This window comes from Artibeus jamaicensis, unplaced genomic scaffold (genome assembly GCF_021234435.1).
Source record: "Artibeus jamaicensis isolate MK-2021 breed Jamaican fruit bat unplaced genomic scaffold, CSHL_Jam_final contig_1940, whole genome shotgun sequence".
In the NCBI taxonomy this organism is placed as follows: Eukaryota; Metazoa; Chordata; class Mammalia; order Chiroptera; family Phyllostomidae; genus Artibeus; species Artibeus jamaicensis.
In genome coordinates this window covers 198-72,286 of record NW_026521396.1, presented here as the reverse complement: position 1 = coordinate 72,286, position 72,089 = coordinate 198, and the positions used below count along the sequence as shown (strand labels likewise).

The 72,089-nt window shown below is 35.8% G+C and overlaps 6 protein-coding genes and 1 pseudogene across 6 annotated transcripts in view; 4 read left to right on the top strand and 3 right to left on the bottom strand.

The window, feature by feature from the left end:
- The window catches only part of LOC119055629 (olfactory receptor 52N4), a 972-nt gene extending 471 nt beyond the window's left edge, over positions 1 to 501 (top strand). The window contains exon 1 of the mRNA XM_037153875.2: positions 1 to 501. This exon is cut by the window's left edge and continues 471 nt beyond it. Within this exon, the coding sequence (XP_037009770.1) occupies positions 1 to 501 (501 nt within the window).
- Positions 502 to 7,900: 7,399 nt separating this feature from the next.
- Positions 7,901 to 8,866, bottom strand: LOC119055624 (olfactory receptor 52N5). Its single transcript, XM_037153868.2, has one exon. It carries the CDS (start codon positions 8,864 to 8,866, stop codon positions 7,901 to 7,903), a length of 966 nt encoding a protein of 321 aa, XP_037009763.1.
- An 8,655-nt stretch (positions 8,867 to 17,521) lies between these two features.
- Positions 17,522 to 18,392, bottom strand: LOC119055623 (olfactory receptor 52N1-like; annotated as a pseudogene).
- A 9,683-nt stretch (positions 18,393 to 28,075) lies between these two features.
- Positions 28,076 to 29,071, top strand: LOC119055622 (olfactory receptor 52N2-like). The gene is given in 1 exon segment (XM_053672076.1): positions 28,076 to 29,071. A coding segment is annotated over 1 exon segment (996 nt).
- A 13,297-nt stretch (positions 29,072 to 42,368) lies between these two features.
- On the top strand, positions 42,369 to 43,319 carry LOC119055628 (olfactory receptor 52N2). The gene has a single exon (XM_037153874.2). It carries the CDS (start codon positions 42,369 to 42,371, stop codon positions 43,317 to 43,319), a length of 951 nt encoding a protein of 316 aa, XP_037009769.2.
- An 11,625-nt stretch (positions 43,320 to 54,944) lies between these two features.
- LOC119055621 (olfactory receptor 52E4-like) lies at positions 54,945 to 55,869 on the top strand. Its single transcript, XM_037153867.2, is given in 2 exon segments — positions 54,945 to 55,699; positions 55,701 to 55,869. Coding segments are annotated over 2 exon segments (924 nt in total).
- Positions 55,870 to 64,298: 8,429 nt separating this feature from the next.
- LOC128628410 (olfactory receptor 52E8) lies at positions 64,299 to 65,243 on the bottom strand. Its single transcript, XM_053672118.1, has one exon. The coding sequence runs from the start codon at positions 65,235 to 65,237 to the stop codon at positions 64,299 to 64,301; it is 939 nt and encodes a 312-aa protein (XP_053528093.1). The 5' UTR covers positions 65,238 to 65,243.
- Positions 65,244 to 72,089: the final 6,846 nt, after the last annotated feature.

The window sequence follows — 72,089 nt, the reverse complement described above, 5'->3', positions numbered from 1 at the left end:
TTGCTCATCATTCCCTTCACTTTCCTCACCAAGCGCCTTCCCTACTGCAGAGGCAATATAATACACCATACCTACTGTGACCACATGTCTGTAGCAAAATTATCTTGTGGAAATATCAAGGTCAATGCCATCTATGGTCTGATGGTTGCACTCCTGATTGGAGGTTTTGACATCCTGTGCATCACAATCTCTTACTCCATGATCTTAAGGGCAGTGGTCAGCCTCTCCTCAGCAGAGGCTCGGCAGAAGGCCTTTAGCACCTGCACTGCCCACATCTGTGCCATTGTTTTCTCCTACAGCCCAGCCTTTTTTTCCTTCTTTTCCCACCGTTTTGGGGGCCATACAGTCCCTCCATCTTGCCACATCATCGTGGCCAATATTTATCTGCTTCTACCTCCCACTATGAATCCTGTTGTTTATGGGGTAAAAACCAAACAGATACGAGACTGTGTCATTAGGATCCTTTCAGGTTCTAAAGATATCAAATCCCATAGCATATGAAAGGACTATTTTCAGGAGAAAGAAGAGCTCCTTTGTAGACAGAAGCCAATAAAATATTTTGGGAAGTACTGTTTTGAACATGGTAATGGAGCATGTTGAATGATGTGTTTCTCAATAGTCTTTCTATGCTTCCATTCATCACCTAAAATTGCCTTTGCCAATTTCACTAGTGACTTCCATATTCACAAATTTAATTGGACTATTTCTGGAATCATCTAACATTACCTATCAAGAATATCAAATTCAATCCTATATTACCCATATCTTGAAACATTTTTGTTTTTTTTTAACTTCAGAAACATTTTAAATGTTTTTCTTCACTCCTAGTTTACTGGAAGACCTATAAATGACCAACAGGTATATGAAAAAATGTTCCACATCACTAATTATCAGAGGAATTAAAATTAAAATCATAACGAAATGTCACCTCACATTCTGTTAGGATGACAATTATAAAATCAAAAAAATTGTTGAAAAAATACAGAGATATTGGATCCCTTGTGCATATCAGTGGAAATGTAAAGTTGTGCATCCACCACAGAAAACAGTATGGATGTTCCTTAAAAAATTATTAATATAACTACCATATGATCCAATAATCCCACCTCTGAGTATTTACCCAAAAGAACTGAAAGCAGGATCTCAATGAGATGTATGTATTCTCATGTTCATTGCAGCCTCATTCACAATATCCAAGATGTGGAAGCAACTTAAATGTGTATAGATAAATGAATTGGTAAAGAAATGTGGTATATACATACAATGGAATAGTGTCCAAGCATAAAAATAAGGATATTTTGTCATATGCTACGTCATGTATGGACTGTGAGGATTATGCTAAGTAAATAACCCAGCTACAGAAGCACATACACTGTATGATTCCACTTATATGAAGACAACTAGAACAGGAACAGAACCACAGAATTGGAGATCACATGGAGGGTTAGCAACAGGGGAGTGGGAGAGGGAGAGAGGGGGAAAAGGTACAGAGAATAAGTAGCATAGGTGGTAGGTAGAAAATAGACAGGGGGAGGGCAAGAATAGTATGAGAAGTGTAGAAGCTAGAGAATTTATAAGTATGAAACATGGACATAAACTAAAGAGGGGAGATATGGGTGAAAAATGGTGTGCAGAGTAGAGGATAGTGAAGGAGGAAAATGGGACAACTATAATAGCATAGTCAATCAAATACATTAAGGATAAACAAAAAAAAACCAAATAAGATCTCATCAAAGTAAAAAACTTCTGCACAGCTAAAGAAAACAGTATTAAAATGGAAAGAGAATGAACCATAAGGGAAAACATATTTGCAAATGATACCTCAGACAAGGGTTTAATTTCCAAAATATATAAAGAACTCACACGACTCCACTCTATGAAAACAGACAACCCAATTAAAAAATGAGCAAAAGGACTTGAATAGACATTTCTTCAAGGAGGACATACAAAGGGTCCAGAGACATATGAAAAGATGCTCAACATTGTTAGCCATCAGAGAAATACAAAGTAAAATCACAATGAGATACCACTTCACACTGGTCAGAATAGCCATCATAAACAAAGCAATAAACAACAAGTGTTGGAGAGAGTGTGGAGAAAAGGGAACCCTAGTGGGTATGGAGAAAAGGGAACCCAACAGTGATTTCCAGTGTTAGTGGGTTTGAAGACTGGTCCAGCCACTGTGAAAAGCAGCATGGAATTTTGTCACAAAACTAAAAATGGAACTGCCTTTTGACCCAGCAATTCTACTGCTAGGATTGTATCCTAAGAACCCTGCTACACAAATCCAAAATAACATATACACCCCAATGTTAGCAGCACAATTTACAATAGCTAAGTGATGAAAGCAATCTAAGTGCCAATCAGTAAATTAATGGATCAAAAAAAAAAAAACAGTGGTACACTTACACAATAGAATACTATGCAGCAGAACAAAGGGAAAAGCTCCTACCCTCTGCAACAGCATGGATGGAACTGGAGATCACTATGTTAAATGAAATAAGCCAAGCTGTGAGGGACAAATACCATATGATCTCACCTTTAAGTCGAACTTAATCAACAAAACAAACAAGTGAGCAAACTATAACTAAAGACATTGAAATTAAGAACAAAAATACAGTAACCTGAGGGCAGATGGGAGGGGATAATGGGGGAAAAGTGTGAAGGGTTTTCAGGAACAATAAAGGACACATGGACAAAACCAAGTGGTGAAGGAATCAGGGGAGGGCAGTGGGGATGGCTGGGGTTAGCGGGGAGGTGGGGAGAAAAGGCAGACAACTGTACTTGGACAAAAATATTTTTTAATGGAAAAAAAGTAACCACAAGTGGAATTTCTGGGTCTTTCTTTGTCTCTTGTTATGGTCTTTGTGTTAGTGTCTATTTTGTCTAATATCAGTATTGCTACCCAGCTTTCTCTCGCTCTCTTTTTTTGTTGGTGTTCATTTTCATGCAATACCTTTTTCTCTCCCTTTATTTTGTCTCTCTCTGTGTTTTGATCTGAAGTGAGTCTCTTATAGGCAGCATATATTAGGTCTTATTTTCTTAATCCATTTATCCACCCTATGTCCTTTAACCAGAAAATTTAAACTATTTACACTTAATATAATTGTTGATAGATATGTGGTTATTGACATTTTTTATTCTTTGAGCATTTTTTATAATATTGGTTTGGTGATGATCAATTCTTTTATCTTTTTCTTGTTTGGGAACTTCTTTATCTGTCCTTTGATTCTAAATGACAAAAATTCTTGCTGGGTAGAGTAATCTTGGTTGTAGGTTCCTGCTTTTCATCACTTTGAGTATTTCTTGGCCTGTAAAGTTTCTGTTGAGAAATCAACTGACAGTTTTATGGGAACTTTTTTGTAGAGAACTAACTGTTTTCCCCCACTGCTTTTAAGATTCTTTGTCTTCAACTTTGGCATTTGAATTATGATGTGTCTCTGTGTGGGCTTCTTTGGTTCATTTTTTGGGGGATTCTCTGCACTTCCTGAGCTTGTATATCTATTTTCTTCACCAGGTCAAAAAAGATTTCTGTCATAATATTTTAAGATTTTATTTATTTATTTTTAGAGAAAAGGGAAGGAGAAAGAAACATCAGTGTGTGCTTGCCTCTCACATGCACCATACTGGGGGCCTGGCCCACAACCCAGGCATGTGCCCTGACTGGGAATCAAACTAATGAGCCTTTGGTTCAAAGACCCACACTTAATCCACTGAGCTACACAAGCCAGGGATTTTGTCAATATTTTTTTAATTTAATTGTTGTTAAAGTACAGTTTTTTGTCTTTTACTCCCATCCCAGCTCATCCACCCCAGTGCTCCCCACCTCCTTCCCATTTCCACCCCCCTTAGTCGTTGTCCATGTGTCCTTTATACTTGTTCCTGTAAATCCTTCCCCTTTTTCCCCTGAAATTTCCTCCCCTCTCCCCTCTGGTCACTGTCCCCCTGTTCTCTATTTCAGTGTCTTTTGTTTTTATTCTGCTTGCTTGTTTGTTTTGTTGTTTAGCTTCCTGTTAAAGGTGAGATCATATGGTATTTCTCTTTCAATGCCTGTCTTATTTCACTCAGCATAATGTTTTCCATTTCCATCCATGCTGTTGCAAAGGGTAGTAGCTCCTTCTTTCTTTCTGCTGCATAGAATTCCATTGTGTATATGTACCATAATTTTTTGATGCATTCATTTACTAATGGGCACCTAGGTTGCTTCCAGCTCTCGGCTATTGTAAATTGTGCTGCTATGAACATTGGGGTGCATAGGTTCTTTTGGACTGGTGTTTTAGGATTTTTAGGGTATAATCCTAGCAGTGGAATTGCTGGGTCAAAAGGCAGGTTCATTTTTAGTTTTCTGAGAAAATTCCATAGTATCTTTAAAACAGATTTTCAATTCCTTGTTCTCGCTCTTCTCTTTCTGTTATGCCTATGATATGAATGTAGGTACAGTTGATGTTGAACCAGAGGCCCTTTAAATTATCCTTATTTTTTTAATTCTTTTTTTAATGTTATGATTGGGTTCTTTCTGTTACCTTATTTTTAAATTGCTGATTCCATTCATTGCTTCATCTGATCTACCATCATTTCCCTCTAATTTATTATTTATTTAAGTTATTGTATTCCTTATTTCTGACTGGTTCTTTTTTATGGCTCCTATCTCCATTTTTATGTTACCTATTGCTTTGTTCTCACTGAGATCACTGAGCATTCTTTTTTTACACTTTTAAAAAGATTTTAATTATTTTATTTTTAGATAGAAGGGAAGGGAAGGAGAGAGAGAGAGAGAGAGAGACATATGAGTATGTGGTTGCCTCTCCTATTCCCCTAACTGAGGACCTGGCCTGCAACCCAGGCATGTGCTCTGACTGGAAATCTAACCAATCACCCTTTGGTTTTTAGGCTGGCACTGAATGATTCACACCAGCCAGGGCTCACTGAGTATTCTTAAAACTAGAGTTTTGAAATCTTCATCTGGTAGATTGCTTGTCTTCATTTTGTTTAGTTCTTTCATTTGAGACATGTTATTTTTGTCTCCTCAATTTGGCTACCTCCTTGTGATTGTTTCCATGTATTAGGTAGGGCTCTTATATATTTCCCAGTATTGATAAAGTGGCCTTATGTAGTAAGCACCCTGTGGGCCCAGTTGCACAGTATCACTGGTCACTTAAGCTAGGTGTTCTAGGTGTGTCCCTTGTGTGGGTTGTATGTGCCCTCATGTTGTAATTGAGTCTTGATTGTTGTTGACACATTATGGGAGGGATTAACCCTCATGTTAATTTATTATGAGGACTGGTTATGAATATAATGGAGGACTTTTGAGCAGAATTTGCTTGAGTGGAGCCAGGTACCCGTACAGTATACCCTTTGGGTGTATTGTTTATATAGGTGGTAGAGTGGTGCTTTAGTATGGTCTGAAGCTGACTACCAGATGTGTTGGTTCTGGTTTATCTTGGAAGGGGCTCTGGTGTAGGCCAAGGTCAGCTGCTGCCTGTTCTGTACTCAGGGTCGATTGGTATTTGTTAAAAAGTGAAATGCAGATGGTTACTTTTTGTGCTGGGCTTGGAGGTACCTGGGAGAGGCTAAGCCATGATCTGTGGCCATCTGCCACTAATACCCTGCTTAGGGCTGCTTAGGAAGGGTTGCAGGTCATGCCAAACCTAGATACTTTTTGTTTAGGGTTTGTGAACTTTTGAAAGATTTTTAGGAAAATTGAACAACATGAGTAAGTCAGGCAGTTTGTACAGAAAAGCCACAGGAAGTAGCTTGAGTGGGTTCACAAGTTGAATTATGTGGGGTCTCAGAGAGTCACCAGTGAACAGCACTAGCAAGTGGAGTGAACAGCGGAATGAACAGTGCTAGCAAGGTTGATGGATACTCAAACATGGCACCCACCTGCAAGAGCAGGCTGTGTTGGGTGAGTAGTCAGCAAAGGCACAATGGCTTCTGTCAGTACTTCTCCCTGGCAGAAATCTGAACCTACAATCTTCATCCTGAAAGCAGACAATTTAATTTCTTTCTGTATTTCTCTAGTGCCTTTTGAGCTGCTTTCCCAGCACTGGAGCTCATACTGAATGAATCCAATTAAGATCATGCATGGGCCCTTTAAGAGAAACACCTGGAACACCAGCAGCCTCCATCTCAGTCAGCCACAATCTCCAGTGGTTTTCACAGCCAAAAATAATGGGAACTTCTCTTCCTGGCAGTGCAACCCTGGGCTGGAAACCTAATGTTGGACTGGGACTCTTCGCTCTTCATGGGAGGACCTCTACAATTGAGATGTCCCTTTTGATATTTAATTGCCACACTTAGGTGTGGAACCACACCTTTTTCTGTCTCCACCCTTCCTACCAGTCTCATCATGGCTTCTTCTGTATATTCTTAGTTTTAGGACATTTGTCCAGCTAGTTTTTAGCTGGTTCTCAATGATGGTTGTTCTGTAGTTTAGTTGTAATTTTAATATGGCCATGGGAAGAGGCAAGTACAGCATTTACCTACTCTGCTATTTTGACCAGAAGCCTGCCTGTTCAATTTCTTGATCAGATGTTAGAATGTTTATTAATAAGTTTAAAATAGCTATAATAAGCCTACTATAGTATTATAGCTATTTGAAGTAACTATCATGGAGAAACTATATTAAGACATTTTCACATACCTGGTAGTTGTGAGCATTATTTATGTAAATGTCCATGGGTATTCTTAGAAAATTTTATTTAACAGAAAAAACTCATATCAGTAAATAACTGAGGAAGTATAAATCAATATTTAGAAACAATGTGGCTTTTGTGAGTCAAATATTGCATTTACCACTTTTGAGGACTAACCCATATAATAACATATTCTTTATTTCTTGAGTAAAATGTTTTTTACTACATTATCTCTACTAAATTTCATTCCTTAAAAATCCCTGACTGCCATATTCACCTATATATTATCAGCATAATTCATAAGCTGAATTTTAGCTGCAAACACTGCCCAGGCTGGAGTGACTTGCCTGAGAAGCCAGTTCATTTTATATCTAAAATGAAGATTACAAATATAGATGAGACATTTAAAGACTCTCTCAAAACATTTATAAAATATCTTATATGGACACGTTAGAGAAAAGTCGTAATGAGTCAATATCAGTGACCTAATTATGTTGGTGATGGAGAAAACATAAGACAAAGGCACCAGCATAGAAACCCATAATTAACTATAAATTTTCTCACTATAGTTGCAGAAAACATATGAAGAGGTATTCCCCCAAACAAAATTTATTCATTAAAATTGTGTATTTATTCTTACATGTTTAAACTTAGGTTATCTTCAAAGTACTCTCCAACTAATGCATGACACCTATTGAGATGCTTTCTCTACAGCTCCAAATAGTTTTTGAACTCATCAGTTCTGATGCCTTTCAGTACTTCTGCCATTTTTTGTTTCACCTCTTCCACATTGACAAAATGTTTCCCTTTGGAGACCTTTTTCACCCAGAGGAAAACAACAACAAAAAGTCACTCAGAGCTAGATCAAGTGAATAGGGAGGGTAGGATATGGGGATCATGCCATTTTTTTGACAAAACCTGCTGAACATTCGGTGCGGTGTGGGCAGGTGCACTCATAAATCACCAATCATGAAATGGGCAAATGCACTGAAAGAATTTTTGGGAAAAAAAATTTATTGAAACCAAACGCAGCCTCTCACAACACCAGTTAGTAAACTGATACAGATGAGTTCCTAGATCACCCACCTAGTGGGGAAAGCCTGTACTACAAGGTGCCCACCCTCCAGAAGATAATTTAGGTTTTGGGGATTCCCCCATGTGCATCTGAGGTAGACAATGGAAAATATATGATACCACATAAGTAAATGTATGATGCCACTCATGAATTTCTTTTTTGTTGTTTTACATTCATCTTTTTTCTAATTTCAGTTGTCCTGGATCCTTGCACATTTTTCACACTGGAAGAGCTTTATGACACTGTCTCGGATCTGTTTTGTTTTTACCCCATAAACAATGGGGTTCAGAGTTGGAGGAAGAAGAAGATAAAGGTTAGCCACAATGATGTGAAGAGAAGGGGGGATAGTGTGTCCTCCAAAACGGTGGGTAAAGAAAGTGAAGAATGCTGGAACATAGGTGATGATAATGGCAGCTAGATGGGCAGTGCAGGTGCTGAAGGCCTTTTGCTGAGCCTCTGCTGATGAAAGGCTGACCACTGCCCGGAGGATCATGGTGTAAGACACAGATATACAGCATATGTCAAACACTCCAATCAGGAGAGCAACCATCAGACCATAAATGACATTGACCTTGATGCTGGCACAGGATAACTTTACCACTGACATGTGATCACAATATGTGTGGGAGATAATATTGCTTTGGCAGAATGGCAAACGCTTGACCAAGAATGGAAAAGGAATCATTAGCAACACACCCCTCAAGAAGGTGACAAGCCCAGCTTTGGCAATGATAGGGTTAGTGAGTATGGTAGCATAACGCAGTGGGTGGCAAATGGCCACATAGCGATCCAGAGCCATGAGCATGAGCACACCAGACTCCACACCCGTGAACCCATGGACAAAGAACATCTGAACTAAGCAAGCATTGAAGTTAATTTCCTTGAGATTAAACCAGAAGATGCAGAGTGCATTGGGTAGAGTGGTGGTGCAGGTAAAGAGGTCAGTGAGGGAGAGCATGGCCAGAAAAAAATACATTGGACGATGTAAGGCCTCCTCATGATGAATGAGGTACACAAGGCCAAGGTTTCCCACAAGGGCGATGATATACATTGTGCAGAATGGGAGGGAGATCCATATATGTACCCTTTCCAGACCAGGAATTCCATTAAGAATAAAAGATTTGGGAGCCACATATGAATTGTTGAAAACCAGCATAACTAATTCAATAGGTGAACATTAGTTTTCCAGAAGTCTTTATTCTGAGAAAAAATTAAGAAATAGAAATTTAATTCAGATCATTTTTGAGAATGCAAACTTAAATTTGGAATAAAATTACATCTATGATGGTACTAAAAATTCTGAATAGTAACTTTGAAAATGCTATATTCATTTATGATAGTATTCATAAATGCTATATAATTGTTGAATAATACTATGCTACAGATAATATTTTAAAAGTTTTAAGACAGTCTAAATGTAATTTTTTAAAGTCATAATTATAAAGTTGCAATTGTTTTTTGTCATCAAATAGAAGAAGCAACTGGGTCACAAAGAGATTCAATAATGTTGAATGTTACAAAATTACATTCAGGAACATAAGTGATATTCATATTTGACTCTATCTTTCATGCAAAAATTTTACACTGCACCCTGGTTTGATAGAGTACATGACTTGTGACAGCAAGTTATAATTGCAGGAAGGATGGCCTGAATTTTATTTATTACACATTGTGTGACAATATGTAACGAGATTGTGGTCATTTATGTCAAATAAGATCTTATTCAAATTTCAGCTCTTTCCATACAAATTGTATGACTTCATTTTTGAAGCCTCAGTTGGTCATTTATAATGTGAGGCTAATGATAGCTACTGGAAAGAGTTCTGAAAAAATTACCAGAAGCTTCTTTTACTCCTAGATTAGTAACCTGGTGAATTAGATATGCTAACTCAAAATGCAAGTGCAGATGCTATATGAATATAAGATGCAAAAACAATGGTCAAGATGTTCAATCTAACTTGATTATCCCATGAAAGAGAAAAAATAAAGAGATCTCCCTTTCTCAAATATCCTGTAGTCCCCCAAAGTCATTGGGTCATCTATTTTCTTTCCATATCTTTTGTCTTTATATAATTCAGGAGCAGAATATTCTCTGGATTCTCCCTTTATTCCTTCTATAGAACATATGTCCACTCTCACAACCTTAAGTATAGCCAACAAGAAAATAATTTTCAAATAATTAACTTATTAAGAAAGCTTTGTCATAATTGCTGAGTCCTCCTTCTAAATGCATACTGGATATTTCAATTTTAAATTGAACATGGCCAAGACTAAACTCATTACTTCCACCTCTACCCCCTGCCAAAAATGGGTTTTATTTCTGAGTTCTGTTTTTTGGGGGGGGGTAATAATGTCATCATCTACCACATGTTTATAATCTTCATAAGTGTACCTCTATCACATCTTGGGTATAATTTCTTTAGAGCTCAAATTGTTTTGGTTCAGCATACCTATTATCTGTGTTCTATCATCAGACCAGAAAAAAATCTATTTTTAATTCAAAAATATTTCTAATATCAGCCTTTCCATTCTATCACCATTCTGTTCTGTTTTAAAGACCACCTAGCTACATCCATCTATTTCTGTGCTTTGCCTCTATTCAAGTCAGTTTTGTCTTATAGCATAATTTTTAAGACATTTTATTTTTTAAATCCTTACCAAGGATATATACTTATTGATTTGAGAGGGAGAGGAAGGGAGAGAGAGAGAGAGAGAGAGAGAGAGAGGAGGTATCAATGTGAGAGAAAAATATCTTGTTTGCTTTCTGTATGCACCCTGATGGGGGATTGACCTCACAACCTAGATTATGTGTCCTGACCAAAGATCAAACTCACAATCTTGTTAGTGTAAGGGATGACATCCCAACCAAGTCAGGGATTGAACACATTTTAATCCACTGCTTAATAGTCTTCAATGTCTTTCCATAAATTTTAGGTTAGGGCTCAAATTTCTTGGCACGGAATTTTAAAAATTAAAATTTAGGTCTTCTAAACTCTTTCCCATTTTATTTCTTTCCATTCATGAATCACCCAGAAGTGTCCTAGTTTGAATGATAAACTGTATCCTAACATTCCTTGTTTAAATTTTGCTGGACTATTTGACAATCAAAATACTACATATGATGGAGACTCATATGTAGTATTTGAGTCTCCAAAAGAAATTTATTTATTAGAAAATTGGGCCCTGGCTGACATAACTCAGTGGATTGAGCATGGGCTGTGAACAAAAGAGTCGCAGGTTCAATTGCCAGTCAGGGCACATGCCTGGGGTGCAGGCCAGGTCCCCAGTGGGGGCCACATGAGAGTCAACCACACACTGATGTTTCTCTTTCCCTCTTTCTCCCTCCCTTCCCCTCTCTAAAAATAAATAAATAAAAATCTTCAAAAACCTGTGTGTTTCTTCTCACATGTTTAAACTTCAGTCACCTTCAAAGTACTCTCAGTCTGATGCAATACACCTATCACTTTTTTTCACTGCTCATAACAGTTTTTGAACTCATCAATTTCGATGCCTTTCAGTGCTCTGCCATTTTTTGTTTCATCTCTTCCATATTGGCAACATGTTTCCCCTTGAGGATTTTTTTAAATCCAGGGGAACAAAAATAATCATTCAGAGCAAAATCAGGTGAATAGGGAGGGTGGGGCATTGGGATCAGGCTGTTTGGGATTAAAAACTGCTGAACACTCAGCCTGGTGTGGGCAGGTGTGTTCTCAAATCACCCATCGTGAAATGGACAAATGTGTGGAAAGAGTTGAAGCAGAATACAACCTCTCACAACAATGCCAGCTGGTACACTGACACAGATGGTTTCCTAGAACATTCACCTAGCACCTTTGTATTACAAAGGACCACCCTCAGAAAATTATCTCGGTTTTGGGCAATTCTCCCATCAATACCATGTTGACTTTGCTCAATTTGTTTCCCTTCTTTGAAAATCACTCTGTCATACCTCATCTTGATAAGTCTTTTTTGAACACTGAGGTAAAATGTCACTTTCTTTAAAAAGTAATATGTACTCCAGAGTTCAGGGTAAGTGATAATCACTTAGTTTCTTGATGCAGGCACAGGATGTTTAATTTGTTTGCCCAAAAGTATTAATAATTCAGAGTGAAATCCAGGTTTTTCTAGCTCAGACTTTGCCAAATCCTTTATAAAGTCTAAGGAGCAGTCAATTAGCAGCTTTATTTTCTCACTTATTTGTTTTTATGTTTGTTTGCTTCCCAGCCACCTCCAGAGGAATGACTATAAGACTTCATGTTTCTAACTTGAGACCTCTACAGCCGTTGCCTCTTATAATTTCTCCTTGCCCAGTATTTCAGCCATCTTTCAGGTAATAATAAGAGAGTTGTATGGGGTGATGTAAACTTTCCCTTTCAAAGACAAAGGTAATTTGGTTACAAGTACCATTCAGACTTACCCTGAAACTCCTCCACTAATTTTTTTCCTGTGGTTCTCGGTAAGTAAAAAGGAGACAGAATATAGGAAAGTATTGGAAGTGCAATAGTGACCAAAGCACAGGAAGAGAAGTCCACCTCAAGGTCTTCTTTCAGTCTTACATTGAGCCTTTTTTCAAAGAAAGGAACAAAGCAACACTATACTATGAAAAACACACCACATTGTACCAATCACAATATCACTTTCCTCCTTGATGACAGTAGTTTCCATTACCTGAATCACATGCCTTAGCTTCCAGGCTTTGGTAAAAAGTACAGTGATTGATGTGATCACTGCTGCTTCTGCTGTTTCCTCATCCCACACTGGGCAGCCACTTGACACAAAATATGTGCAGCACCCATTGTTGCCTCTGTCTATTTAAAACAGAAAACAAGCTCATTAGATTTTCACTTGATCTTAGTGCCCAGGAAAACTAGGATGAATCAGGTACTGCTTAGCATCTAGGGAGGCCACCAAGATTTATTTTTCACTTCCTTCTCACTTCCATGCCATGCATCTCTAGAGATCACTTAGGATACCATTTTAGAGGAATTTAGGGCCTGGGACATAGAATAAAATTCTATTAATTATCTGAGTAATCCTCTCCCTGATACCCTGGAGAAGTATGTCCAAAAAAAAAAAAAAGCTGAATCCAGAAAAGAGAGTTCTAGATTCTTTTAGATGGTTTTATCTTTGTTGTTGTTGTTGTTGTTGTTATAGTTGCTCTGAAATATTTTTCCTAAAATGTCCAGTTTAAATTTTTTGCATACATAGTGTTATCACAGAGCCTGAAATTTTCAAGTGTATAGATTCTAACTATAGTTAGACAATTCCATTAGCTAATTTTTATTAAGTTTATTGAGGTGACATTGGTTAATAAGATTATATAAGTTTCAAGCATACAATTCTGTAACACCTCATCTGCATATTGCATTGCGTGATCAGCACCCAAAGTCTAGTCTCCTCTCATGACTATATACTTGACCTCCTTTACCTTCTTCAACATCCCCTTTCCCTCCAAGAATCATCACGTTTTTGTCCATATCTATAAGGTTTTTTTGTTGTTGTTTATTCATTTATTGCTTTCTGTTTCATGTCCTTTGATGGTTGGTTATATAAAGAAGGTGCACAACATATATACAATGCAATACTACCCAATTATGAGAAAAGGATGAACTACTGTCGTTTGCAACAACATAGATTTCATGTTTGAGATATCATGCTAATCAAAATAAATCAGACAGAAAAGGACAAGAGCCATTTGTTAACTTTTCTAAAATTCCTTTAATTCTTCATCATGTCCCAGCCAATGAATTCTTTGGAACTTACTATAAGAACTTTCTATGCTTCTGCTTTAGTTCTTTTGTGTTTACCTTCGTACATAAGTAGCCAACTTGCATACTTACTCAAATATTTACCCATATTCCTATAGAAAAAATCAGCAATACTATTCTGTTGTCTATATTTACCTATTGAAATCTATTTACTTATTTATTACTTAAATTTATTTTTGAATTTAAATACAGTCCTATAATGAGTCAACCAGTTCAATATTCTCATAGTTATTTTATCTAACCAAGATTCAATATGTTCAGTAGCTTTCCAAAAATAATACAGAATTCTGTGATCTCTCCACTAAAAACTGGTGAAACACATCCCCTCCTCTCTTAAGCCAAGCCAGGTTTTCTGCTTCAAAGTCCCTCTGTTACCCTCAAATTTTCCCCATTTTTAAAAAATGATAATGACCTGTAGACTTGTGCTAGAACTATTCCTTAACTGACCTATGAACTGTTTTAGTATGTAGGCCAAATTGCCACCTATTTTACCCCATTAATGAGGATAGAACCTGAATTTAAAAAAGAAGTAAATTGGAGTTTGATAGGTTGATTTTAAGTTGTTTCACTGAACTGAAAAGATAAAAGAGGGTGGGGAAGGGTAGAGTAGTGACTTAGAGGGAAAAAGATGTACCTATTTATCTTTTTATGATCTGAGACATTATAAGGTTATTATTGTCTAATTCTGTCACTGTTATTATACAGTATATTTATAAAAATGAATGCATATAAGGAGAAGAATTAGCTGTACTCAAAAGGAGACTTTGAGAGCACCTAGCTTTTCCTTGGCCAACACAAAGCCACACATCCCTTGTTGACACTATTTTGGTTTTAAAAATAGGATGAACATATTCTCCCCAATTTTTCTGGACTAAGAAGTTAACCTACAACATCTCCAGTACAACAATGTCCTTGATCCCTGTGATGACACAGGCAGAATGGAACAAGACCAGGCTTTGTTGCACAATAAGCCTAGGAGCAAAACACCTGAAAGACATTACTTAACCGACAGTATAGCTCCAGACAAGAAGAAATGTGAAAGGTGCTCATGCCAGAGAGGGGGCCCAGGAATGTATGTAATGGTGGCACCCTATTTTCACCTTATAAACCTTAAATCATAAGTGCTTAGTCTTGTTGACTTCCCACAGGAAACAGGCTTAATTTCATATTGTCAAGATTCCCAAATCTCAATGTAAAACAGTTTAAGAGGCCCCAGGGACCACAGAGCTCTAAGGGAAAACATGCTACAAAGCTTAATATAGGTATTTGGGAAAAATAAAACTCCCAACCGCAGCTGGCCCTCAACTGAGGGCAGTCCAGAAAGTAATTCCCATGGTACAGATACACCACCATTAGTAATAAAAGTTGAAATTTTTCAACTAATTTTTCCCTTTCATGAAATTTATTTTATACCTGTTACACCAAACAGGATTATAAACACTACCATAAAAACACCTTAATTAGAAGAAGCAAAAAAAAAAGTGTTTATCTTATGAGATACAAGACACATCATCACTTATAGTCTTCAAATATTACTGCACTTTAACTTTCATAATTTGACAATGAATTCATGGCAGTTAAAAAGAAGGTGAAGTGCATATAAATGTGCATGCTTTTACAAGTGTTAATTTATTTTGAGTTCCCAAATATTACACTTATTAATTTCAAAAGAGAACAATGAAATAAAAAATATTTTATATAACATATACTTTTGATATGAAGAAACACCTGTTATTAGGATTTTGTATGTCTTTCCTGTGTATTTTGTGTATGTAATGATTTTTTAAATCAGAATCATAATTCACAGCTTATTTTAGCACTGAATACTTCTATTTATATATACACACAATAGAAAGTTAGTCATGAAAAAGAGAAAATCTTGTCATTTGTGACAACATAAATAGATCTTGAAGACATTATACTAAGTGGAATAAGTCAGATAAAGAAAGGCAAATATTGTATTATATTACTTATATGTAAATTTTAAAAAGACAAGGATAAAAACAGAGAGAAGAATGGTGGTTATTAGAAGCTGGGAGTGGGAAACTAGGTATGTGTCAATTAAGGGTACCTACTTGGAACTTGGAACTAATAGATAAGTAAGGCCTGGAGATCTAATGCAGTGTAATGATTTCAGACAACACTATTCTAAACTTCAATGTTGCTGAGAGACTAGAGCTTAATTATTCTCACCATATATATGAAATGTGACCCAATAGAGGTGTTAACTAATGCTACATTCATAATCACATTGCAATATGTAAATGTACTAAATCAACACAGGTTATGCACCTTGGACTTACACATTATTATATGTTAATTATATCTCATAAAAATAAATTTAATAAAAACAAATTCTCAATGACTTACTCATTAATTCAGATGTTTATTCAAATCACTTTCTTTATTTATGTCAGATAATGCCTATCAACATGAAAATAAAAATGTGGTTATGAGTAATCATTTCTTTTGATAAGTAAGAAAATTGTTCTATTATCTTTTAGCATCAATATTTGCTAGTAGGCATTTTTTTTCAATTCAGCAAATGTGCATTGTTTCTTTTGATATGTTAATGTTTGCTCTGCCTGAAAAAATTTAGGGTCTTTTCATTACTTTTGTGTTCTTTAGTTTCACAGCAATGTGTTAGATTGAATCATTTACAAACAATTTTCTTGATATTTCTTGAAATACAGATTTTTGATTTTATTGTAGAAAATACTATACTATAGTTGTTTGAGTAAATTCTTTCTTCGTCTCAATATTTTTCTTTTTTAATAATTTTTTTCTCTTTTAATGTAGACTTTTGCCTCCTGGAAATAATTTCTCTCTCTAGGCAATTTAGGTTTTACATTGTCTTGTCTTTTCCTTCCTTTCTGTGATATTTTTGTTCCTTTAGATATTTTTCTGTCATTCATTCTTTTCTGTTATAAAAGTTAATTTCTAATTGTCTGTCTACTTCTTTTCCATAGAAATCTTTTTTATTAGTTTATGGGTTAAATATATATCAGATAGTTCTAAAAATATTTATGCAGAAAATATTTTCCTAAAAGAATAGTAAGGATGATGACATTGGACCAATACAGAGGAAATACAATTTTGACTTTGTCGTAAATTAATATACATTCATGCTCAATATTCATATTATTATTTATGTACTTACAGTAATTCAAATACCGTTTATTAGTTTTCAACTATTCTGATCAAATTATAAACAAATCTGGGAAAGATTTCCAGAATCATAGCAACTAGTCATTGTTAGAAATGCATGAGAAATAGATGCGGGTGGATCTGATCCAAGTGCCTTTATTCGATGCTGCACTGATAGGTGAGCTGAGTCTGGACCATATATGCAGCCTGAGGAGGGGGCAGGGTAGGTTTTTTTAAAAGAAAAAGCACAAGGTTTGTGAGGAAATAGGAGAGGGGTTAGTCTCTTGCTCTTCTGGATGGGGGCCTCAGGGTTTCAGGATGTGAGCCAGGACAAAGGTTAGGTAAAGGGCCAGACTGTGCCCAGGTGCAGGAGGGTTGGTCTGACCACTGGCCATTGTATGTGTCAACTAAGATACAATGGTGCCAGATATCTATTGTGCATGGTGGGAGAGAGTTTTGATTGAGCCATGGGCTACCAAGCAAGTTGGGTTAACTGAGTCTTGGGCAGTCTAGCAGGTTGGAAAACTGGCCTGACCCTTTCAGTCCTGAGCTTAAGGACAGGATATTAAAGATATAATTTATTAACGTTAAGGTTAGAAGTATCAGATAAAGAGGTAAACTGGCCCTGGCTGGTGTGGTTCAGTGGATTGAGTGCCAGTCTATGAATCAAAGGGTCGCCAGTTAGATTCCCAGTCAGGGCACATGTCTGAGTTGCAGGCCAGGTTGCCTGAGGGGGATGCAGGAGGCAACCACAAATTAGTGGTTCTCTCCCTCTTTCCCTCTCCTCCCCTCCCTCTAAAAATAAACAAATGAAATATTTTAAAAGATAAAAAGGAAGGAAACTGTACACTCACTCTTCAGAAGACTTTAAATGTTATGAGAATTGTCTTTTACTTTCAGCAAGACCTAACGACACTTTCTTCAATCTGCTTGGTTTTTACTCCATACACAATAGGGCTCATTGTGGGAGGCATGAGCAGATCAAGAATAGCCATAATAATGTATATGTGTAGAGGAATATGGTGTCCTCCAAAACAGAGTGTTAAGAAGGTAAAGAAGGCTGGGACACAGGTGAAGATGATGGCAGTGCAAGTGCCGAAAGTCTTCTGTTGAGCATCTGGTGATGATAGACTTACAACTGCTCCAAGAATCATGGTGTAGAAGACTGTGATGCCAAGATATCAAAACACTCAATCAGAAGGGTGACTATTAAACCATAGATGGCATCTACTTTAACACTGCTACAGGATATCTTAACCACAGACAGGTAGTCACAATAAGTGTGGGGTATGACATTACCTTTGTGGTATGGCAGGCACTTGGCAAGAAAAGTGAAAGGGATAAAAAGTATTATACCTCTAACAAAAGTGAGGAGCCCAACCTTGGCAATAACTGAATTAGTAAGGAGAGTAACATAGCATAGGAGGTAGCAGATGGCCACATAGTGGTCCAGGGCTATAAGCATGAGCACCTCAGACTCTATCTCTGTGAAAATGTGCACAAAGAACATCCATGCCAGGCCAGCCTTAAAATCGATCTCCTTGAGGTTGAACGACAATATGCAGAGGGTGTTGGGAAGAGTGCTGGTGCACATGAGCACCTTTGTGAAGGAAAGAAGGGCTTGAAAGATGTACCTAGGTCAGTGTAAGAACCTCCAAAGTAGATGAGGTACATAAGGCCAAAGTTTCCCTTCATGGTAATGTTGTACATGTTGCAGAATGGGAAAAAGACCCACAGATGTGCTTCTTCCAGCCCAGGGATGTCCCATTACATCTCAAAATTTATTTTTATTTATTTTATTTTATTTAGTTATTTTTCAAGTACAGTATTTTGTCTATTTCTCCCATCCCAGCCCCCCCACCCCGTGCTCCCCACCTCCCTCCCATTTCCTCCCCACCTAATCCTCATCCCTGTGTCTTTCTTATTTGTTCCTCCAAATCCCTCCCCTTTTTCCCCCTTAAATTCCCTTCCCTCCCCCCTCTGGTCACTGCCCCCTTGTTCTCTATTTCAGTGTCTTTGTTTTTATTCTGCTTGCTTGTTTGTTTTCTTGTTTAGCTTCCTGTTAAAGGTGAGATCATATGGTATTCGTCTTTCAACACCTGGCCTATTTCACTCAGCATAATGCTTTCCAGTTCCATCCATGTTGTTGCAAAGGGTAGTAGCTCCTTCTTTCTCTCTGCTGCGTAGAATTCCATTGTGTATATGTACCACAATTTTTTGATCCATTAATTTACTGATGGGCACCTAGGTTGCTTCCAGCTCTTGGCTATTGTAAATTGTGCTGCTATGAACATTGTGGTGCGTAGGTTATTTGAGATTGATGTTTTAAGATTCTTAGGATATAATCCTAGCAGTGGAATTGCTGGGTCAAAAGGCAGGTCGATTTTTATTTTTCTGAGAAAATTCCATACTGTTTTCCATAATGGTTGTACCAGTCTGCAATCCCACCAACAGTGAACTAAGGACCCCTTTTCCCCACACCTTCTCCCACATTTGTTGTTTGTTCCTTTGTATATGATAGCCATCCTGACTGGTGTAAAGTGGTATCTCATTGTGGTTTTAATTTGCATCTCTCTGATAGCTAGCAATATTGAGCATCTCTTCATGTGTCTCTGGATATTCTGTATGTCCTCCTTGGAGAAGAGTTTGTTCAAGTCCTTTTCCCATTTTTTAATTGGGTTGGATGTCTTCCTCGAGTGGAGTCGTGTAAGTTCTTTTATATTTTGGAGATTACACCTTTGTCTGAGGTATCATTGGCAAATATGTTTTCCCATACAGTTGGTTGTCTTTTTAATTTAATACTGTTTTCTTTAGCCACACAGAAGCTTTTTATTTTGATGAGATCCCATTTGTTTATACATCTCAAAATTTGAGCATTGAGATATTTCTGACATATATGTGCATAACACTTGAATTTTTAATAAATTTCTAAAATTGCATGATATTCATCTACATTACATGAAAGAAAGATAAGCAGATGAACATGGGAATGTGTGTGACAGTGATGGAAACTTTCTCAAACACTGTTAACTTCTTTCCACTTGTGTCCTAAAAAGTACCACCCAGAAAGAAACAAAACTCTTCAATAAATATTAAAATCACTAATTTCCACTATAATTTACTGTGTTCATTTCCCACTCCTAGTTATAATTCTTTGAACACAAACACAAATATAAATATACGTGCAAATAAAATAATTATCTTATTTGTGGATCATCTTATAAGCAATAAGAATGAAAACTTCCACTCTTCTCCTCCTTTAATAGTTTTTACCTAGATTCCTATATGAGCACCTGTGTCTCTAATATTGTGCAATATCCCCTTAAAATATACAGCACATTTTTTCTTTAAAAGTTCAAGTCAATTCTATATCAAGGGAATTAGTTGATGGCTATGTAAGTACAAGGTCTGCCTGGAGAAATCCAACCATTGCTAATATAATGAGGGTGGTTTTCATGACATCAACATAACATGGCAGCCAAGGAGAGTGGACTGCAATGCATATGTGTGAACAATGATGCCTTCACTGTACTATTCTGTGGGGACAGTAGATGCTATTGAATGAGCATGGGTACTGTGTGGCCATAGCATTAAAAAATGACTGAGCAAGTAGAGCAATAGATTTGGATCAAATTTTGTGTTAAGCCTGAATATTCCCCCACAGAAACTATTCAGATGATTCAGAAAGCCCCAGCTGTGGGCAACTGGTGATTGGCAGTTTCATCATGACACTGTGCCCACTTATGCATCATGTCTTGTGCAGCACTTTTTTGCAAAGCATCAAATCACCCAGGTGACTTAGTCCCCCTACAACTCAGATTTGGCACCCTGGGACTTCTGGTTCTTCTCAAAACTAAAATCACCTGTGGAAAAAAAGGGAAAAGATTTAAATGATCTGAAGAGAAACTTGGGGAACCCTAGCGCACTTTTGGTGGGAATGCAGACTGGTAGAGCCACTGCAGAAAGCAGTATGGAATTTTCTCAGAAAACTAAAAATGGAACTGTCTTTCGATTCTGCAATTCTATTTCTGGGACTAAACTTTAAGAATCCCAAAACACCAATTCAAAAAAACCTATGCACCCCAATGTTCATAGCAGCACAATTTACAATAGTCAAGTACCGGAAGCAACCTAAGTGCCCATCAGTAAATGAGTGGGTCAAAAAACTATGACCCACATTTACATAATGGGTTATATGATCCATCTTTGGTCCATCATTTGCATGATGAAATTTTATGTGGCAGAAAGAAAGAAGGAGCTCCTACCCTTTGCAACAGTGTGGATGGAACTGAAGAGCATTATGATAAGTGAAATAAGCCAGGCACTGAAAGACAAATACCATATGATCTCACCTGCAAATGGTGCCTAATCAACTAAGTAAGCAAGCAAAGTATAAGCAGAGACAGAATCTAAAATTTGAGTTCAGATTGACTCATTTGCCAAGGACTCTTACTCACAACTGCATTGTACTGACTGTTACACATCAGTTTTCTGCTTCCTGTTATAACTAATACTGAATCTTTCCATCAACCCAACAAGCCATAACCTAGGAGGCTCATCCATGTATTAGGGAACTTTTGGCAAACAGAATCTTAGGAGAATCTCTGTAATATGACACATCTCAGGCAGCATTTTAAGCCAAGCTTGACTTAGAGAGCCTTTCTCAAATTAAGCACTATTATCATAAATTTCCTCTCACATTCATTTTTATCTCATTTACCTAGTACTAAACCTGTTTTCAGTTACATAATAGGGAAAATTACTTTCTAGTGACCTCTTATCTGTTAAAACCCTTACCCATTTCTTCCCTTCTAAGTGAACTCATAAACATAGAGGAATCATCTCCAAAAGACATCTTGGCACATATTTTTGTATCCTCACAGCTGATATTAAGAACTATATAGACAGATTTTATTTCACCATTCATACCTATATATTATTTATATCATAAGACTATGGTATATAACATATGCATAATACTTATAAGCATGTACATTTGCTTAATACAATTTTTTAATTAGAAAAACAGGCAAAAAGCTAAAAGGATTTGAAGCAAATATATGTCAAAATTTTTCTACCTTGAGGAACCTGGAACATGTTTCTGTGTTCTAGTCTACTATTTGTGTCATTTAACTATTATGTTCACCTAGTGCTAGTAATACTGAAACTCATCATATTTCAAGAGGAAAGCTTGTCTCTATGCTTTTTCATTCATTATAACTGTCTGGTTTTGATGAAGTTATACCTTATAGATTTTTAATAATTGAAGATTCACTTTGGGCAGAAGCTCTGGTGTATAGAGCTTTTTTATTCTATGTGCTTTGGTGAATGGTTTCATTTACTGCAAAAGAAAAACCTAGACTTGCTAACTTTTGACCTATTGCAGATAGATATTCTAGAAAAAAGATGCACCAGATTATAACAGATTCCTTCTTACTGTTCTTCCTTCCACTATAGCATGAACTCACTTCTACAAATGCAAGGCATTATCATGATGTTCTCTGCTTCCTTCCCTTAAATCCCTTTACTATTGAGAGAATTTCAATACAGTTTTCAATGTTTTCTTAGACTTGGTCAAGATCTACTAAAATAGATTGCAACTTTAAAGAAAGCTATATTTCTACTGAGGTAAAGGGGAACAGAACTGGGAAATAATGCATTTAACAGTACAATGTTTTAAATAAACATAAAAATTTACCTTAATTACATAAACTGAATTTTAATACTTTTCAAGTATAGATGATTCTGAAATTGTTTTTAAAATATTTTGAGAAAGCAGGGGAGACCTGCTATGAATGCTATGTAGATAAAATTGTGCCGAGAGTTATAAAACTGGAATTGAAGTATTCTGGGAAGTCAGGTATAATTCCAGGTTTATACTTCAATGGATATCAAACACAATTATATATTCACTCAGAAAAAATGTTGTTAAAGTTTGAAAATAATTATTGAGACTTTTATCCCCTGCTCAAATGTATTTTAAACATAGATCTAGTTTCAACAAACCTAAATTTACTCTCTCTCCCATCAGGGACTTTTGGAACATTTATCTGTAAAGCCCCAAACAAATATGTATTCCCTTTTTGCTTGGAAAATCCCCAGAGAAGCCACTAAGTGTTGTTAAATACAATTCCTAACCAATGCTGTGCAATTTTCTGAGCAATACCATCATAAATGGAAATTTTAAAATATTAGGCATCAGGCTGCATTTGGTGATGAGGAGAGTAATATATAAGAGGCGCAGAAAATTTGCAACTAAATAATAGGAATTTGATTCAGAGGGTGGTTGAATAAGGAAAGCTGGGTTATGTGATTCTTTAGACTTCTGAAACCAAAGGGCATAGCAAACTGCCTTGAAAAGGGAGAAGGAGAAGGAGGGGAATATTCAATGCAGTTCAGGCAATGGAGGAAAGAAACACTGCTATGCTTATGTGACCTGGACAAAGAGATAATGTTACAGGCAAGCACATTTCTGTACAATAATAGAAACATTTCTTTCCATAGATGAAGGAGTCTTCCATTGGAAGTGACAATGACAATAAATTCATAAAAGAGTTGGGAGGAATCTCAGTGACCTTATAGCCCAACTTCTTGACAACATTCATGACACATGCCATTCTCTCCTTGCTGGAATGCATCTGATGACAGTAATCTTGCTATCTTACTAGAGATTTCTATCTGCATGAATCAACATTTCTTGAACCCAAATCTAGGTTCCTATGACTTCTCTTATTCATCATATGGATGCCCTTGGGTGTGAAAAATAATAAAAAAGGCACCTATTTGCATCTAGTTTGTGTAATCATCCTAATTCTAAATATTTCCAAATTCATTTTTTAAATCTTTAAGATTCCAGACATCTTGTAATCATGTTTGCCTTCCTCTGATGCACTCTCATTTTTCAATATTCACTCTAGTTTGTTAAGGTATTTAGGTATAAGCAAAAAGACCAACCAAAAATATTTGAAATTTATTCATTTATCATACAACATTTTTTTGTTCCAGTCATTATTTTAAGTCCAAGAGATATAGCAGTGAACAAAATAGACAAAAATCCCAGGGGGAACCACAGACAATACTAATTTCAGTGTAGTAAGGAAAAACTGGAAAGAAAGATGTTATACCAAAATTGGCTCAGATCTGAGGATTGCAATTTTAAATTGGGAAGTAAGGAAAAGCCTTACCTGGAGGTTGACACTGAGTCAAACTGGAAACTGTTGAAGGTATGTGCCATTGTATCATCAGGGAAAGGACTATACACACAGTGGAAATAGCAAGTGAAAATGCCCTGAACTGTGCACACATTTGCTGAGTTTGAGAAACTTCCTGTAGTATGAATAGACTGAGGTTCAGAGTTTGATTAGTGGGAGACACATGCAGAGATTTAAAGGGGTCCCAATTGTGTAGGATGTTGTGAATAAGAATAGGAATATGGCTTTTGCTCTGAATGAGATATGAGAATACTGGAGGTTTTAGGGATGGCTAGATGTGGATTTACTTACATTTATGTTATAAAACAAAATAATGTTAATAATACTAACAATAATGGGAGTGTACCATAATTTTTTTTTCAGGCTGTAGTGAAAATCTCCATGGTTTACTCTACTTGGTGTTAAAAGCATTTTACAGTTGAGCAAATTGTTTTATAAAGTCATTGTTAATCTTTTCTTGTTTTCTAGAAAAATTTGCTATTATCTCTTTTATATGTTGATATTATTTATATATCATCATTTAAAAAGTCTGCTAATGTTTAAAATTAGTGGTTTAAAAAAACACTTATATATTAAACCTAGGCCAAATCATGCCTCTCTCCTAAAAACTATAGAGAAAAAGAAGCAATCAGAATTAAAATTTTGGAAAGGCTATTACATGGAAGAGATTAAAATAAAACAGAATTTATAAAATAATTTCTTCATGTTATAACATGTATACTATAATGCTGTGGTAAAATGAATGACTCAAGTTGATGATTTAAAAAATAATATCTAGGGAAGGACTTTTTAAAATATATTTTGTTTTTTATGCCATTACAGTTGTCCCATTTTCCCCCTTCATTCCCCACCACCTTGCACACCCCCTGCCCCACCATTCCCCCTTGTTTAGTTTATGTCCATGTGTCACAAGTTCTTTAGATTCTATATTTTCCATACTATTCTCGCCCTTTCCCCTATCTATTTTCTACCTACAGTCTATGCTACTTATTCTCTGTACCTTCTCCCCCCTTCTCCTCCTCCCACTCCCCTGTTGCTAACCCTCCATGTGATCTCCATTTCTATGGTTCTGCTCCTTATCCAGCTGTCCTATTAGTTTGCTTTTGTTTTAGGTGTGGTTGTTAATAACTGTGAGTTTGCTGTCATTTCACTGTTTATATTTTTTATCTTCTTTTTCTTAAATAAGTCCCTTTAACATTTCATATAATAAGAGCTTAGTGATGATGAACTTTTTGAATTTGATCTTATCTGATAAACACTTTATCTGCCCTTAAGGAAGGACTTTTTAAAACATAGGATAAAGAAGAATTTTCTCAAAAATAAAATCTCCTGGAGTTTCATTATTTTAATCAAAGAGCTTTCAGTCTGGTTTCTTGCATTAGAATATAGAAGAAATGTGAAAAGCTAAGTGTTCTCAGAAAATTAATTAATGAAAATTTCATCCTATCAATTTAAATTTTCATGATTATTTGAGGACTAAAAATAATACACCTAAAGAAGACATAAAAATTATGCACATTTAGAGATACATGCCATGTTTATCTATATAGAGATTTAAGAAAATTAATAGAAAGTATGAGAATTAATTAGAACTCAACAATATTATTTGTTAAATGGAAATATTAAAATCTTTCATGTTTACCAATAAGAAACATTTAGATATATTTTGAAGATCACACCCTCATCTGAGGTATTATTGGCAATTACGTTTTCCCATATGGTTGGTTTCTTTTACAATTTGTTGATGTTTTCTTTAGCCATGCAGAAGGTTTTTAGTTTGATGTAGTCCTATTTGTTTATACTTTCCTTTATATCCCTTGCCCTAGAGGATGTATCGGTGAAAATATTACTGAATGGGATATCTGAAATTTGCCTATGTTCTCCTCTAAGACTTTTACGGTGTCATGACTTCTATTTAAGTCTTTTACCCATCTTGAGTTTATATCGGTGTGTGGTATCAGTTGGTGGTCTAGTTTCTTTCTTCCTTTTTTTTTTTTTTGCATGTACTTGTCCAGATCTCCCAATACCATTTGTTGAAGAGGCTATTCTTATTTCATTTTGTCATCCTGCTCTCTTTGTTAAATATTAACTGACCATAGAGACTTGGGTTTGTTTATGGGCCCTCTATTCTGTTCCATTGGTCTATGTGTTCCACAGTCAATCCCCCTCCATTGTGCCTGCCCATGAGTCTTTTCTTCATGTTCCTTGGCTAGGCCCTTCCCCTTCATTGCTCTGTTTTCCTTCTTCCCTTTTCTCTTCCTCTCTGGTCGCTGTCAGTTTGTTCTTTACTTTCAAGTCTCTGGTTCTATTTTGCTCATTTGTGTGTTTGGTTGATTAGGCTCCACTTAGGGGTGAGATCATATATTGGTCTTTTATTGCCTGGCTTATTTCACTTAGCATAATATTCTCGAGATCCAACTATGCTGTCATGAAGGGTAGGCGCTCCTTCTTTCTTTCTGCTGTGTAGAATTCCATTGTGTAAATGTACCACAGTTTTGGGATCCATTCATTTACTTAGGTTGCTTCCAACACTTGGCTATTGTAAATAGCACTGCTAAGAACACTGGGGTGCATAGGTTCTTTTGAATTGATGTTTCAGCATTTTTAGAGTATAATCCCAGCAGTAGGATTGCTGGATCGAAAGGCAGTTCCATTTTTAGTTTTTGAAAAAAATCCGTACTGTTTTGCACAGTGGATGCACCAGTCTGCATTCCCATCAACAGTGCCCTGAGTTTTTGTTTGTTTGTTTGTTTGTTTCTCCACAATTTTGCCAGCACTTGTCATTTGTTAGTTTATTAATAATTACCATTCTGACCAGTGTGAAGTGACATCTCATTGTGGTTTTAATTTGAATATCTCTAATGGATAGTGACGTTGAGTATTTTTTCATGTGTCTATGGGTTCTCTGTATGTCCTTCTTGGAGAAGTGTCTGTTCAGGTCCTTTGACCATTTTTTAATAGGATTGTTGTGGGGGAGGGATTACTCTGGGAGTGGGGAGGAATGGGGCAGGGGAGGGCAATGGAGAAAAAGGTAGGACAACTATAACTGAACAACAAAAATGTTTTTTTAAAGAAACAACTAGGGATATAATGCCAAAAGCACATTGCCAAGTTTTGTTAAGCAGTACTTAATATGTAAATTTTTGGCCTATTGAATCTTCTGTCATTGATTATTCTAACTTGGAAAATACAGACTTGTCAGGTTTAGACATGTAGATAGATCGTCCTCAGCCCCACAACACCTGTGTGCAATCGGTAGATGCTCACAAAATTCGATTGCCTCTGACCAAATGGATACATCTAAAAGGACTTTTTGGAAGAAGGAAAATTATGTGGGGGTAAAGAGAATCAGTATTATTTAAACAAGGTTCATAATCTGAAAATTCACCAAGGGGGCAAAAGCAAGTGATAGTGACTGGCCTGAGAATTTAAGCAGGTACATATAGACAGTATTTACAATACAGTATAAAAGTAAGTAAGGCCAGGGTTTTGTTGCTATGTTCAAACTATGTTTACATTCTTTTTCTTTCTTTTTTTAATTGATGTTTGAACACAGTTGTCTCCATTTTCCCACCACCACTTTCCCCTGCCCTACCCATCCCCACCTCCCACCCTCAATCCTACCCACCTTTGGCTTTGCCCATGGGTCCTTTAAACATGTTCATTTACGACCTTTCCCCTTCTTTCCCATGTTATTTCCCTCTCCCTTCCCTCTGGTTACCATCAGTTTGTTGTTAATTTCAATGTGTCCATTTATATTTTGCTTGCTTGTTTGTTTTATTAATTAGGTTCCACTCATAGGTGAGATCATTTGTCTTTTGCCACCTGGCTTACTTCATTTAGAATAATGCTCTCCAGTTGCATCTATGCTGTTGCAGAAGGTAGGAGTTCCTTCTTTCTTTCTGCTACATAGTATTTCATTGTGTAAATTTACCACAGTTTATTGATATATTCATTTACTGATGGGTACCTAGGCTACTTTCAGCAGTCGGCTATAATAAATTGTGCTGCTATGTTTACACTCTTGATTCAGTAACATGCTTAAGACCTCTAAGGAGGATCAAAGAACACAGTCTGGGTACAAAAAGATAATTTTCTCCCTAAAATTATTATTTATGGTGTACAAAAAATACTTGTTTATCTTTTGTCTTGGGTTGAAAATAAAACCACTACTATCTTCTTGTATAGGACACCTTTCTTAGTAAATATGAATGGTAACTTGCTTTGCAATTTACCATCATGCATGGAGCCAACAGTACCAGCCTCACACCAAGATACTTCATTCTCATTGGGATTCCTGGGCTGGAAGCTGCACACATCTGGATCTCCCTGCCATTCTGCTTCATGTACATCATTGCTGTCATGGGGAACTGTGGGCTCATCTACCTCATCAGCCATGAGGAAGCCCTGCATCGGCCTATGTACTACTTCCTAGCCTTGCTGTCGCTTACAGATCTTAGTGGGTGTACTTCATTTGTCCCTAATATGCTATGTATCTTTTGGCTTAATCTCAAAGAGATTGACTTTAATGCCTGTCTTGTAAAGATGTTTTTCATCCACATGCTTACAGGCATGGAGTCTGGGGTGCTCATGCTTACAGCCCTGGATCGCTATGTGGCCATTTGCTACCCTCTACGCTATTCCACCATCCTCACCGACACCGCAATTACTAAGGCTGGGCTTGCCACCTTCTCTCGAAATGTGTTAATTGCGATCCCATTTACTTTCCTGACCAAGCGTCTTCCTTACTGCCGAGGCAACATCATTCACCATACCTATTGTGACCATATGTCTGTGGCCAAATTATCCTGTGGCAACACCAAGATTAATGCTCTCTATGGTCTCATAGCTGCCGTATTGATTGGGGGGTTTGATATACTCTGCATCTCCATGTCTTACACCATGATTATTCGTACTGTGGTCAATCTCTCATCTGTTGATGCGTGACACAAAGCCTTCAGCACATGTACATCACACATACGTGCTATTGTCATCACCTATATCCCAGCCTTCTTCAACTTCTTCACTCACCGTTTTGGGGGACGCACCATACCTCATTACATCCACATTTTAATAGCCAACCTCTACCTGTTGTTGCCTCCCACCTTGAATCCAATTATCTATGGAGCGAAGACCAATCAGATCCGCAGAGAAGTTATCAAGCTGTTTTTTAGAGAGAAAGATATTTTGAGTATGGGAGAAATCTATAAGGGCAGAATTCTGAATTTGGTATAAAAGTAAAGAAGAAAGTTATGGTAGAAGAAGAGTAAATGCAAAATTCAATCATCATGAGGTTGGAAAAAAACCCATCAATATTTTGTTATAATATTTAATGATTACACAATTTTTAATCTAAGATCTCTAAGTAGATAGAAAAAATAAAAGACAGAATATAATTATATTTTTGTCACAGTTTAACATTAATTAAACCCTGTGAAATGGACAAAGAGTGGAATAGTTAGGACATTCAACTCTAGTAAATCCTTAATGATCCATGAACTTTCGTCTAGGCACTGTGGGCAGTATATAGGAAGAATGAAGAAGGTCATGTGGCCTAGGGAATTACCAGAAGATTGGGGAAGGTACATAAACAAAATGTGGTTTTTTATGTAATAACTTTATTTTTTCCCTACATTTTTATTGTTTATACTACTGCAGTTGTCCCCACTTTTTCTGCTTTTTCCTAGCTCCACCTAGCCCCCACCCACCCCTCGGGCTGTCACAATACCATTATTTGTGTCCATGGATTATGCATATACGGTCTTTGGCTAATCCCCTTACCTTCTTTCAGCCTGTCCCCCCATTCCTCTCCTCTGACAACTGCCAGTCTGTTTTCTGTATCTTTGCCTCTGTTTCTATTTTGTTTATTAGTTTATTTTGTTCATTAGATCCCACATGTGAGATAATACAGTATTTTTTTTCACTGACTGACTTATTTAACTTAGCATAATTTTTTTCAGGTCCATTCATGCTGTAGCAAATGGTAAGATTTCCTTCTTTTTTATAGCCAAGTAGTATTCCACCATGTAAATATATGGTACCACAGCTTTTTTATCCACTTATCTACTGATGGACACTTGGGCTTTTTCCAGGTCTTGCAATTATAGGCAACATTGCAATGAACCTAAAGATGCTTATGTTCTTTTGAAGTAAATTGTTCTCATGTGTTACAAGAAACACACTTCTCCAGAATGTCCATGCTGAATTCAAAAGATCCTTTTAATCCCACATTTATGTAAAACTTATATAACTTTACAAAAAAATCTTTGCTCCTTTAGCTGTGGCATTTATTACCTAGGTAATTATTTGAATTTCTATGAGTATACCAGTGTACATACAAATGGAGCTAAAGGAAATAAGATTATTGAAGTTTATCATAACCTGGGATGTACTTCATGGACTTAATATGAAGCAGAATTTCAAAAGCCATAATGGATACCATATGACAGCTGTTTGAGAAAAGGATCTATAAATAGAGGAAAGGGTACTTGAAGAAAATGGATATAATTTGCCAATCAAGGATGCCTGGGTTTGTCTACTTTATTTGACTTTAATATAGAGGGAGAAACAGTTCAGTGCTCAGGCTCAATGGAGAAATGAGTACCTTATTTACATTTCTGGGAATAAGAGAAAAAATGAAAGCGGAATGATAAGTGTGGTATGCAAAAAATAGCCAGGTTTAATGAACAGTGAGAAAGAATAAAAGCATACTTGAGAAGAAATTGGAGTAGTATAATGTGATAAGGTTTAGATACAGGTAGATAAGTATGTGAAAATATTAATAATATTAAGATTATGTTTTTATCTGCTAGGACAAAAATATATTTTAATATAATGGTACATATGGTCAAAAGATTGTAAGCTCTGGCTAGTGTAGCTCAGTGGATTGAATGCAGGCCTGAGAACCAAAGGATCGTGGTTCAATTCCCAGTCAGGGCACAAGCCTGGGTTGTAGGCCAGTTCCCACCAGAGGACCAATGAGAGGCAACCATACATTGTTGTTTCTCTCCCTCTTTCCTTCCCTTCCCCTCTAAAGATAAAAAAATTAAATCTTTAAAAAATATTGTGAAATATACTAATCATACTATGTATTTTCACAATATAGTTTTCACATGTTTGGGAGCAAAACTCATGTCTAAAATATGCTTACGCAAGTGGATAAAAAAGCTGTGTTACATTTACACAATGCAGTACTATGTTGCTGTAAAGATGAAGGAAATCTTACCTTTTGCAACAGCATGGATGAACTTTGAGAGTTTTATGCTGAGTGAAATAAGTCAGTCAAAGAAGGAGAAATACCATATGATCTAACATATATGTGGAATCTAATGAACAAAACAAAGTAACAAGCAAAAGTAGAAATGGACTCATAGATACTGAAAGCAGACTGACAGCTGTCAGAGGGGTGGGGGTTGGGAAACTGGATGAAAATGTGATGGGATTAAGTAAAATAAAACTCATAGACACAGATAATGGTACGGTGATCACAAGAGGGAAAGGAGAGTTCAGGGAGGCAGAAGAGGCTAAAGGAGAGACAAATGGTGGTAGAAAAAGTCTTGACTTTAGATGGTAGACACAATGCAATGTACAGGTGATGTAGTATAGGATTGTACACTTTAAGCCTATATAATTTTATTAATCGATGTTACCCAATTAATTCAATAAAATATAATAAAAATATTTAGATTATAAAAGTGCCTCTATGTGATGTAAATTATAAGTTCATAATCAGTACAATTGCTATGTCTTAGAATTATATTTTGGATTTGATAGAATTTTGTTCATCAGAGATTCTCATTTAAACCACACCAAAATAGTGGCAAACAGACCAAGAAATTACTTTTCCTTATCTATTATTTTTAAACACATTTTGTCAAATATTATAATAATGTTTCATGTATAAAATATTCTTAAATTTTTGTCAGATATTGTAATGTTTCATATATAATATGTTCTTAAACTTGTTCTTCCAAACAATGGGAGAGCTGTAATTATCTTAATTTTATAGATGATGAATGTGAGTTACAAAAATAGCAAGACTGTATTAGTCTCAGAACATTAAGAGATTACAATTTAAACACCATAGTTAATAAGCTTATGCTGTGTGGAAGGGGTGTGGGGGGAAACAATAATAGCAGAAGCAACAATGTAAAACTGGAACGTAAACTTAAAAATCTGGAGAAATAAAATGTAATAAATAAAATTTATTTGATTAATAATCTCCAATTAATTTTGTCATCTTTCCCATTACAAACTAAAAAATAGATTTCATGGGGAAAAATATGCAACTCCAAAAACTAAGACTCAGAACTGATTTAGGGCCAACAAGAAAAACCATTGAGAAATTTAAAAATAATTATAAAGTAGATGATGATGAAAGAAAATTCTACTCAGTATTCTTGGGAAGAGAGAGATAATAAAGAGGGGAGAAAAGAAAAGGAGAGGAGAGGTGGGAACTAAAAAAAAAGGTCAAAAACACTTCATTTCAAATTTCCAGTCCTGACCTAGAAACTCAGGCAGAGCTCAGGAGGTTGGGGGAACAAGGTCTAGCCCTTCCATATCCACCTCACACCATTTGATTAGAACTGACCAAGCTACCAGGTATAAAGAACTCATGCTCAAATTTCAACTTAGTTAGATCATATTTTTTCAAACTATGAGATATTAATGTCCCCAAAGGAAAGGAAGTGGGAGGAAATTACAGGGTAATAGCAAGGCTCCTGCAGAATCTTTAGAACCATTTGTACAACCATTTCAGACAGGTCATATGTGCAGGTTTACAAAAGATAAGGAAAATGGAACGACAAAGCCAGTACAAATGTGGCAGAGTGCAGGGAGCATTCAACATAAACCTCTCAGAAGTCTCTACTAACAGTTTTGTATTATACTTTGATGCATGGCAATATTAAGTCAAAATATATTATTGGAATACTATCTCACTTTTTCCCTGAGTTCTGTCTCATCGACGAATGGCAAATTTAGTTTTCCTTGAAATTAAAAATACCATAGACATAGCTTGTCTTTCAAAAAACTTAAAACTATTTCCAAAGCAGTTTTATAGAAAAACTAACAGGATTGCACACGGGTAGCTTTTTCAGGGTGAGAATTAAAGATAAGAATTTTGAATTTAACATTTTTATACTAGACATTAGAAATCAAAGTATTTCAGTCAATAAAAAAAGGCTTGCTGCAGTGGAGGGGAGCAGTGGGGGTAATGCAGACAACTGTAATTGAACAATAATAAAGTGATTTTTAAAAAAAGAGATGATTTACCCCAAACTAAATAAATTTCAAAAATGTAGTGGGGGGAAAAAAAGAGGTTTGTTATTGGTCTGAGATTCTTTCTTGATTCTTTTAGAGCAATTAATATCTCTAGAAACTAGACAATTGTGACTGGCTGTCTATGTTTTGGGTAATTTTATGTTTCTAGTTCTTTATGTTTTATATATTTCTAGATATTATTGTCTAAACCACTCTCTCTTCCCACCTCTCTTTTCTCTCCTACATAGAAAGCAATTGTTGATAAAGAAAGTAACATTCTGTTAGTCATTATGTGTGCACACAAAAGCTCCAATCTGACCCCAGAATTCTATACCTCAAATGGTGTTCCTGGGCTGGAAGCTGCACACTTCAGGATCTTTGATGAACGTAAATGCTAAAATCCTCAACAAAATATTAGCAAATTGGATCTAATAATACATTAAATGATCATACACCATGATCAAGTTGGCTTTATACCAGGTATTCAAGGTTGGTACAATTTTGCAAATTAATAAACATAATACATAATATAAACAAAATTAAGGATAAAAATCTCATGGTCATATCAATAGATGCAAAAACTTTGGTAAAATTCAGCACTGATTTATGATTAAAAAACTCTAAGCAAAGTGTGAATAAAGGGAACATACCTCAAGATAATAAAGGCCATATGTGTACATATGACAAACACACAACCAACATGATGTCCAATGGAAAAAACAAAGTGTTTCCCTTAAGATCAGGAACAAGACAGGGATGTCCACTTTCACCACTCCTATTCAATATAGTACTGAAAGTCCTAGCCCCAGCAATCAGAAACGAACAAAAAAAAAAAAAAAGAAATGAAATGCATCCAAATGGAATTGAAGAAGTAAAACTGTCATCATCTTAATGACATGATGCTGTATATACAAGAGATACCATATATAAAGACCCCCCAAAATTACTAGAACTGATAAATAAATTCAGAGAAGTACAAGATGCAAAATAAATATTCAGATATCTGTTATATTTTATACATCAATAATGTACTATCAGAAAGGGAAACTAAGAAAACAATTTCATTCACAACTGCATCAAGAACAATAAAATACCACAGTATAAATTTAACCAGGGATGTAAAATACCTGAACCCAAAAAAGTCACAGAACACTACAGAAAGCAACTGAAGAAGATTCAAGTAAGTGGAAGTATATACTATGTTCATGGACAGAAAGAATTAACATCATTGAAATGTCCATGCCACCCAAAGGAATCTACAGTTTCAATGCAATTCCCATCAAGATACCAGTGGTGGTGTATTTCACAGAACTAGGACAAGTATTCCAAAAATTTATATGGAACAAAAAAAAAAAAACCCTGAATAGCCACAGCAACCTTGAGAAAGAACAAAATAGGAGGAATTATGCTAACTGACATCAAACTACACTGCAAGGTCATAGAAATCAAAAGAGCATGGTACTGGCATACAAACAGACTTACAGATCAATGGAACAGAATAGAGGTCCTTCATCTTCATGGTCAATTAATTTTTCATAAAGGAGGCAAAACTATACAATGGGTAAAGATAGTTTACTCAATAAGTAATCTTTGGATATTGGACAGATACATGCAAAACAATGAAACTAGACCACCTTCTAATACCATACATCAAAATAAACTAAAAATGGATTAAAGACCTAAATGTCAGACTCAAAACCATAGAAAATGCTAGAAGAAAACACAAGCAGTAATATCTGGGACATTTCTCATAGCAATATTTTCTCTGATATATCTCCTCAGGCAAGAGAAACAAAAAAAAGTACTACATCAAACTATAGTTTTTTTCACTGCAAAGGAAATCACCAACAAGATAAAAAGACAACCCACTTAATGGGAGAACATATTTGCCAATGATACATTTGATAAGGGGTTAGTATCCAAAATTTATAAAGAACTTATAAAACTCAACACTGAAAGAAATACAAACAATGCAATTAAAAAATGGGCAAAGAATTTGAATAGACACTTCTCCAAAGAGGACATAGAAATAACCAACAGACACATGGAAAGATGCTCAATGTCACTAACCATCAGGGAAATGCAAATTAAACCACAATGAGATATCACCTCACACCTGTCAGAATGACTATCCCCAATAAGTCAACAAACAAGTGTTGGTGAATATGTGGAGAAAAGGGAACCCTCATGCACTGTTGTTGGGAATGCAGACTGGTGCAGACCTTGTAGAAAGCAGTGTGGAGTTACCTCAAAAATTAAAAATGGAACTGCCCCATGACCCAGAGTTTCCACTTCTGGGAATATATCTGAGGAAACCCAAAACACTAATTTGAAAGAATAAATGCACTCTTATGTTCATTGCAGTGTTATTTTCAATAGCCAACATTTGAAAGCAGCCCAAGGGCCTATCAATAGCTGAGTGGATAAAAAAGCTATAGTACATTTACACAATGGAATACTACTGAGCCCTAAAAAATGAAGGAAGTATTACCTTTTGACAACCTGGATGGACCTGGAGGGTAAAATAAGCCAGTCAGGGAAAGACAAATACCATATGACTTCACTTATATGTGGAATGTAATAAATAAACTAACAAATAACATAGAAACAGACACATAGACACAGAGAACAGACTGACAGCTATCAGAGGGCAGGGGGATTAGAGTGCTGAATGAAAGAAGGTAAAGAGATTAAGCAAAGAAAAAACTCATAGACACAGACAACAGTATGGTGATTACCAGATGAAAAGGGGTTTGAGGGAGGTAGAAGAGGGTAAACTGGGCTAAATGGTGATGTAAGGAGACAACTCGGGATTGTGAACACACAATGCAATATACAGATGATGGATTACAGAATTGTACACCTGAAGTCTGTATAATTTTATTAACCATTGTTACCCAACTAAATTCAATTAATAATTTTAAAGTAAACCTCATTTGTTCTAATAAAGGATAGCTCAGAATGTCTGGAACACAAACAATTCTCAATGTCACAGAGAAAAGAATGGATCTAAATTAATATTGATGCATGTGTGCAAGTTTGAAGTGGCACCCCTATTAAGAAAAAACACTTCAAAAGACTCAAACACTTCAAAAGAAAACATACAGTTTAAAAAATATTTGAACTACAACAATGACAAAAGAAGAAAATTGTATCTCCAGAATCTCTGTGATTGCCAAAATCAATGTTCTTTGTGGATATGATGACAGAAAACTCCTGTTCTGCAATCTTGCCAATGTCACTTTTTACTTTCCTGTTCTAAAAAATAAAAAAATGAGTAAAGTAACAATTGGTGAAGTCTGACATTTTATTAAATTTATAAATCACTTTGTGATTACATTACCTCTGTACAATATGTATTTTTTATTGAATATGGTTGGGTGACATTGGTTAATAAAATTATATACATTTTAGATGTACAGTTCTGTAATATATCATCAGTATATTTGCACTGTGTGTTCACAACCCAAGTCAAATCTTCTATCATCATTTATTCCCACTTTACCTTCTTCTACCTGACCTCACACTGCTTTCCCTCTGGCCATCACCATGCTGTTGTCTTCTACTATATTTAATCTTCCAATTTATGAACATAGTTTTTTCCTATAGAATTCAGTAGAGATTTTTAATCATTTGTTAAATTAAATTCTAGGATTTGAAACCACTATAAAAAGCATCACTTTTTAACACTCATTTTCTAATGCATTACTAGATTATTAACAAAACGTATTTTTACTAACCCCATTTTCAGTGGCATTCTTAATGTAATAAGACTCATAATTCATTTGAAACTTTAGCTTTTCTGTGCACATAATCTGCAAGAATCACAGTTTTAATTGTTTATGTTCATTTCTTACCATTTTTCGCCTTGCCATTTTGGCCTTATTTCACTAGATGGAACTTTAATACAATGATGAATAGTAATTGTTGCTGTAACCCTAGGTTATTTCTAACCTCTGAAGGATGTCTTCAACATTTTACTCAGTATGACACTTATTAAATGTTTCATACTCTTTTCATTAATCAGTTTCGGGGTGTTTTATGCAGTTAAGGTACAATTCACATACAAGAAAGTGCACTTCGTTTAAAGTTTCAATTTGATACACTTTAACAGTAATGCCACACAAAACAAAATAAAAAGATGTCTACCATCTCAGAAACTTCCCTTTTGCTCCTATGAGTCATTATTTCTCCCTAGAGGGAGGGAAACTCCCCAGGTCACTTTTCACCTGTGCACAGGCTCACAGTGCCCGCGGCATCCTGGATGTGACATGAGACAAATTCACAGGGACTGTGGAGTCCTGTGGAAAAAAAGGGATGGCCAGGCTACTCCCTCAAGGGGAGACCCTTGCCTAGACAGGTTTTTGTTTGGTTTAATTTGGGTAGGAATACAGGTACAGCTCATTAATCATTGTCAGGCAGTAAGGATCAAATAGTAGATAGCATACAAAGAACTATTAGGGCTTCTTCTAAGTCAGGGTCTATCAGCTAAAAGGCTACAAAACTTTGGGAAAACAAACTCATTTTCTGCTTGGGCCTTTATCATTTAACTAAGAGCATTCTTAGCAAAGCAGGCTTCACAGGACTTTACATATCCTTTCTCAGGCCTGATCACCCTGGGAGCCCGCCCTTTCCAGCACAGGGCTGCACCACCCTCAGTCATTGTTTTCAGTCTTAAGTCAGGCAGTGGAGGCAGACAGCCAAGGAATTCTCAGAGACTTCTTGCAGACAGACTGAGGACTCAGGCTTCGTCAAAGCCAAGGGGCGAGGGTACATCTCCCCATTTCTCCACAGCCTCCCAAGTCCTTCTCTGGGGCCTCCAGGTGATTGTGCCTATCTTAGGTGGTTCCCCCTTTGGGGAACCTTACCCATCATTGGCTAACTCATCAAGTACTGGAGGCCAGTTATGAAAAAGGGAGCAGAGGTGGCACTCCTGCCAGGGAGATAAGCTTTGTCTCCTTAGTGGCTTAAGGTCTAAAGGTCGCTCACTCAGCCTTAGCCATGAGGGGTTTACAGCTCCTGAAACCAGGCAGTGCGGTTCCCAGCATACTTCTATCACTTTAAATTAGTTCTGCCAGATTCTGCACTGCATACACCTGAAATCATACAATATTTTATGTGTGTGTGTGTGTGTGTGTGTGTAAATAAGAATGAAATTGCTGGATGATAGACTTTATACATGTATAACTTAATAAGAAGCTGCAAAGTGGTTATAAAGTTTTACATTTTACCCAGTAATATGTTAGAGTTATAGCATCAAGAATTTTGTGATACACTTTCAATGACACTAAAAGAGACTTTCAACACTTTCAACACTTTCTCTGAGTTTAACAGGAATCTTTATATAGTCACCATCTGGAACGACAAAAAGTTATTACAGTTTGTTTTCTAATCCTTTGGGGTTCAACCTTCTTCACAATAAAATATTAAGGGGAAAAGTCAAGTAATAAAGCATATGTAAAATATGTGCAAAACTCTTTTGCCACAATCTTCAAAAACAAAGACACATACAACAAATGTGCATTCATGTATTCATTAATTTAGCCAATAAATTCAGGACAGAATATAAACTGGACACAGAACTGTTCTATTATTTTTATGTGATGCATATTTCCCCCTTTTTTCCATCTGTCTCTCTACATACTGTCACTTTTGTTTTTTCTCTCTATAGAGATAAATATGTAGATATCAAGAGTTATATAGCTTCATAAAATTTGTTACACATAAATATACATATACATAAATAGCTCCATGAACCTTTATGGATATATATATGTGTGTATATATATGCATTAAACACACATATATTAATGGAGGTGAGACAGTTAAGATTGTCATTACAAGTGTCAATATATTTTGGGAATTTTATGACTATATTCTTAGTCCATTATTTTATAAATCAAGATTAATTAAAATAACCTTTATGACTCTCAGAACTCAATCAGATACACACTTGAGGGAATATATTTAACATTAATATTCTTATTGTCTTGTATTTTTACTACTGCTTAAAAAGTTGATAAATATAAAAATAACATCAAAAGTCCCATGGGATCTTTACTCTCCTCAGAGCCTTCTGAGACATTTACTGTAGAAATCCAATCAGGTGTAGATGATCAATTCCAGAGAATCCTTAAAGGGCACAGAAATGCTATGCAGAGGAGGAACTGGTTGCTGCAGCACTCTTCGATGCTCACTCAGCCATGCCCATGAGTCTGGTCTTTGCCAACATTGAGGTGAGTGTGGATGATTAACAAAAACTAGTATTTTTCCCAAATATAAATAACCCTTGTAGTATAAGAAATACAAGTGTTTAAGATGTGGTAGATTGAAGACTCTGTATTTCTTGATTCCAGCTGGAATAAATAATCATTTGTTTTGGGATTAAGGAAAAAAGCAACATGCTCTTAATTATAAACTAAATTTTATTTTAAAAATATTTTTATTGTTCATATTTTAAACTATTTTGTACTTTAATGAAGATAGGGAAGCCTAGGCAACAGTGGACTCCAAGAGGAAACAAAGAGGTTTTCACTGAATTAATGGATACCTATATTCAGAAAAGCTTTTAATGGAAATAGTCTTGGTGAACAAATAACTGAAGACAAGACTTGAACCCTAGAAGGCACTGAAAGGATTTCTGGAAGGGGCATCCCCCCCAAAAAAAGAAGGAAAGAAAGAAATCTTTCCATACAATTCTGTCTCTGTGAAGGGACAAGTCCAGGAATAGGACTGTGGCCACCTCACAGATAGGCTTTCTCTGTGCAGAGAGCTCCCTTAGTGAAAGACTGACTTTCTGCAGGTTTTTACATCTGCTCTGTCTCTTTATGAAGATATAATTATTATTATTGAGAATGAGCTTTCTCCTATGTCATCATGATTTGTTTAAGGTAGTTATGCTCATTTCAGGCAGCTACATTTCAGAATAAGAATAATTTAGGACAACAGATATAAATGATTAAACCCATGGTTTCAATGTCAAAATCACCTGGATTTGAACCATTGTTCTACCAGTTTTTAATATTTGTGGACTTAGGCATGTCATTTACTCACCCTGAACTTATATTTTCTCATATATAAGATGAGCATAATAATTTATGTTCATGGCATTTTTGTAACTTTGAATACAGGATTCAACCCCCATAAAATATTAGCTCTGTGAGTGGAAAGGGTGTTGTCTGTTTGGTTCCCTAATGCATCCCTAGAAACTAGAGTGACACCTGTTATGGAAAAGGCAATTAATGAACATCTGTTGAATAAATATGTTTTAGCACATAGTGTGGCAACAACATACCATTGTGTGTTATTATAATACATAACATACACTGATTACTTACTAGATGCCACGTACCACATGAAGGACTCTCACTAAGCCATTTCAACACCTCTATATGTACTATTATCACTCTCCCATCCCCTTTAAAAGTCATGAAAATTGTAAAAAGAAAGGTTGAGACTTAAGTCCATCCAGCTAGTTAGTATTGGAAACTCAAAGAGTCCGAGTGTTCATGTCTCTACAGGTAAGCATGCAATAAAGCTCTACTCTCAAATTTTCAGTGAGCAGGCACTCATCTATTTACTTTTCCTTCTTTTGAATATATTCTGCTAGCAGTGTTCATGTGCATTTTTTGAGAAAGAACTAGCAGGAAGGGTCTAAAGAGAAATTATTTACTAAGCAGAGGGGAAAAAGAACTGCCTGCCACTCAGTTTATCTATTTGTTTGCTTATCATTCAAATGTGAATAAGTTGTTTAGTTATATGATGTTCATGCATGGAAAAGCCTGAGAGCTTTCCATGATGAATGATCAATTTTGGTTTCCAAGCCAACCATGCAGAGACTCGGGTTCTTCCTCCACTGATACCCTGATAGTCGGGTCTTTTTTTTTTTTTTTTTTTTTTTTTTGTCTAGTGGCTCTAGTGCCTTCTAGCTACCTTACAAAGGGGTAGACATTAGAGGTGGCATCTCATGCACACCAGTTCTCATTGCAGAAGTTGATTTGAAGTTAATCCACATACATACTTAGTTACCTAGACTAGCAGGAGCCTTTCAGGGATCTAAATGGACAAGATGCCCTAGATTTCAACACAGGGTTAAGACACTTCTAATATTTTCTGCCTAAAATGTGAAAATATATTTTAGTTTCTTTATGCAGGCATTCTGGGAGTCAAGAGACTCAAGGATCTGTGACCTACTGTGGATTCTTGGCTTTTCACAGGAAAGAATTCAAACACAAGCCAACAGGGAGTTTAAAGTGAGAATGAGTTTATTAGTAAAGCAGTGAGGCAGACAGTGACATATTCCACAGACAGAGCAGCCCCTTTTACTAGAATTTGCTTTCTTTACTGAGTTTCATTTAACTGGGATAGTATATTAAATAACAGGGAAGTATATTCAGGACATTCCCAGGAAAAGGGCTCTGTGAGCCACTTTGTGTCTTTATGGGCTTTGGGTTTCTCATCAGGGTGTTTTGGAAATGTGTCAGTTAGCGTGCTGATGTGTTACAGTGAATGTTTAATGAGGCTAGGGGTTATTGTTAGGTGAAATTAGTCACCATGTTGGCTCAAGCTGGTCTGTACCAGTTTGAAGCCATAAATCTATTGAGGTGTAGTCTTTCTTCCTGACAGTTTCTGCAGGTTTTATTGATCGCAGCTGTTCAGCCACATACCCTATCTCATCCTGGAGACCTTAGTAACTAGCCTTTTCTTTCTAAAGTTCATTTACTAATCACCCAATATAATTGCAATGATCAGACTCTCATGCTACCTTTCCCATCCTAAAGTGCATAATGGCATTTGAGTTACAGCCATGTTGAATTGTCACTTGAATTTCCTTAATATATTAATCAAGGTAAGTTCGATCCCATGGTATGCTTCATGCTGAGGTAGGAAATGATAGTATTGTAATAACAATGGTAGTATGACTGCCAATAATTATTGAGTATTCACTATGTACTACATGGTTTTAACACATTACATAAATTGTCAATAAAACTTTCTGAGCTTGTACAATTATCACTCCCATTTTAGACTGAGAAAACTGAGGCATAAAATGGCTAAACAACTTGCCACTATCACATACTAGTCATGGGATACACACCTTGACAATGTGACTTCAAGGAAATTTAATCACTTCTCGTTCAACATATAATTGGGATATTTGTTTGCTTGTTTTACATTTGGTTTCCAAACTCTCTACTCATTTGAATCATTTCCTTGTCCAGGAAACTACCACTTTTAAAGAAAGTAAAATGCCCTTCTGTTGTCAGCCATTATGTGTGGAGCCAACAGCTCCAGCCTGACCCCTAAATTCTTTGTCTTGAATGGTGTTCCCGGGCTGGAAGATGCACACATCTGGATCTCCCTGCCATTCTGCTTCATGTATGTCCTTGCTGTCCTGGGGAACTGTGGGCTCATCTACCTCATCCGCCATGAGGAGGCCCTCCACCGGCCCATGTATTACTTCCTGGCCCTGCTTTCCTTCACAGATGTCACCTTGTGTACCACCACTGTCCCCAATATGCTGTGCATATTCTGGTTCAACCTTAAGGAGATTGATTTTAATGCCTGTTTGGCCCAGATGTTTTTTGTCCACATGCTGACTGGGATGGAGTCTGGGGTGCTTATGCTCATGGCCCTGGACCGTTATGTGGCCATCTGCTACCCTCTACGTTACTCCACCATCCTCACCAACGCTGTCATTATGAAGGCTGGTCTTGCCACCTTTTTAAGGAGTGTGACACTCATCATCCCATTCACATTTCTCACCAAGCGCCTGCCCTATTGCCATGGCAGCTTCATTCCCCACACATACTGTGACCACATGTCTGTTGCTAAGGTGTCTGGTGGCAATTTCAAGATCAATGCTATTTATGGTCTGATGGTTGCTCTACTTATTGGTGTGTTTGACATATGCTGTATTTCCGTGTCTTACACTATGATCTTACGAGCTGTTGTGAGCCTGTCATCTGCAGATGCTCGTCACAAAGCCTTCAGCACCTGTACATCTCATATCTGTGCCATTGTGATCACCTATATCCCAGCTTTTTTCACTTTTTTCACCCATCGTTTTGGAGGACACCATATCCCACACCACATACACATTATTGTGGCCAACCTTTACCTGCTACTGCCCCCTACAATGAACCCAATTGTTTATGGAGTCAAAACTAAACAGATTCGGGAAGGAGTGATCAAACTTTTCTTGGTGACAAGGTTGTCCTAAACCAAGACAAGTAAGTAATAAAATAGACATGTATCTGGGCAGTTGGTGGTTTAAAAAAGAGGGAAGAAGAAGTGGAGGATAAATTTTTAAAAGATGTGAAAAAGTGGTATCGAAAACATGAGTCCTCTAATGTGAGATTATCTGAGTATATATCATGAAATGTTTCTTTTGTGTACAAATCTGCCGAAGAAGAGAATGTAGAAGAAATAAACAATATATCTATTCCTCAGAGATTTAATGTTTTACAAAAGGGTTTATAGAATCATATGTTGATTGAAAACAGACTGGTAAGAAAATGAGGGTCATAGGCCTGGTGTCAGGGTATGCACTGTGTGTAAGAAGAGGCCGTGGTGATGTGGAGCAAGCATGCCCTCACCACAAAGGACAAATTCTTCAATTCAAGCATCATTCAAGCATGCTATTGCCATGGGATGGCATGGGCCCAGTGTTGCAAAATGTTTCAGTATCTTCTAAGACAAGCTAGATTTAGAGGTTTCCTGAAATCTCCCAATATTAATTATTGGCTAAATGTTTTTGAAATATTCTACATTTTATTCAGGGCATGTCTGAATTTGTTTTTTCCCATTTCATCAGGTTGGGACCTCCATGATTTTATATCTAAAGTATATCATTGTAATGTTACCAGTCAAGCAGGCAAAATAATTGATTAATTATTAGTATGGCTTATAATTTAATCACTCATTCGTTCATTCATTCATTCATTCATTCATTCATTTCTGAGACATTTATTTAGGTTATATTACTTATAATACCTTGGGTTTAATGAGTGAGAGAGAGAGAGAGAGAAATAATACAATCCCTGGCCTCAGGTAGCTCAGATTCTGGACTCCGGCCAGGGACACACAAAAAGAAACATAAGTGAAAGAAAGAGGAGGGATAATGAAAAATGGATGCAGTATGAAGGGAGCAGACAGAAGTAGATAAGCACTGGTCAGACAGTCATTTAAAATAGAGTCAGGGGCTGTTAAGGAAGTGGGGCCTGTGCACATCTTGTGCCTCAGTTCTCAGAGCTGCTAATAAGTTGCTAACTCAACTCAAGGACCAACCATAAACATCCTGGAGCCTTCAACATTCTGGAGCAACAATTGCTACATGGACATATATGAACTTCTTTCCTTGTAGTTTTTACCTCCCTCATTTGCATATTGGCACTAACCAATCCCTGGTAACCAAGCCAGCAATCTCATTTGCATGAAAAACATGATATTTTGTGGTTTTTATCTTTTTAAACCCAGCCTTTCCTTGTTTTATTCAAAGCACAATTTGGGTTGCTACCTGAATCTGCGTCTCAGATTCAAGCCTTTAAAGACCCCAAATAAACTTTTAATTTGTTTTACAGCTTCAGATCTTTATTGGTTAGCCTATACTACCAAATTTTTCTCTTTCTTTCTTTTTTTTACTGTTTGTACTTTTTGTGTTTATTTTTTTATTTAATTGTTTTGTTATTGTTCAAGCAGAAAGAAAGAAGGAGATCCTACCCTTTGCAACAGCGTGGATGGAACTGGAGAGCATTATGCAAAATGAGATAAGTCAGGCGGTGAAAGACAAAAACCATAGGATCTCACCTATAAGTGGAACCTAATCAACCATACTGCTGACATTTTTTATGCCAATCAGTCCACTCCAAACTTGTGATTTTTTTAGACAGGGATCATATATTTTTTTATGTAGGGAAAGAAAAGTTTTCTTCAACACTGTTAGGGTCCGTGGCTGAATTTGAAGATTAAACTGACAAAAACAGATTAACAGGAGAAAAGCATGCAAATTCTATTGAATTTTTACATGTGCATGGGAGCCTTCACAAGAGGATGAATCCCTGAAAAAGTGACTGTAAAAGAAGTGTTTTATACTTGTTAGACAAAAAAAATCAATTAAAAAAACCCCAACAACCTTTGGACTAGAGAAGTAAATGGTGAATAAATAACTAGGAAGATAATAGTTTAACAAGGATTTGTTTGAAGATAATTTTGGTGTGGTTGCTGGGCTAATAAGAGTTTATCTCCAGTAAAAAGATAAATTATTTCCTGCCTCTGGGCAAAACAAGAGGGAGCTTTTTCTGTAGTTACTGCTTCTTAATTGCCTTCAGCATAAAATAATTTTTAAGTCAAAGAGGCATATTTCAGGGTAACATATTCTTGTTTCCTTCAGTTTCATATACATTGGGCACATATGTACAATCAATATTCAAAATTACCAAACTCTATGAAGTAAAATAAAACTTCTCACAACCTATTAATATTCCTTTCTGGAAGCAAACATCATCATTGAGTCTTGTATATTCTTCCAGATCCTTTCATGATGATAGGCTTTTAAAAACAAATGGTAGCATACTCAACAGCGAACTCTTTTTCATTTAACAATATATTGCATTATTCCTTTCCCCATATCTCTATATACAGAACTTCTTTTATCTTTGTATAATAATTTTTCTCTTTTTATATTTGGAATGTGTCTAAGCTATGTTTGGATGCATAAACTTTCCCAACCTCATTTTGTCCATTTGGAAGCTTAAAAATTATTTCTAGGAAGAATTTCTAGGTCATAGGGCATTGTCTCTGTATTAAGAGAGATGATATTACCAATTTACATTCCAATGAGTAAAGTAAAAGATCAACTTGTTCCCTACATCCACTAAATAATGTTTAAGTAAGTTTTCAAGTATTTTGTCATTTAGAGAGTTAAACAAATATAACTTTGTAATTTACATATTATCTGATTTTGAATTACATTAACCAAACTTCTATATGCTTATAATTGATTCAGTTTTATGTGTACTACCTATGCATAATCTTGGCTGATGTTTTATTAGACATTAACAATGATTTGTTAGATCTCTTTAATTATTTAGGTATTTATTCCTTTGCCCTGATATGAGTCACATCCTTCTATGCCCTTGAATCTCTCTCGATGTTGTTTATAGCTATTTTTGTAAAAAGGAATTTTTTAAAAAGTCAAATGTATCAATCTTATCTTTAATGACTACTAAGTTTTATCTCCAGTTTATAAAGTTTTTTCTTATCTGAAATGATTAGAATAAAAATATGTTCCTGTATCTTCTATACTGTTTCTCTCATTTTAATCTTCACTTTGTAAAATAAATAAAATATAACACATCTGCAAAATATTACACAAAGCTCCATAAAGTGTCAACATTCATATTACCAAAGCATAGGCCAAGAAGTAGAACAATGCCAGCCCCCAGAAGTCACTGTCCTGGTTATTCTATTAACTGTTCTTTGGGCCACACCCCTGCAAATAGTAACCACTACCTTACTTTGTGTATGTGAATGCATCCTTGCTTTTCTGTGCGGTTATCATGCATCCTTTAATGTCGTAATTTAGCTTGATGTATTTCTTTATCTATTCTTATACAAATGCAATCATATATATATTCTCTTGGGCCTGGCTTCTGTTGTTGAACCTAAGAATAATCCATGTTGCTGTATATATCTGTTGTTCCACCATACTTATTGCTGCACAGAAATCTATTATGTGAATATCCTACACATTTTAAATCTATTCTATCATTAGTGGACATTTAGCTCCTTCCAGGTTTGTGTCATTATGAATAATATTCTTATACATATTGTTTATGCTTCTATACATGCAATTCTCCTGATCCAGATTGATCTGGCTATAATTATTGCTGAATATCTAACAACTCAAAAGCAAAGACCAGTGCTAGAAATTCTGATATGAGACCATTTCTTCAGGGTATGTGGCCAGCCAATTGCTGGTAGACTTCATCTTGATGGGAGTAGTAGTAAGAGTGGTGTTTCTTTATGTGACTGGATATGAATGTCAAACAAATTTATCTACAATACACTTGAAGAATAATTACCTGTGGCTTACATATAACACTATGCTGAGAACAAATAACTCATTTTTTAAATAAATAGTTGTGAAGGGTGAGCTGGCTGGAGGAGAGCAAAAGGGGGAAAATTGGGACAACAGTAATGAAACAAAAATATTTAAATAAATAATACATAAATATAAATAGTTATAATGGTGTGGTCATACCTATGAGATTTATGGAGTTTGCTATGTACTCCATCACCCCAAAGGAAATGGTCTTGGAGAATTTCCTGCATGAGAAAACTTATGCAAGATAAGTAATGCTGCCAGCTGGGAAAATACTTGCAAATGGGAGGTGTTATCCTACATGATATGTTGCATGCTTTAATAAGACAATGCATGGTGCCATCTCCTCACTAGCCAATTGCTTAGACTTACTACAGATGGAACTAGAGGTAAACCCTCTCACTATTACATACCATAACTGAGAGGATACAGAGCAGGTCACCCCAGAATGCATCCCTTGGTAGGTAGATTCAGTTAAAGACTGTCAAGGCCCAGCAGACTTAGGAAGAACTTTTAACCTCTCTTAACTGTCTAATAGAATTTAGGTAGGGGACCTGTTCCAAGAACACAGTTATCACCAAAAATAACATTTTAAATATAAAAGACTTATCTGCATGGCGTAGCAAACATTTGTTTACCTAACATCTGTTCTTCTCAGCTTCCTGTGGATTATCTTGCTCCCCCTTGAAACTCCAGGCCCCTATTCCCTCTCTCCTTCTCCTTAGCCCAGAATGATATATAAGCCTCAGTTACCTAACTGCTGGGGAATCTCTCATGTCTTTGTGGGGTTCTCATATGTACAAAATTAAACTTGTTTTTCTCTTGCTAATCTGTTTATGTTAATTACTAGGCCAGCCAAAAAACCTGGAAGGAAGGAAAACTTTTCCCTCCCAACATAACTAACTTCCACATCACTTTTTCTTATCTTCATAATTGGCAGTTTAGAGATCTTAGTTCCCAAGAGAGATTCATTTCTACTAGAAAACACAGACATAATTCTATTTAACTAAAATCTGAGGTTTCCCCCCAAACATTATGAATGCCTCATGCCATTTTCTCAACTAAGATGGTTATTCTGATTCTCAAGGGGAAATTGTGTTGCTTTCACATAATAAATGTTTTTGAAAGATGAAGTTAATTGATGAGTGGACTGGAAAATTTACAGAGTTATCTCTGGAGATACTGGATATATCATTTTGATTCATGGACAAGATAAGGGAATTAGAGTTAATCGTGTGTCACTAAAAGTCTGAAATTGCCCTGGTGACCCACAAATACAGTTTGCAACAGGTTCCACTGGTTAATAGACACTGCTTGAAAGTAGAAATTGAAATGACCAAGTAATAAATAACAGGTTATAAAACTCCATTAGTAATGGAAATGCAAGTTGATTTCACTGTCATATCATGGCAAATCTATAATTGTGCTAAATATAAAAATCTTTCAGTATGGACAGTTAGTGAGAAGACAGAACAATGGAAACTTTCCATACCCTTAAGTCAAGGGTACAGATTGATATCCTCCACTTCAGAAAATATTTTGAAATTTTCGACTAAATTTAAAAATAAACATATTGTATGACAATGATTATACTCTCAGGAATGCATCTTAATGAAATTGTGATTCTGTCTGTGAGGTTCTGGCTCTGCTACAGAAGACCACATGCAGATGGCAAGATAGTGACCCACACAGCAATTTCTAAGCCAGTAAGTATTGATGAAGATCATCAGTGAGGCAGCCCTCATAACTGATCACCCTCAAACTGAACTAGAATATTTCCAAACCCCCAGGAATATTGAATGTGGACAAGGAAAGTCAATAGCGGCTACCATTACTGGGAAGTAGAACACATGCTGGTGGAGCTTTGCTCAACCTGGATCACATAGGGGATGAGAAAACTCCATAAAGACAATCAACATACAGAACAAAAAAGAAAGCCAATCCAATGTACATGGTTTCCAACCCTAGAGCTCCTACCAAGCAAAAGAAGGGAGAAAAGTGATGAAACTGGGTGTTATCAAAGAAATATCTTAGCTTTCCTCTTTTGGGATCAGGTTGGGGGGGGAATAAATGACAAAGATTAATAATCAAATAAAACAATCATTATGACTTAGGAATCAGCTAAAAATTAAGAAGACTATATATCAGGTTAAATAGTTTGGATTTATTTAATTTTAATAAATAATTACTGAATATCTACACATCTAAGAAACAAAACAGAAATGAGGACAATTTGAAGTTAGTAATATTTCAGTAGTCCAGACAAGAAATTTGAGGGCTTAAAACATGAAAAAAATAAAACAGGTCACAAGAAACATTTTTAAAGGTTGAAATAAATATGGCTTCTTATTTGAATATATGAGATGTCATATTCAGAAAATAGTTCTATTATTTCCAGAAGAAATTATTTAATTTCATCAATTGTTTTCATCCAAAATTAGCCCCCATTTTCCCCTTTTTGTTTAATTAAAATTCCACTATTTTATCTTCATAGACCTTGGATTTTAACTGGGTTATATGAGTAAAAGTTTTATTTTTTATTACCTCCTCCAACATTTCAAACAGAAGGAATTATTACCCAAAAGGAAGGAATTCATTGGCTCTTTATGCCTTGAAAGACAAAATGAACTATACTTGTATTAAACCAATTTTCTCACTGTTTTTAATATTACAATAGAGATGTCTCTCCTTGTGATGCTTGAAGGACTTCATTATGATTTTGTAACATTTCCTCTGGATGCAATAAGCCATTCCAATCTATTGAACATAGTCACTCTTACAGTAATGGTTTCTCAGTTTTAATTGTTTGCAAGGTTGAGGATGAGTATATTCTCTACCTAAAGACATAGTGAATAAAAAATAAACATAGGAGACAGGAATATAGACATCAGACTAATGGAAAAGCAGTAGCTTTAGTGGGAAGTATAATGGGCAAGCTCATTTTAATCTCTGTTTCTGTCAATTCTGTCTATCCTCTCAAGTCTATGGTGTATTAAAGTGGGGTTGGGTTTCTTATCCTTTGAAGCTGCCCTGGGACATACCAAATAAAAGGAGACACTATTGGGCCTAATTCCTATTAAGCAGGGGAAAATGCCTGCACATATAAAGTATGTCCTAAAAATGATGCCCTTAGGGTAAAAAAAAAAGATGAATTTGAGAAGATGTCCTTTACTCTATATAGAGGATTCAAATGACACCTTATCCTTGTGCTTTTGCTGCTCAGGCTGAATTTTTCTGTTTCTGCCTCCAAATCTCCAATTTATTCCAGCAAGAGTTTGAAGGTCAGAGGTTTAGCTCTGGGCTACCTGAGGCCAGATGCAGTGCTCCCAAAGCATTCCATGAACAATAGTGGCTTCCTAGGCCACGACTCATGACTTCTCTGTTGATCACACTGTTGCCAGCTTCTATTTTGAGTTTGTTCTAAAATTGAAATCCCTGTGGGGGATTGTCCATACTGGTGCTTCAATTTTTCTTCCATTTCTTTTCTAGCAGGATAACGATCAGTGTGAGATTAGGAGATGTGTCAAAGAAACTGTGATAAGCGACTGTCAAGAAGACAGTACGACTACACCCCCCAGCACAGTCAGATTAATGGCTTGAAACTAGAAGAAATAAATTTGATCCATCATGGTTACTAATTTCACCTATGTGTATTTCCTAGCCTCATTATATGCTTATTATATATAATACATTAGCATGCTCAATGACACACCCCATGCAGCCCTGATTAGAAACAGAAGCCCATAGAAGGACACTAAAAGGCCAAAGGAGCCTTTAGGTCCTTGGTCCAATATAGCTTTACGAAAGTATTGTCCCATTTGAGTCATTTGCTTTTTTCTTTCTTTTCCCTTTTTTTTCTTTTCTAAACAGTGATATTTAAAGCACAATTTGATTTTATTTGGATGAACCAATTTTAATGGTTTACTTATTTTGTTTTTTATGGCATACTTTTAAAAAAATGTTTTATTCTCATTCCCTGAAAACTGAATGGCTGGAATGGGTGAGTGGCCAAGACTGTCACATGACACATTGTTGTATCAGCAACATTTGGAGCTCAGTCCCTTAATCACATGATACATTGTTGTATCAGCAACATTTGGAGCCCAGTCCTTTAATCACCCTAATCATGATTCCTCCAAATAATGAACAAGAGATGGTGGAATACAGTTAGAAGCCAATGTTCTAGCCCATCTTATTATTGTCTTGGATACCAGTTTCTGCTTACTCCAGAAAAAGGTTGGGTGATTTAAAATAAAGTCCAAAAGCCCAACAGTCAGAGCTCTTCTCATAGAGGCTGATATCTGGCCTCACAAAATATCTGTAAACAACCCCAGAATACGACCAACACACACACACACACACACACACACACACACACACACACACACGTCTGCACTGCTGCTACTATGTCTTTCTTTGTGTTTTCCAATACATTTTCTTGCTAAAGGCCTGGTCAGTATGCTGTCTGCCACAATTTGTTCAATGAGCTAAAGCATCTGCAAAAAAAAGCTATAATTTTGATTTATTTACAGCAGATGGCTATTGCTCCACTGGCTGTTGTCATTTGTAAACTTGACAGTCTAAGGGAAAAGAGGTCAGTGACCTTGACTAAACAGTCAGGTATTCATGTTTTAAAAATTCTTGTGACATGCTAGCTGAAAATTACTGTTCTGTGCTGTAACAAAGTGAAACATACAAGTGAATTCCTTGACTCTTATTGTGAGTCTGAGGGGCACACTCTTAACACACTGTGGCTGGAATGATATCCAGCCTCATTAAATGGAAACGTGGACAGGGAGGCTCACAGTGTCTGATACATGTGACCACTTGATTGTGACATCCCATCTTCTTTCCCCATCATGAAGGTGATGAGTTCAGTGAACTCACTTGGCCAAGCTTCTCTGATTAAAGAGACAAATATGATGAAATGTACTGTATTCTCACCCCTGTTTTATGACAAAAGCACTGGGTTGTAGAGGCTCTCCCGTGACTGTTAAAGGGTTTGTTGCTCATGCACCAATCAGTTCATAGCAAACAGAGGATATTAAAAGAAACTATGAAGCATCTGGAAGATGAGGACAATGAATATTATAATATTGTACTCTATCCTTTTGAGATTAGAATTGTTGAACAGTTATTCTACTGATGTGGCCCTGAGTGAATCACAGGTCAAAGGTCCCCCTTGGACGTTAGAGTTAGGACTTAAATAACAAATCAGAGATACTGACTTCCAACTCAGACTCCACTGCATACCAGTGCAAGCATTGGAAAGATAAATAATTACTATTAGAAAACCAAACATTTTGTAACTGTCATATCATGCCTTCTATCTTCTATAGGTCTGGGAGTGGCTGTCACAAAGACAAATTGTGTGTCCCCACTGACTGCTACCCCTGAAGAATTAAATGAACCATTTTCTTAGTGATACAAACACCCTGAATATAGTTGTTCCTTATAAAATTCACCTTGGTGATGTTTACAAGTACATTCTTCACCAATGAGCAGTGTCATCTTCAAAAGTATCAAAGCTCAGCCTTCTATATTTAAATGGCCTGGGTTTCTGATGAAACTGAGTGTAACAAATAGAGATTATTCCTTGGGAATAAGTGGTTAGACTGATAGGTAAGGGTTAAGCTTTCAGCACTCCTGCAGGTTGGTCACTCAGAGAGGCAGTGGGTTTCCTGTAGAACACCATGAAAACAGGATACAGATGGCTTATAAATTAAATACTGGAATAATGTTGAGAAAGTGATCACGTTAACAGTTGATCATGTCATATATGGTAGTAAATTATTTAGTTCTTTGCTATTCCTTCCCCTTTTCTTGTTCTCCCATTTCTCACCGACATCTCAGATTTTTCTGTCACCTTTATTAACCTGTATTCATTTATGAAGGGGAGGATTTCTAGCCTCTTCACACCAATTTTTCTATTGTCCTACTTGGGTCAACCTGCTCATCAGTGGTGTAGCCTCAACTCTTGGTACCTAAAATATGTTGGTGAGAAGAAAGGACATCAAGCTTGGGCAGCATGAGGAGAAGTGTCTAGGCTCAGAATTCTGACCTGGTGTTGAATCCCAGGGAGAGATAGGCTGGGTCCCTGTGTATGAGTCCAAAATGGGATGTATAATGACCTAAGAATTGGCTACCATTCCAATCTCCATGAAATTCTACCAGTCAACGCAATTCTAGAATACTTGGCATGTAAACGGTCTGGCCATTTCTCATTACTTAATCCAGAGTAAGAATATCCCAGAAGGTTCTAGAGTCTACCCACACACTTCTCTTCCAGACCGCTTTTATATGCCATAGCATTTGCATTATTTTTACACTCATTATTTCTTCAATAAATATGATATATTTCCAACTATATTATCTAGCTTCTGTTACGATAAATCAAAACCAACAAATTTTAATAGTTTAATGCTGCTAAGCCAAAGGTGAAACTCAGGGATGGAGTCTGTGGGGATGGTCAGAGTGGAGGCTAATAATGGAAGGTGGTAGCCACAGATTTTATGGTGCAGAAATACAGTCACGGGCAGATTACCTATTTTCTTTCAGGAAGGGGAACCTTCCAAACCCTAGGGTTTAATAGTTCTATGGGAGATGGGCTGGGGCAGTGTGAAAGCCCATTGCAGCACATATATAAAAGTTCCTTTGTAGGCATGACAAAATGAAGTCAGAAAAGATACTGCTGTAGTCTAAACCTAAATGAATCATGGGCATGACTAAGGCAAGTGATTGTCCTCAAGGTTGAGCTGTGGAATTGAGACACCAGACATGAGGTTTGAGAAATAAATGACAAACAAAAAAACCCTGAACCAGAAGCTGTGAGAAACACAGGAGTATAAAGTAGGTGTGGTTTGAATATTCCTTGTAGGGTAAAATTCTCCTAATTTCTCTGTAATTTCAGATTTTTTAAAGTATAGATGAAACAGAGTTTTTTTAAGTACATTTTCTTTCTACCTAAAATGTTTAGAGTAATTGCTATAAAACTTTCAATAGAAAATTTCAGAGAGCCCTTGGAAATGAATTCATCTTTGGTCTGTCCATCTTACCTGAGTCTGGCTTGGCTAAGGGAACCTCTCAAGGAGAAGGGCCCCTAGTTCCAATTTACCACACTAGCCAAGTATCATGGAACAAGAAGATAAAATGAGGGACAGTTTGATTTATTTTTTTACTCCTCCTCACAAACCTGCTTTCTCTTCCCCCAGAAAGAGAGTTACTAACTCTCCTAAAGCCCTTGTTTCACAGCTTATTTAAGAAGAGCAACTTTCACCACTTTTGTTCATGCTCCAGAAAGCTAAAGAAATATTTCCTCTAGAATTCAAATTGAAGTGCCAACCCATGTCTTAAGGATACTTAATATTCACTATTAACATACATTAAACCATCCCCATATTGCATTTATGTATCTGCTTAGATGTCACTTTGTTAGCACTTATATTTCCTATCACTATATCTATACTTACATACCTACACACATATATACTGTATACATATTTTAAACAATATGTAATATTACAAGTCAGAGATTTTGTCTTACTTCTTTGTTATATTTAGCATAATTCTTAATATTTTTGAATGTCTAAATGAATCCATACTTTGAAAGATGGCATATAATCATAATGTTCTGCTAATTATTGCTCCAAATTTATTTTATGCTTTTATTTAATTTAGTTTGGCTTTTTAATTGTTTGACAATTTATTTGTTTCTCTACCTGATTCCAAAAGAACAGAGAGGGAATGTCCCCACCAAATGACACCAAGTTACACCCCTCCTCTTTCCTCCTGCTGGGAGTTCCAGGCCTGGATAAAATGCAAGTGTGGATCGGGTTTCCCTTTTGTTCTGTGTACTTGATTGCCCTTTTGAGGAACATCACTATCCTGTTTGTGATCAAGAATGAACACCGTCTTCATCAGCCCGTGTTTTGTTTCCTGGCTATGTTAGCCTCCATTAATCTGAGCCTGTCCACATCTGCTATGCCCAAGATGCTGGGTATATTCTGGTTTAGTTTAAAAGAGATTAGCTTTGGGGGTTGTGTCACCCAGATGTTCTTCATTCACATGTTCACTGCTACGGAGACTGCAGAGTTGGTTGCCATGGCCTTTGATCAGTATGTCACCATCTGCAACCCGCTGAAGTACAATCTGATTCTCAATAACAGAACTATTGGCCTCATCTTTGTGGTAGTATTTGGTGTCAATTCCATTTTGGTTATCCCTCTGGTGTTTCTCATCTTGAAGCTTCCCTTCTGTGGACATCATATAATCCTTCACACTTATTGTGAGCACATGGGAATTGCTCAGCTGGCCTGTGCCAATATAAAGGTAAACATGATATTTGGATTAATTCTTGTATCGATGGTGTTTATTGATGTGGTTCTGATTGTCATCTCCTATGTGAGAATACTCCAAGCTGTCTTCCACCTTCTGTTTCAGGATGCCAGACTCAAGGCACTTAATACATGTGGCTCCCATATCTGTGTTATTCTGACCTTCTTTCTCCTTTATGACCCACTGGTTTGGCAGGAATGTCCCTGTATACATTCACATTCTCCTGGCCAATTTATACATTGTGGTTCTACCAGCCCTTAATCCTGTCATCTATGGAGTGAGGACTAAACAGATTAGAGTGCAGGTTTCAAGCATATTTTTGAAAAAAAGATAGACATAAACTGTCTCAGAGATGTTCATTTTACAGTAGAGAAAAGACAATGTCTTTCTCTACTATCAAATCTTGCCACAAAAAAGACTCTGACCTTAGTATTATTTTGTTTATAATTTCCCTAGATAGCCCATCTAAAATGTCTAATGTGATTAATATCAAAACAATCACAGTGAAAACTTATGGAATACCCAAAAGTTTTGAACAACTTAGTTACAAGATTTTATCATATTACTTTCTTATATACCTCCTATAGAGCAGGCTTTACAGATAGAATTGTGTGAAATAAAATCCTTTTTATTTGCAGAAAGTTAATTCTACCAAATTTTATACACATCCCTAAATCAAGGACTATAAGTTTTCAATACTTGCAACAGATTCATCCATTCCTTTCTTACTTGCTTAGTTACTTTTATCCACAATGTTATTGATACTTTATTATATACCACAGTAGTCATGTAAATATAAATATAAAAATGTACATGGCATTTTAATGGTTTTATAAAAAGAATTTGGAGAAATTTTGCATAAATTTTTCCAGGGTCTTCATGTAAATACAAATCTCCCCATAAGTAACTTACTGTTCAAAGTGAACTGGTCTGTCTGAAGATGTGTATCTATGCAATACTTCAAAACACAAGTAAATATAAATTTATTAGATGTTAATCAATTTATATCTACCTCTATTGAGAGGAAGAACTAAAGAGAAAGGGGGAGAGAAAGAGAGAGACATAGACAGAGTGAGAAACTTCATAGAAACATCAATATGGCAGGGAAATTAGGTGCTCAAGAATGAACACGCCTAAGTAGGTGAAATTCTATACATGTTAATTACATTTTCAAAGGTCAAATCTAATGCTATAGATAGTAATTATTGTCAGATTCACAAACTCATTATTTATTATGCACCTTGTAATGTTGAGCCCTTTTCAACTTGCACTTCTTTGTGGCTTATTCGATGAGCCTTGGTGTTTTACCCATGTTTTGCAGTTCTGGACCAATGATATATATTTAGTTAGTTTACCTAATGGTATGTTGTTAAAATAGTAAATGCTTGATAATGGACTTTTTACTTAAAAAGTAAAAAGAAGACAGACAGATGGCCAGCAGGTACATGAAAAGGTACTCAGCATCACTAACCATCAGGGAAATGCTAATGAAATCCACAGTAAGGTATCACCTCATGCCAATTAGAATGGCTATTATAAATAAAAAGAAAGAAAAAAGAGAGAAAGCAATAACAAATGTAGATAAGAATGGGGGAAAAAAGGTAACACTTTTGTACTGTTGGTAAGAATGCAAACTGGTGCAGCCACTATAGAAAACAGTATTACTGTTCTTCAAAAAGTAAAAAATGAAGTACCACATGATCTAACAATTCCACTTCTGAGTAATTATCCAAAGGAAATAAAAAGACTAACTTGAAAAAACATCTGCACACGCCCATGTTTACTGCAGCATTATTTACAATAGAAAAGACACTGAAGCAACCTAAATGTCCTTTGGTGGATAAATTGATGCATAAGATGTGGTATACATACAATAGAATATTATTCAGCCATAAAAGAAATCCTGCCATTTGCCAAGACATTGACACACCTTAAGGGCATTATGCTAATTGCAATAAGTTAGATAGAGAAATACAACTACTGTATGATGCCATTATATGTAGAATCTTAAAGAACCTGAGCACATAGATACAGAAAATAGATCGGTGGTTGTTATAGGGGTGGGTGCTAAATGGGTGGAGGTGGTCAAAAGGTACAAACTTCCAGGTATCAAATAAAGAAGTCATGAGTATGTAATGTACAGCATAGTAAATATAATTAATAACATCTAGTGTATATTTTAAAGTTGTTAAAAGAGTAATTCTTAAAAGTTCTCATCATAAGAAAAATTGTAATTATGTGGCAAGGGATGTTAATGAGACTTTTTGTGGTGACCATTTTACAATATTTATAAATATCAAAGCAATGTATACGAGTATTGTATTACACACCTGAAATGAATATAATGTTATACATCAATTCTAACTTGATAAAAATATAGATATCCTTTTTTATTGAATGCAGAATATCTGTTTTCTATATTATAATAAATTACCCCAGACTCCATAACTTAAAACACCACAAATTTATTATCTTATGGTTTTAGTAGTTCAGAAGTCCAACACAGATCTCACTGGGCTAAAAATCGAGGTACTGAGAAGGCTGCTTTCAGTTCTGGAGCTCTGGAAGAGAACCTCTTTTTTGTGTGTTTTGTAGCACCTAGAAGCGCCCTTTGTCCATCTTCAAAGCAAACAATATTATTTCTGTCCATCTTCTGCACTCACATTTCCCTCTGACTGTCATCTTCTGCCTTTCTCCTCCACTTTTGAAGATCCCTATGGTTACATATTTTGTTTGTTTGTTTTGTTGATGAGGTTCCACTTATAGGTGAGATTTATACCGCTTGTTTTTTTTTTACCACCTGGCTTATTTCACTTAGAATAATGATCTCCAGTTACATACTGGGACAACAATATAAATAAATAAATAAATAAATAAATAAATAAATAAATAAATAAATAAAATAGAGATACTTAATCTTACTGGCTAGAAAATTAATTTAAAAAAATTGGCTTCAAGTCTATGACATATGCTGGAAAGTCAAAAGAAATACACATAAGAAAGCCTGAGAGAAAGAGCATGCACTGAATTTTATGTATAAATTTTGCCCACATCTTTGAAGTACACACGTTTGGGGCAGACTCCAAACAAATTAGCTACAAAAACTAGAGAGGTATTTGAGCTGCTACTTATGGCAGGGAAGACAGATGGAATTTGAGATCAGCTAAGTTACCTGCCTGAAAAATATTAAATTAATTAAATTCAGAAAACTGTGACAGAACCTGGAGTTTCTGAACCAGAATACTGTATTCTGGAAATCACTCATAATTTCCCAAATACAGTATATAATCTAAAATCATTAGACACACAAAAATAGAAAAACACCCATGCCCCCCACAAAAAAAGACAATTAATGGAAACTGATAGATAGCCAGATAAGCCAGATATTTAAAGAGTAGATACAGATTTCAAAGCATGGATAGAACTGCAGATTGTTATGATAACTTAAATAAGACAGTCAGAGAAAGACAAATGCTATATGAGATCACTTATATGTGAAATCTAATGAAAAAAATAAACTGACAAACAACATAGAGTCAGAGGCATGGATACATGAAACAGCCTGATGGCTGTCAGAGGGAAAGGAGGATGGGTAACTGGATGAAAGAATGATTAATGAAAAGGGAGCTCACTGTATGGGTGAAAATATTTGCCAATAATACATCTGATAAAGGGTTAATTTCCAAAATATATGAAGAGCTTATACAACTAAACACCAGGAAGACAAACACTCTAATTCAAAAGATGTGCAAAAGACCTGAACAGACTCATTTCCAAAGATGGCCAATAAATTCATGAAAAAAATAATCAACATCATTAATTATCAGAGACATGCAAATTAAAATCATAATGATGTATCACCTCACATCTGCTAAATGTCTATCTTCAATAAATCAACAAATACAAGTGATACCTCAGACAAGGGTTTGATCTCTAAAATATATAAAGAAGTCACACAACTCCACTCCGGGAACCTCAACAACCCAATTTGAAAATGGGCAAAGGACCTAAACACACACTTCTTGAAGGAGAACATACAGAGGGCCCAGCTACATATGAAAGGAGGCTTAGCATCACTAGCAATCAGAGAGATGTAAATTAAAACTGTGGTGAGATACCCCTTCACACTAGTCAAAATAGCCATCACAATCAAATCAACAAACAATGATTGCTGGTGAGGTTGTGGAGAAAAGGGAACCCTAGTATACTCTTGATGGGAATGCAGACTCAAATAGCCACTGTGGAAAAAAGTATGGATGTGGAATTTCCACAAAAAACTAAAAATAGGTATTGCTACCCCAGCTTTTTTCTTTATTTCCATTTGAATAAAATATCTTTTTCCACCCCTTAAAAAAAAACTAAAAATGAAACTGCCTTTTGACCTAGCAATTCCACTGCTGGGCTTATACCCTAAGAACCCTGAATCACCAATTCAAAAGAACCTATACACCCCAATGTTCATAATAGCCCAATTTACAATAGCCAAGTGCTGGAAGCAACCTAAGTGTCCATGAGTAAATGGGTGGAATTTTTATAAAAAACCTGTGGTACATTTACATAATGGAATACTATGCAGTAGAAAGGAAGAAGGAGCTCCTACTTTTCACAAAAGCATGGATGGAACTGGAGAGCATTATGCCAAGTGAAGTAAACTAGGCGGTGAAAGACAAATACCATACAATGTCACCTATAAGTGGAACTTAATTAACAAAACAAACAAGTGAACAAGGTGCAGCCAGAGACATGGAAATAAAAAACAAACTGACAGTAACCAGAGGGGCTGGGATACAGCAGGGGAAAGAAGGGTTAGGGCTGAGTCAAGAAACATGTATAAAGGACCCATGGACAAAGATAACAGTGGGGGGAGGGGAATACTGAATGTGGGAGGTGGGAATGGGTAGGGCAAGGGAGAGAAATGGGGGGAAATGGGGACAACTAAAATTGAACAATAATATTTTTAAATAAGAAAGTAGAGCATCTTTTCATGTTCATTAGAAATTTGGATATCCTCCTTTATGAAATCTCCATGCAAGTGTTTTGCTAATTTTTCCAAGTGGTGGTATTCTTTTTTCTTATCAGATTAGAGGAGTCTTTTAAATAGTCTGTAGTACACATCATTTGACTTGGCTATTCTTCTCTCTGTTAATGGTATATTTGATTAAATATGGTAGATACACAATACAATATACACATGATGTGTTACAGAATTGTACACTTGAAACTTATAAAATTGTATGAACCAAGGTCACTCCAATAAATTTAATAAAAAATAAAAAATGTTCCTAATTTTAATACATACTTACTAATCAATATGTTTCCATTAGTGTTAACATGTATATGTGCTTGTGTCTTATTTTAGAATCTCTCTTTACTAAAAGGTTATAAAGATATTCTCTTCTTTTCTAGAAATTTTAATGTTTTCCCTTTCAATTTTTTTTTTATTTTTTAAAATATTTTTTATTTTAGTTGTGTTTATTATGGTGACATTGGTCAATAAAATTACATAGGCTTCAGGTGTATAATTCTGCAATACATCAGCTGGCTATTGTATTGTGCATTCCCCACCCCAAGTCAAATCTCCTTCCGTCACCATTTATTCCCCCTTTACCCTCTTCTACTTCCCTCCTCTTTCCTTCTGGTTATCACCACAGCGTTGTCTTTGTCTATGAGGTTTTTTGTTCATTTGTTTTGCTTAATCTTTTCAATCTTTGTACTCAGTCCTCCAATTTCTCTCCCCTCTAATAGCTGTCAGTCTGTTTTCTCTATTTATGAGTCTATTTCTATTTTGTTAGCTTATTTTTCATTAGATTCCACATATAAGTGAAATCACATGGTACTTGTCTTTCTCACTGGGTTATTTCACTTTACACTTATAATTTACTTGGGGAGAATTTTCTGTATGATGTAAGATAAACATCAAAATTCATTACTTGTCATACAGCTTTCCAATTGATCCAACAATTTTTATTGAAATATCATCTTTTGTCACTGTTTTGCAATGTTATCTCTGCCATAATGCAGGTAAATGTACGCTTGTGTCTATATTTCTTGGCTCTGTATTCAGTTTCACTGGTCTAATTTTTTTCTGTATTTGAACAAAAACCATACTCTCTCAATTGCTATAGCTTTACATAGGTCTTTGCTATAGCTTTAGAATAGGTCTTGTTTTCTGGCAGTGTAAGTATTCAAACTTTGTTCTTCAGGAAAAACTTGGCTATTCTTGAAGATATATATAATATATGGTCCATGAGTATGATTTCATTCAAGATAGTCTAGATTATGCTGAGGTAACACCCACCTCCATCCTGAATTTTAGTGTATTAAAAATAAGAGGTTTAATTCTTGTTTATACTACATAACTAATGCAGGGTTTGGTGGTAAGGAAGAACTTTATTGTCGTCACTCTGGGATCAATTCTGATGAAGGCACCAGAATGTGATATGGCATTGTAGTAAAGACTGAAGGTAGACCTGGCTTGGTGACTCAGTTTGTTGGAGCATTGAAGTGTGCACCAAAATGTTGCAAGTTCAGTTCCCAGTCAGGGCACATAACTAGGCTGTGGGTTCAACGCTCAGTCAGTTGGCAGTAAGGGCAGCAACCCATCTATGTTTCTCTCCTTCTCTCTCCCTCTCTTTCTCTTGTAAACCAATATGGGCAAGGATTTAAAAAATTTATAAATAACAAATAAACCCTCAGGGTACACAAGAGCAGGGGGAAAAATGGAGAAGCACACAATCACTCTTAAATATTTCTTCTCAGAATTGACATTGGTCAGATTACTTCTACAAATATGTTATTTGCCAAAGCAAGTCCCATGGCTGAGTTTAATTGCCAGAGTCTGACACATAATTATGCAATGTTTTCAGAAGAAAGAGAAAACCGGAAATGCCAGTAAGCACAAGTAATGTCTAACTTAAGTGTGCCAAACAAATTATTTTTTAATTTTTATTCTCTGGTTACTAAAACATATATTTGCAAGTTGTATATTCTTTCTCAAAAGTCTTCAGAAAACTTTTCCTTACTGTGATTATTTTATCCAAGGCTCACATTATTTTAGATAATGATTCTAATTTTTATATTTATTTACATCTGAATATTATATTATTTTTACTTTTAAATGTACCAATAGCTAATCTTTGTTATCTATTTTGATACATAAAGCTTTCTTACCTTATCTTAAAGTCAGGAGGCTTTGAATACATAGGCAAGCTTTATTTAATTTGTCTGATGTCTGTTTATTAGATTTTGGCCTGTTAGATTTTCTCAATAGAAAAAAAACACTGTAATCTATGGATATTTTAAAGCATATATGATATATAAATATCAATGCTATCCTACTTACAATATTTGCTAGATTAAACTACAAGATTTTGCAAGTAATATCTCATACATTTATTTTTTATGACATTTCACGACCATGTATTAGAATTTCCATGCTTACAAACAGATAAAAGTCAGAAGTGTTAAGTGAAGTAAAAGAGATAGCATATCTCTGACAGACTCCCTTGAACATAGTTTCAAATAACATGTCCTTTATGGACTAGGTCCATAATTTTCCACATGGTTATGTTAGAAAGTGAAAAGAAGTCAAACACATTTCTAGTTTTGTGTGGCTATCTTCAGTATGTTGGCCCAGTATTTTGAATATTTATTGAATATTAATAAAAGGTTTCTAAAATGCTCTGCCCTGATATATATTAATATGCAATCCTACAGCATAATGTGCTTAGCCTTAATAGCCTACTTCCCCCAATTTTCTTTTTTCCCCTTTTCTTATTTTTATTGTTGTTCAGTTACAGTTGTCCCAATTTTTCCCCCATTGCTCTCCCCTGCCCCGCCCATCCCCTTCTCCCTCAGTCAGTCCTCACCCTTTTGTCCATTACCATGGGTCCTTTACACATGTTCCTTGATGACCATTTCTTCCTTATTTCCTCCGCTATCCCTCTTAGAACATAAGATTCTCTCCTTTCATCAGCCTATCACCAAACAGCCATGGTCAACTTAACACATGTAGAATTAAATTACCACTTATTTAATGAACATATCTTTTAGAATTTTGCGTGATTATTCCTTGCTCTCCTTATTTAATTTCTAAATGTATACCATCTTCTGTTTTTCCAGGTGCCAGGAACCAAAATTTAATCATAATTTGTTATGGAGAGATTTTTCTGACTCACAGTTTACGCATATGAAAATGCAAATATTGAGAGTAACCAAATTATAGAATTCACATAAAAATACATGTGTTAATATAAGTAAATTATTTAGACCAGTATATGCTAATGAGTTAAATAATGTTACTGTTATTGTTTTGGTAACCCTGTCACAAAACCTTTCTGCAATCCCTGAACAACTTTTATTCTATTGCTTTGATATTCCTTCTGGTGATTTAGAAACTGGTCCAATTTAAAAAATACCCTACTTAGTAATCTACCTCTTACTGCTAGCCGAATTTTCAGATGACTCATTTAACAATCCAAAACATCAACTTATGGTCTGAAAATTTCTGACTATAGTAACTACACTAAATGGCTATCTTGATTATCAAAAAATATATAAATATAAGCATTTTATGAAAGATGCAAACCTTAAGATTATAATACTATAATCAATAAATTTATTATTATTCTTAAAGCCAAAGGATTATAGAATTATCCTTTCACTCAAAGAATTATTTGACTTTGCACTCTCTCTCCTTTTTAACCCTTTTAATAAACATTTAGAGAAAATATGAATATTAAGTCATTCTAACACCACCAATGTTTACCCATCTTTTAAAAAAATCCTCAAAACACTCTCTCTAATCTGCTTTGTCCTTACCCCATAGATTACAGGATTGAGGGCTGGTGGAACTACCACATATAGATTGGCTAAAAGGATGTGGATATATTGGGGGACATTGTGGCCAAAACGGTGTGTCAAGAAAGAAAAAAATGCTGGTGTGAAAAAAGCTAATATAACACCAATGTGAGAGCCACACGTGTTGAGGGCTTTAAAACGGGCTTCCCAAGAAGGCAGGCAGAAGACTGCATAGAGAATCCTGGCATAGGACAGAATAATTAGGAGCACATCCAATAATAAAAGAGAAATATTGCCAAGACCAAATATTATGTTGACTTTGATGCTGGCACAAGCCAGACGGGCAATGCCCATGTGCTCACAGTAGGTATGAGGGATGATATGATGCCCACAGAAGGGCAGCCTCAGGAGAAGAAACATCAGCGGGAGCACCATGTACAGGCTCCGCAGAATAGCAATGCCTGCAATAATGCTGATGACTTTGCTGGTGAGGATCATGGTGTAGCGAAGGGGTTTACAAATGGCAATGTAGCGGTCAAATGCCATGGCCACCAACACAATGCTCTCCATAACAGTGAAGAAGTGGATGAAGAACATCTGGGAAAGACAGCTTTCAAAAGATATCTTCCTGAGGCTGAACCAGAAGATTCCCAGCATTTTGGGGATGGTGGCTGTGGACAAGCCCAGGTCGATGGAGTCCAACATGGCCAGGAAGTAGTACATGGGCTCATGGAGACTATGCTCAGTCTGGATCACAAAGAGGACAGCAGCATTGCCCAGGAGTGCAACAAGATACACAAAGAGAAAGGGGAATCCAATCCAAACATGCACATCTTCCAGCCCAGGGATGCCCAGCAAAAGGAATGAAGAAGGATGCAGCTGGGTGTCATTAGGGAAAGACATTCTTTCTGCCACAGGTGGCTGCCGTGTGTATCAGAGACAATCACTGACTTCCCTTAGAGATTCTTGCTCCAATTCTCTTTTTTTTCCTGTCCCCTGGCAAAAAGCAAAATAACTTTGTAATATTCGTGTTCTCCCACTCAATGTCATCAACTTTTCTGCTATCCTTACCTGAACATCAGATGACGCTAGGATTGAGTCAGTCTCACTCTTCCCCACATTGTTTAACCCTCATAAAAGACTGAACAAGAACAGAGAGACAAGAATATCCATCAAGTCAATAAGAAAGTAAGGAGTAGAAATAATAAAGGCTTTTCTATGTATCTTGTAATGTTACACATATTGCATTTAATGCACATAGAAAGTATTTTAGCATATGGAATCAAACCCAATTTCTATTGAAAAATTGGTGACCATTTATATATGCTCATGGACATACATATCTATACATAAGTATGTATAGATTTGTGTGTGTATGTATATACATTTGACAGTATGCATACTTCTATATTATTCTAAAGTCAGAGGCCTCAAACTTAGCTGTTTAGCTTATTAGAAACTATTATTGACTTCCCATTAATAACTCATACTCCTCTATCCATTTGTGCTGATTCCTGACAAAACACAAAAAAGCATTTTAATCCCCTTTTGTTCCTATTCAGAAAGATTAAACAATAATTTTTTTCAACAAACACTGTTCTATACTTAAAATTATTTGGGGGACTAATCTTAAGTATTCTGATCAGAAAAAAAGGAATGAATCTATAAATTGCTTTGTATAATATGGACATTTTCATGATATTAATTCTTCCAATCCAAGAACACAGTATATGCTTCTATTTATTTGTGTCCACCTTAATTTCTTTCTTCAATGTTATGTAGTTTTCTGAGTAAAGGTTTTCACCTCCTTGGTTACGTTTATTTCTATGTATTTTTCTTGTTGCCATGCGAATGGGATTTTTTTTCTGATTTCTGTTTCTGATATTTCATTTTTGGTGTACAAAAATGCCTTCAATTCTAAATACTGACTTTGTATCCTTTTGTTTTGTCAAATCCACTTATTAGGTGAAGCAGTTTTTTGTGGAGTCTATAGAGTTTTCTATGTACACTATTGTGTCATCTGCAAATAGTGACAGTTTTACTGTCTCCTTTTCCATTTGGATGCCTTTTGTTTCTTTTTCTTCTCTGATAGCTGTGGCTAGAACTTCCAATGCTATGTTGAATAGAAGTGGTGAAAGCAATCACCCTTGACTTGTTCCTGATCTTGGAAAACTTTGGGTGGGAATGTAGATTAGTGTAGCCACTATAGAAAACGTTATGGAATTTCCTCAGAAAAGTAAAAATGGAAGTGCCTTTTGACCTGGCAATTCCACTGCTGGGATTATTCTAAGAATCCTGACACACCAATTCAAAAGCACCTGTGCACCTCAGTGTTCATAGCAACATAATGTACAATAGCCAAGTGCTGGAAACAACCTAAGTGCTCATCAGTAACTGACTGGGTCCAAAAACAGTGGCACATTTACACTATGGAATATTACACAGTAGAAAGAAAAAAGGAGTTACTACCCTTTGCAACAGCATGGACAGATCTGGAGAGCATTATGCTAAGTGAAATAATCTAGGTGGTGAAAGACAAATGCTTATAATCTCAGCTGGAAGTGAAACCTAATCAACAAAAAAATAAGCAAGCAAAGTATAACCAGAGATATTGAAACAAAGAACAAACTGACAGTAACCAGAGGGGAGGGGGATAGGAGATTATTGGGGAAAAGGGGAAGGGCCAGCAAGGAACATAAAAGACACATGGACAAAGCCAAAGGGGCTAGGATCAGGGTGGGAGGCAGTGAGTGGGGGGTTCAGGAAACAAAGACAACTGTACTTAAACAACAATAAAAATAAATAAGTAAGTAAATAAATAAATGAATAAATAAATAATAGGAAAAAGGAAATGATACTTATGTGATGTGAAAGGAATGATAGCTAAAATTATGTTGGTAATTATTTTGTAATGTAGAAATTTATTAAATCAACATATTGCACACGTTAAACTTACATAAGGTTAGGTGTCAATTATATCTCAATTCTTTAAAAAATGAAGGAAAAAAGATTAAATACACTCTTCATATTCTGCTAGCCTCTCCTGAACATCATGTGAAACCAAGAATACAGCCAGGCAATCCTGATACCTCTTTCTCTGATAACATAACAATCTAATATAAGGAAGAGCAGGCAGAATAGTCTCTTTGTTTTAATGGAGATTAAAACTCTGGCCAGAAATAAATGGAAAGAATAAATTTGATATCTGATATTATTCCACATATTTTTGCTTAATGTGCATTAAGAGTTCATTGGTATTAGTAATCTAAACTATTATTCTACTAGAAAAATCTAAAAACCCCAAAATGTACAGTGTATATTACTGTATGCATGAGTGCATGTGTGTGTATGTTTATGCACTTTTATGTGTGTCTGTGAATACTAGACAGCCTGATTCTTAGAGAACAATAAACTGTTTATCTGTGTTTATTTGTGTGCCTGAAAACATTTCTGTCACATAAAATTTCTCAATTTAAAATGCATAAATAGATTGACTGATTAAGAAGAGACAGAACAGCTAGCAAATTTTTAAATTAACAACAGTTTAGATCATAATTTGCTTCTGGAAAAATAGTTTCATCAGATTTAGGAAATGAGTAATAATAAGAAGAGATAATTGACAAAGGATATCTTGTAGTTATGGTGAAACATGAATTTAGAGATCACCTTAATCTAGATAAATGTACCATTTAAAAAGTGTGTAAGTATTCACATTGAGTAAAGAAACTATCCAAATATAAGTCAGATGGGAGAGGGAGACAAAACATTCTAGGCTTGGCAACTTTCTAATAATTTACGCTTTTTATTTATGGAAAGAGGGAAGAATCATTTAGGATATGCTAAAATTTAGTTCCTACAAAGATTCTATTTTAGTTGTCACATCTTTATATATGAAAAGATGAATTATTAAGTAATTTTGTGTTATAGCACTCATCCAGAATATATGAAAATTCTGAACTTATAGCAAATTAAACATTTGAAGCAAATGGTGAGGAGTTTATTGCTGTATAATTTATTTGGGAAAACTAGTCATTCCAAAGATGTTACAGTAGTTAAATATAATGTGTATAATTATGCAGAAAGCTTTTATTCAAATTTAGGAAAACTTGGATGTTGGGGAAAGTCAAAGTTGAGAGCCTTCCATCAGATATGAAAGTAGGAACAACCTTCTTTAAACTCATGTCAAGAAAAATTCCTTTCTAACTGTGCACATTTGAAACCTGTGACAATCAGCAGTGATGAGAGATAATTTTGCAACTTAGAAAATTTTATCAGGAAATATATATTGTGTATATGTCTTTGTGTGCATAGAGTTGGACTGTTAGGGTCAGAGAAGAGAAAACTGAAAGTTCTCAATTTCGTAATTTGAAAATTATCAAAGATAGTATTGTGTCTTTAATTAGTGAAGAATATGTAACTTAAGAGGAGAAGTGACTCCTCTATGTATCATAATTTATTTAGCAATTTGAACACAGTTTTGAATAAAACTGGTCATATATTCTCAAAGAGATGACTGAGTAGCAAGGGTGATAAAATTCTAAAGATGATATTTGAAAATTGTACAGTAAGTACGATGCAGAAGTATGCACACAATGTTGTAGATGAAGAGATGGGTCAAGAAAAATTCCAGGGAAGAGGTTAGGCTAATATTAAGACAAAGAAGAAAATAAGTTTTATTCTAGGTGGAATGAAGAGCAAGGACAAAGTGAAAATAAAAGAACAGTGACCAGTCAAGACATAGAAAGGAAATCTGTCATCCTCTCAATTACCTCATCCAGAAATTCAGTAGATTAATAACCAGACTCCTAATTGTCTGGTGTCTTGATCACTCTTGGTGTTTCATAACAGTAGAAACTTTTAAAATAAAACATGGTTATGCTGCAAGAAAATCAACTTATCCTATTTCTTTATGTGGATTTTCTAGGAGGGCTTGAAAATTGGTACTTCCCTCCTCTCTGAGAATACATTTTCAGTTGGTAAACATTTATAAAGTAACCAATCACTAATCACTCTATAATGTATACTGACCTATTATTTCAGTTTATATTCGTACATCCTCCATCTCTGCTGGGTTTATCAATAAGACTTGGTCCTTTGAACTCATTTGACCTCCTACCTCTTAGGAGACACCTGGGATTAAGTATATCCAGCTACCCAGCAGTCATTTCCTCAATACGGTATCTTCTCATTCTATGTTATTCCACCAAACTCTACCACACATCAGATACCCACATTCCCATTTTCTGCAACTGGTGATCATAAGAGGAGGATATAATGTACACTTTCTTTCTTATCCTTGCTTAATCTGAAGTCTCATGGCCATCAACCATCTTTTTATCAGATGCTTCAACATCTTAACCGTAGGTCTTATTTTCACAACAGTCTATTCCTCAGAGCCATGTTTTATGATTCACTTAGTTATTTACAATTTTATCATTCAAAGCATTTTTGATCACCTTTACTATACTTAACACAGTTCTAGAAAATAGAGAAAATTTATCCTTGTTTTCAATCTTTTTATTTACATTTTTGTGCCTACACAGAGGGTTAGAAGTGATAACTACATTGATACCGGGTATATTGGTGTATCTCCTTTTATATCAGCTTTCGCCTTTTCATTTTGTATGTGAGGTTATGCACAGTCACAGGACTAATACAGGTAGGTAAAAGTGCAGTTTCAGGAGCTGATGGGTGCATTCTCTCTTCATCTCGTTTTCCTTATTTTCACTTTTGTTCCGTCTCTCCCTACTATCTTGGTATAAGATTATAACCTTTTGCTATTTTTACAACCTAACCATAATATGGCTTACCTTGGTCTCCAAATCTCTAAGAAAACTCCATTAACATTTTCTTGCCATGCCCTCTATTATGCTGAATAGAAGGTATTTATGGTTTTATTACAACTCCACTTCCCCCAGGGATGAAAACTAATAGTGTCTTAAAGATATAGTCCCAGAGAACTGTCTTTATCTAACCTATCTGGAAGCTCTCAGGAAATTCCCTCTCCCAGGATGCATCTTTATTTGGCCTGACTCAAAACTCACTAACTGTGGACAGCCTTTTCCCTGGGCTTAATCAAAACAATCAATAAAAATTGTTTAACATACCAACTTCTTGAAGCAGGGATGAGAGTTGAAACTAGGAACAGACTGACCAAAAAACTTTTTATTGTTGTCGAAGTACAGTTTCTTTATTTCACCCTCTTCACTCCCCCTGCCCCACCCATCCCTGACTCCCACCCTTTATCTTACCCTCTTAGGCTTTGTCCATGGGTCTTTATACATGTTTCTTGACTGACCAAAAATGTAAAAGCACTGACTGGTGTGGCTCAGTTCGTTGGGTGTTGTCCCCTAAAGCAAAAGGTCATAGGTTCAATTCCCAGTCAGGGCACCTGTCTAGGTTGCTTGCTCTGTCCCCAGTGGGGGTGCCTACAATAGACAGCTGATTGATGTTTCTCTCTCACATAAATGTTTCTCTTCCTCTCTTTCTCACCCCCTTTCTCTCTCTCTAAAAACAAATAAATAAAAATCTTTAAAAAAACTTAAAAGGCAAACTTGAGGAATAAATTGACCACACAGAATTGTTCAAAGTTCTAAAGTATTCCTAAACTAAAAAATCACACACATGTAAATGACTATGCATGTGTCCAGTGAAGACCTGAGAAATCTCTAATCTGTCATCTCTGGTTGACCTTGAGGTACTAATATTAAAATATCAAATGTGGTTCATTCTACTAAAAATATATGGTGAATTCAAAAAGTTGTTTCACATACACATGAAGTGAGATTTGTTGTTTATGTTACAGAATATGTATTTTCTCTTTTTATTGAAAAATTTTGAGTGACATTGGTTAATAAAATCATACAAGTTTCAGGTATATAATTCTATAATACATCATCTGTATATTATATGTGCACCATCCCAAGTCATTACTGCTTCCATCACCATTTATCCCCCCTTTACCCTCTTCTGCCTCCCATGCTGTCCATCTTATAATCATCGTAGTGTTTTATGTGTCTATGAGTTTTTTATTTGCTAATCCCTTCACATTTCCAACCCTGAACATGTGAAAACTTCAGAAAAATATTTCTGTGTATATAGATAAAAATTATCAACAAAATATTAGCAAGCCAAATCCAACATTATATTAAAAAGGATTACATACCATGACCAAATGGGACTGTTCCAGGAACACAAGGCTTGTTCAATGTAACAGAATCAATTGATGCATTATATCACATTAATAAAATGAAGGGAAAAAATGATCCTCTCAACTGATGCAAAAAAATGACAAAATCTAGCTCTGTTTTGTAATAAAAACACTAAACAAACTAGAAATAAAAGAAACCTTTTTTTAACATGATAAAGGGCATTTATGGATTAAAAAAACTACAGCTCACCTCATATTCAGTGATGAGATTGAAAACTTTGCCCCTAAAAATCACAGACAGGAAAAGGATGTCTGCTTTCACTTCTGCTATTTAACATTGTATTAGAGGTTCAAGCCAGAACAATTAGGCAAGAAAAAGTCATTCAAATTAACAAAAAAGAAGTTAACTATCTCTATTTGTGGATGACACAATCTTATATATTAAAAAATTATATAGAAGTCACAAAAAATCTATTAGAACTAATAAACAAATTGAACAAAATTACACAAGATGAACATACAGAAATTAGTTGTATTTCTATATACCAGCTATAATCAATCTGAAAAGAAAACTGAGAAAACAATTTTATTTACAATAGCATCAA

Bases quoted from the DNA above. Each gene is read 5' to 3' on its own strand.
- LOC128628410 (XM_053672118.1), bottom strand. From the start codon at position 65,237: ATGTCTTTCCCTAATGACACCCAGCTGCATCCTTCTTCATTCCTTTTG.
- LOC119055628 (XM_037153874.2), top strand. From the start codon at position 42,369: ATGTGTGGAGCCAACAGCTCCAGCCTGACCCCTAAATTCTTTGTCTTG.
- LOC119055624 (XM_037153868.2), bottom strand. From the start codon at position 8,866: ATGCTGGTTTTCAACAATTCATATGTGGCTCCCAAATCTTTTATTCTT.